At 44.9% G+C, this 72,089-nt stretch overlaps 1 protein-coding gene across 1 annotated transcript; it reads right to left on the minus strand.

Annotated features, from left to right (window-relative positions):
• Nucleotides 1–16,481: 16,481 nt before the first annotated feature.
• On the minus strand, nt 16,482–45,773 carry LOC121001545 (lymphocyte antigen 6E-like). Its single transcript, XM_040432668.1, has 3 exons — nt 45,639–45,773; nt 16,941–17,060; nt 16,482–16,722 (listed from the first exon to the last, which is right to left on the minus strand). Exons 1-3 carry the CDS (start codon nt 45,688–45,690, stop codon nt 16,514–16,516), a joined length of 381 nt encoding a protein of 126 aa, XP_040288602.1. The 5' UTR covers nt 45,691–45,773; the 3' UTR covers nt 16,482–16,513.
• Between the last annotated feature and the right edge of the window lie 26,316 nt (nt 45,774–72,089).

The raw sequence follows: 72,089 nt of genomic DNA on the forward strand, positions 1-72,089 counted from the left end.
CACCTGCTCGCACTGGGCTGACTTCAAGAGTGGTCTCCTGCGCCGCCCTGCAAACTGGGACATGACGCTAGGTATCTTGGATGATTGTTTTCCTTGTGCTCTGGCAGCAGACACAGCTTCACCGCGCCCAGGGCCACTGCCTCTGCGTGCATCATCAGTATTACGGCCACTTCACCGTCCCTTAATGCTCGCCTTCTTCATATTAACATAAACATAGTAACATAGTATATAAGGCCGAAAAAAGACATTTGTCCATCCAGTTCGGCCTGTTATCCTGCAAGTTGTTATATGCCCCTGCTCGCACATATTAAATGTTATATGTTATAAGGGACCGTTTATAGGAAAAATGTGGATAAATTATGGAAAAAATAGTTTTCGCGAATATTTTTCCCAATATCTGACCCTGACACACAGAAGGTATTGCAGCACAGGTGGCACAAGTCACTTCAAACACCCTCTATCGAAAAAGTATTGCAAAGTAAGGAAAAATTTTTTTGATTGGCCAGTGCAGCATGTGACCCAGGCTCTATATAAGCTGGAGTCACGTAGCGCTGCACGTCACTCTGCTGTGCTTAGTGTAGGGAGAGGATGCTGCTGCTGTGAGGGAGAGAATAGCAAAATAATCTTTAATCAGAACTCCAAATAAACTCAGCGATCTACATAGATTTTGTTTGCAGTTTTGTTTGGGTGCAGTACACAATCTTTTTACCTTGCCCTGAGCCCAGTGACACAGAAAAACAACTTTTATCCGTCTGTTAGTTAGGTGGGCGGTGGCGGCCATTTTATGCAAGTTCAGTGCACCAGCACAGCATATGTGCATTTGCGACATTCAAATACAAGCTTGAAATACTGCAATAATAATCTGGGTTTAAAAAAAAAACAATTTTTGGCAATATCCTACATCTGGTGCCTTTGCAGCATTAGTCAGTGTGAAATACAAGCTTATAATACTTCAATAATTTTCTGGGTTTAAAAAAACACCTATTTCTGGCAATACCCTACATCTGGGTCCTATGCTGCATTTGTTAGTGTGACATACAAGCTAGAAATACTGCAATAATATACTGGGTTTAAAAAAAACACCCATTTTGGGCCAAATACTAAAGTTGCAGCCTTTGCTGCATCTGTCAGTGTGAAATACACACGTTAGATACTGGTGTTCTATTCTGTTATTAAAAAAATACCTATTTTTGGCAAAATATGAAATTTGCGGCCTTGGCTGCATCTGTCAGTGTGAGATACAAGCTTGAAATACAGCAATAATATTCTGGGTTTAAAAAAAAATATTTTTTTTGCAATATCCTACATCTGGGGCCTATGCTGCATTTGTTAGTGTGACATACAAGCTAGAAATACTTAACCACTTGCCATCCGGGCCATTTGCCCCCTTCCTGACCAGGCCAAATTTTGCAAAACTGACATATCTCACTTTATGTGGTAATAACTTTGGAACGCCTTTATTTATCCAAGTCATTCAGAGATTGTTTTCTCGTGACACATTGTACTTCATGATAGTCATAAATTTGAGTCAAAATATTTCACCTTTATTTATGAAAAAATCACAAATTTACCCAAAAATTTAAAAAATTCGCAATTTTCTAAATTTCAATTTCTCTGCTTTTAAAACAGAAAGTGATACCTCATAAAATATTTATTATTTAACATTCCCCATATGTCTACTTTATGTTGGCATCATTTTGGAAATGTCATTTAATTTTTTTAGGATGTTAGAAGGCTTAGAAGTTTAGAAGCAATTCTTCAAATTTTTAAGAAAATTGCCAAAACCCACTTTTTAAGGACCAGTTCAGGTATGAAGTCACTTTGTGGGGCCTACATAGTGGATACCCCCAAAAATGACCCCATTGTAGAAACTACACCCCTCAAGGTATTCAAAACCGATTTTACAAACTTTGTTAACCCTTTAGGCGTTCCACAAGAATTAAAGGAAAATGGAGATCAAATTTTTAAATTTTACTTTTTTGGCAGATTTTCCATTTTAATCAATTTTTTTCTTTAACACATCGATGGTTAACAGCCAAACAAAACTCAATATTTATTACCCAGATTCTGCGGTTTACAGAAACACCCCACATGTGGTCATAAACTGCTGTACGGGCACACGGCAGGGCGCAGAAGAAAAGGAACTCCACATGGTTTTTAGATGCCATGTCCCATTTGAAGCCCCCTGATGCACCCTTACAGTAGAAACTCCCAAGAAGTGACCCCATTTTGGAAACTAGGGGATAAGGTGCCAGTTTTATTAGTACTATTTTTGGGTACATATGATTTTTTGATCATTCATTATAACACTTTATGGGGCAAGGTGACCAAAAAATTGGTTGTTTTAGCACAGTTTCTATTTATTTATTTTTACAGCGTTCACCTGAGGGGTTCTGTCAAGTGACATTTTTATAGAGCAGATTGTTACGGACGTGGCGATACCTAATATGTATACTTTTTCTCATTTATTAAAGTTTTACACAATAATAGCATTTTTGAAACAAAAAATTATGTTTTAATGTGTCCATGTTCTGAGAGCTATAGTTTTTTTATTTTTTGAGAGATTTTCTTATGTAGGGGCTCATTTTTTGCGGGATGAGGTGACGGTTTCATTGGTACTATTTTGTGGGACATACGCATTTTTGATCACTTGGTGTTGCACCTTTTGTGATGCAAGGTGACAAAAATTGCTTGTTTTGACACAGTTTTTTTTTTTTTTTTTTTACGGTGTTCACCCGAGGGGTTAGGTCATGTGATATTTTTATAGAGCTGGTTTTTACGGATGCGGCAATACCTAATATGTATACTTTTTTTTATTTGTTTCACTTTAACACAATAATAGCATTTTTGAAACCAAAAAAATGATGTTTTAGTGTCTCCATGTTCTAAGAGCTATAGTTTTTTTATTTTTTGAGAGATTTTCTTATGTAGGGGCTCATTTTTTGCGGGATGAGGTGACGGTTTCATTGGTACTATTTTGTGGGACATACGCATTTTTGATCACTTGGTGTTGCACCTTTTTGTGATGCAAGGTGACAAAAATTGCTTGTTTTGACACAGTTTTTTTTTTTTTTTTTTTACGGTGTTCACCCGAGGGGTTAGGTCATGTGATATTTTTATAGAGCTGGTTTTTACGGACGCGGCAATACCTAATATGTATACTTTTTTTTATTTGTTTCACTTTAACACAATAATAGCATTTTTGAAACCAAAAAAATGATGTTTTAGTGTCTCCATGTTCTAAGAGCTATAGTTTTTTTTATTTTTTAAGAGATTTTCTTATGTAGGGGCTCATTTTTGCGGGATGAGGTGACGGTTTTATTGGTACTATTTTGTGGGACATACGCGTTTTTGATCACTTGGTGTTCCACCTTTTGTGATGCAAGGTGACAAAAATTGCTTGTTTTGACAGTTTTTTTTTTTTTACGGTGTTCACCCGAGGGGTTAGGTCATGTGATACTTTTATAGAGCTGGTTTTTACGGACGTGGCGATACCTAATATGTCTATTTTATTTTATTTTTTCTATTTTAATTTTTTTTTTTTTATTCCTTACTTGGGAACTTTTTTTTTTTACATGTGAAACTTTATTTTATTTTATTTTTTCAACCCTTTATTATTATTATTTTTTTTTACACTTTTCGTCCCCCATAAGGTCATACAAGACCTCTGGGGGACATTTGCTTCACTTTTTCTTTTTTTTTCACAGTTGATTTCTCCTGTAACTGGGGCTGACATAGTAGCCCCAGTTACAGTGGAAATGCACCCCTAGAGAGGCTGTACAGCATAATACTGCGCTGTACAGCCTCAGAGCAGGGCTGATCGAGGTCTCTGAGAGACCTCACACAGCTCCTGCACTCTCCAGTCACGGCGGTCACATGACCGCCGGGCCGGAACAGGAAGCGCACACGTTTATATCCTATGGGCGGACGGGAAGTGGTTAAATAATTTTCTGGGCCAAATACTAAATTTGCAGCCTTTGCTGCATCTGTCAGTGTGAGATACACGTGTTAGATACTGCTGTTCTATTCTGTTATTAAAAAAACACCCATTTAGGGCAAGATTCAAAATTTGCGGAGAATGAGGAGAGCGTTGAATAAGGGACGTGGCCCCGGTCGTGGTGCTGCTGGTGGAGCTCCTGTTGCAGGGAGAGGACGTGGTCGATCTGTGCCAGCTACACGCACAAGTGAAACACCTTCCTCAGGTGCGAGTAGGCGACAGAACCTGCAGCGGTAATTGGTCGGGCCTAATGCGGCTCTACGAATGGTGAGGCCAGAACAAGTACAGGCGATAGTAGATTGGGTTGCTGACAGTGGATCCAGTTCCTTCACATTGTCTCCCACCCAGTCTCCTTCTGAAAGACCACAGTTGGCACCTGCAGCCGATGTCCATCAGTCTTTCACCTCACCACTTTGCAAATCCGCCAAGCAGTCTGAGCCCCAAGTCATGCAGCAGTCTCTTCTGCTTTTTGATGACTCTGTTAGCAGGGTTTCCCAGGGCCGTCCACATAGCCCTGCCCCAGAAGTGGAAGAGATTGAGTGCACCAATGCCCAACCACTTATGTTTCAGGATGAGTACATGGGAGGACCATCGCAGCACGTCTCGGATGATGATGAAACACAGGTGCCAACTGCTGGGGCTTTCTGCAGTGTGCAGACCGACAAGGAAGGCAGGGGTGAAGACCGGGTGGAAGATGATGTGGAGGACGATGAGGTCCTCGATCCCACATGGAATCAAGGTCATGCGAGTGACCTGTGTAGTTCGGAGGAAGAGGTGGTGGTCTCACAGAGCCACCAACACAGCAGAAGAGGGAGCAGGGTGCAAAAGTGGAGCAGCCGTCCTCTAGACAGTACACCTGCTACTGCCCAACGCAGCAAGGGACCGAGCACACCAAAGCCAGCTCCAAGGAGTTCCCTGGCGTGGCAGTTCTTCAGACAATGTGCTGACGACAAGACACGAGTGGTTTGCACGCTGTGCAATCAGAGCCTGAAGCGAGGCATAAACGTTCTCAACCTGAGCACAACCTGCATGACCAGGCATTTAAGTGCAAAGCTGCAGTGGAGTAGACACCTCAAAAACCAAGAAAGGTCTCTGGCTCCTCCTGCTTCCTCTTCTGCTGCAGTCGCAGCCTCTTCATCCACCTCTGGAGTGACAGTGTCACCTGCCAGCCCGCAAACAGAGTATCTGCCAGCAACACCAACACCTGAGTCACCAAGCATCTCCTCAATGTCCTACGGAAGTGTTCAGCTCTCCATCTCCCAAAGCACCCCCCTACCCACCCACGGTCCCTGGCCCTGAATGCCAGCATTTCAAAATGACTGGCTTTTGAAATGCTGTCATTCCGTCTGGTGGAAACGGAGAGTTTTAAAAGCCTTATGGCGGTGGCTGTCCCACAGTACGTCGTGCCCAGCCGCCACTACTTTTCCAGGCGAGCCACCCCTTCTCAGGTGTGCAACGCCATCTGTGACAAGGTCCACCTCACTACGGATACGTGGACCAGTAAGCACGGTCACAGATTATATATTTACCTAACAGCACACTGGGTAAATGCAGTGGCGGCTGGGCCTGAGGCGGATAGCAGTTTGGCGCATGTACTTCAACCCTGAGGATTAAAAGGCGCTTCTCTTTGCCTCCTGTTGCTTCCTCCTCCTACTCAGCTTCCTCATCCTCTACCGGCTCCTCATCTGGTCAGCGTAACACCTTCACCACCAACTTCAGCACAGCCAGGGGTAAACGAAATCAGGCATTTTTAAAACTTATCTGTTTGGGGGACAAACCCCACACCGTGCAGGACCTATGGACGGGCATGGAACAACAGGCCGATGAGTGGTTGGTGCCAGTGAGCCTCAAGCCCAGCCTAGTGGTGTGCGATAATGGGTGAAATCTCGTAGCAGCTCTGGGACTAGCCGGTTTGACGCACATCCCTTGCCTGGCACATGTGCTGAATTTGGTGGTGCAGAGGTTCCTTAAAAATTACCCTGATATGTCAGAGCTGCTGCATAAAGTGCGGGCCATCTGTTTGCGCTTTCGGCGTTCTCACCCTGCTGCTGCTCGCCTGTCAGCGCTGCAGCGTAACGTCGGTCTTCCTGCTCAGTTGAGTGACATTCACCAATTTTTGGCTGTGATATACCCCTGCTCTACCTAGTAGACAGGTTAAAACATTTCACAAATTTCACTGAATTGTCTGTTACATTGTCGGGTGACATTCACCAATTTTTGGCTGGGATATACCCCTGCTCTACCTAGTAGAAAGGTTAATAAATTTCACAAATTTTTCTGTTACATTGTCGGGTGAAATTCACCAATTTTTGGCTGGGATATACCCCTGCTCTACCTAGTAGACAGGTTAATAAATTTCACAAATTTTTTTGTTACATAGTTAGGTGACATTCACCAATTTTTGGCTGTGATATACCCCTGCTCTACCTAGTAGAAAGGTTAATAAATTTCACAAATTTTTCTGTTACATTGTCGGGTGAAATTCACCAATTTTTGGCTGTGATATACCCCTGCTCTACCTAGTTGACAGGTTAAAACATTTCACAAATTTCACTGAATTGTCTGTTACATTGTCGGGTGACATTCACCAATTTTTGGCTGGGATATACCCCTGCTCTACCTAGTTGACAGGTTAATAAATTTCACAAATTTTTCTGTTACATAGTTGGGTGACATTCACCAATTTTTGGCTGTGATATACCCCTGCTCTACCTAGTAGACAGATTAAAACATTTCACAAATTTTTTTCTGTTACATTCTTGGGTGACATTTTACCATTTTTGACCTAAATAAACCCCTGCTCTGCATAGGTGACAGGGACAAAATTTTTAAAAATCATCTGCTCCATTGGTGGGTGACATTAACCCATTTCTGGCGATGAGTAACCCCTGCTCTGCATAGGTGACAGGGAATTCAATTTGTAAAATTCGTCTTTAATTGGCCCTTTCATTCGATCCTTCCGCTTTAATAACTTGACCCACATTTCAGCTCGATCACATTGCAGCCATTGACCTCCCTTGGATGTGGTCTCTCTTTCTCACGCTCCCTCTCTCGCGTGGAACCTTGATTTCCTGCTAACCGTGATCAACATGGTAAGCGCAGAAAAAAACATTGAAAGTTGATAGAGAAAATATCTGTCACGGCCTATGGTGTGCGCTGTGACACTGTTGCTACACTTGCAGTTGCCCGCGGCAACGTGTTGCAGTGTGTGCATGCGGTGGCTGTGTCTCGGCCTTCTGGTTGATTGCTGTGACATGGTTGCCACGCATGTTGTTGCCTGCGGCAACGTGTAGCTTTCCTTTGGTTGTGTGTGCACTTCCCCTTTAAGTGGCTTCCTCCCCTTGTCTGGTGTTGGAAGGGTTAACTCCCTTCCTAGTGTTTTAACACTGGGTTTATGTGTGTGTAGGTGTGGCTGCTTGGGCTATTTAGCCTTTGCTGGATGCCTGAAGCTGGGGGGTACTCCAGCCATGGTGTATGCTGGAGTTATCCTCCTGGTCTTCATATGCCATCTGTCCAGTGAGGGCCACCCTTGTGGTCATAGAAGATAGAAGATGTTTTTATGGTGTCTTATGTTTATTGCAGCTATGGGTGTCCTGGGTCCCTGTGTGGTTTGTGGTGTGTGCTGTGTCCTTAATGTTGGTGTGGACACCAGCACTTGTGCACGGGTTCCAGTCAGTGTGTCTGTGGCAGGTAAGTGTGTTACTAGTCTCGCTTACCTGCCATCTCTATAGCTGTATGTGTTCCCCTCCAGCTTGGCCAGTGGAGACTCCTGTTCGTCCGTGTTGTGGAGGAACAGGTCGTCTTACCCTGCTCTTAGTCCAGGGATTTCCTGAGGGTTAGTAGGGCCCCGAGGTTCCGGAGTATAAGCCCTCCTACCATCTGGGTTGGCTCATACAGTTAGGAGTCAGGGTCAGAATTAGGGACGCATTAGGAGGTGACCTGCTCCCTGATCCCGGCGTCCTGGCCTAGCAGCTACCCGTTATCCCTTTGATACCGCACGGTGGGGGGTTTCCCCCACTCCCCGCCGTGACAATATCCAAATGGATCGTGGACGTCAGGGGGACGTGCGATCAGGCAGAAGTTATCTAGAGTTAACATAGCGGCAGCAGGGCCTCTCCTGTCTAGCGTTTCCAATTCCAAAATACCCCAGTGACATTCCCTATAACGTTTTAATAATCATTCCAATAACAGGGCATCTTAAGAGTCCTGTATTGTTATTTATCGTCACTACCTCTCCGAGTCGGGAGTGGGTAATTGCCGCGCACCCCCTCCTTTACTTGGAAGCTTTGGCTTCAATAATTTGCCTCACATTTCAGCTTGATCACATTGCAGCCATTGACCCCCTTGGATGTGGTCTCCCTTTCTCACGCTCCTTCTCCGGCGTGGAACCCTGATTCGCCGCTAATTGTGATCAACAGCGCAGAAAAGAACATCGAAAGTTGATAGAGCAGATATCCAATTGGATCGTGGACATCAGGGGCACGTGCGATCAGGCAGAAGTTATCTAGAGTTAACAAAGCGGCAGCAGGGCCTCTCCTGTCTAATGTTTCCAATTCCAAAATACCCCAGTGACATTCCCTATAACTTTTTAATAATCATTCCAATAACAGGGCATCTTAGGAGTCCTGTATTGTTATTTATCGTCACTACCTCTCCGAGTCGGGAGTGGGTAATTGCCGCGCGCCCCCTCCTTTACTTGGAAGCTTCGGCTTCAATAATTTGCCCCACATTTCAGCTCGATCACATTGCAGCCATTGACCCCCTTGGATGTGGTATCCCTTTCTCAGGCTCCTTCTCCGGCGTGGAACCCTGATTCGCCGCTAACCGTGATCAACAGCGCAGAAAACAACATCGAAAGTTGATAGAGCAGATATCCAATTGGATCGTGGACATCACGGGCACGTGCGACATGGTGGAGCAGTATGTGTGCACACGCCTACACGTACTGACTGATGGGTCTGCCCTCTTCAACTTCTGGGTCTACAAATTGGGCATATTGCAATGGGCCAGTCCGCAGGGGTAGAACACATAATGCATAAGGTGCACGGTGGGCCGGATGTGCATGTGTTCATCGGTTACTCACGGTTTAGCAGTCGCCTCCCTGGGCCAGCAATGCAGTGAAGTGGAGAACAGCACTGGATTCTTACAGGGGACACCGGCCAGGTGGTGATTGAGGTGCCCTTGATGGTGAATGGTCGCTGAGTGCTTGTGCGGCTGGGCCCTTGGTTTAAGTAATGTCGTGACGCCAGCACCTTTATGGTGCAAGAGGTTGAGGGTAATAGTGGTGTCGAGTTGGAAGAATGAGGCAAGTTTAACTCCAAACTGTAAACTTTACTTTAACCAGGTTCTTGATAACAGTTTACATCCAGCAATAAATCAGTCTCTGATACACATGCAAGTAGGATCATGTGATAAATCCTAGTAACAGGCTGTGCTGATGATACTGTGTCAGGCTACGGTGGTAAGTTATGTACTCACTGGGAAAACAGCTCTTGACCTTGCAGCAGTCTTAGTTGAGGTAGACCCAATCCTGAGCTTCTACACAAGTGATATAACAGAATCATTATCCGTCTTTAGAATAATGGTGAGGCTGCCTGAAACTATTAAGTCCTTCACCAAATTACAAACGCGCCTAGAGCCTATAACAATGGCTTTGTCCTTCCTTTGTCCTGATCCACTAAATATCAGAAATCCACTTATTACTCCTGAAGAATAAAGGTAGACATCCCTCCGCCTGTCTTCCTGGCTTAGATCCTAAGGTGTATGATGGCTTCTCTGGGCCATGAAGCTTCAGAGAGCTGAGAGGAGAGGGGACCTCTCCTTCCCCCTGTAGCTCCTCACTCCATCTCCTTAGAGAGAACCCACAATCTCCCCTAACTTGGCCTGAACTGCACTATTTATACTGTGGTGCTACCCCATCTAGTGGTGGATGTATGTAATGCACCTGACAGCCTGGTAAATAGGAACATCACATGATGACACAATACTGCATGACATACAGATAATAACAAAAAGCTTTTGCAGTTCCCACATAAGCTAGTGGGACGCTGCAATATGGCCTGAGCTTGCCCTTTACCCCTTGGAGGTGCTGGCCTGCCCTGCAGCCAGTGTATTGTCTGAACATTTGTTTAGCATGACTGGAGGGGGTTATCACAGGTTATATTTCCCAATGTTTTGTGGTGTACCCTAATTTAAACAAAAAATAATAATAATAAAAAATAAAACCAAAAAGCAGTGTAGGCTACCTCCTCATCCTCCACTGCCGCTTCCACCTACACCACCACATCCACCGCCTCCTCAACTTCCTACTCCATATAGAAACATAGAAACATAGAATGTGTCGGCAGAAAAGAACCATTTGGCCCATCTAGTCCGCCCAATTGTCACACCAGTGACAGGTTTTAGAAGGTCAGAAAGATTATCTGCACATTAGTGATCTGACAGCCTCTTTTGGTTTTGGTTTCACTTTGTCTGTGTGTTGCTTGTATGTCCACACCTCCTGTTCAGGTGTGGAGCATGTGACCTTTACCTCCCCTATTTAGTCTGACTTTACCCATCACTCCTTGCTCTGGATAGCTTCATTTGGTTTTTGGAGGAGCTGGAGTGTGGTTCTAGTTGAAGTCCTGTTCATCCATCATCCATCAGCCTCAGAAGTTAAGTGTTCCGCTTGTTGTATTTTGTATTCCACCCCACCTTTGTTGTTTGCTAGGCCTCAGCGAGATGCTGGTTCCTTCACCAGGGAAGAAGCGGGTTGTCTCTGCCCTGTCATTACCATTAGGGCATCCGAGGGCCACCAGGGTTTTCTAGGTTACTGTGTATGGGCATCTCTACCATCGGGAGGTGCCCATACGGATAGAAGTTTGGGCCAGGAGCAGGGTTTTATAGGTGGTGACCCTTTTCCTTTCCTAGCGGTAAGGCCTAGTGTCTTTTCCCTTCCTTCTTGTTGTCTTTTGGTGTTCTCCTCCAGGAGAATGGCCTTATGCCTATCCCATGCATGCTTAAACTCCTTCACTGTATTTGCAGCTACCACTTCTGCAGGAAGGCTATTCCATGCAACCACTACTCTCTCAGTAAAGTAATACTTCCTGATATTAATTTTAAACCTTTGCCCCTCTTATTTAAAACTATGTCCTCTTGTAGCAGTTTTTCTTCTTTTAAATATTCTCTCCTCTTTTACCTTGTTGATTCCCTTTATGTATTTAAAAGTTTCTCTCATCTCCCCTCTGTCTCGTCTTTCTTCCAAGCTCTACATGTTAAGGTCCTTTAATCTTTCCTGGTAGGTTTTATCCTGCAATCCATGGACCAGTTTAGTAGCTCTTCTCTGAACTCTCTCCAAAGTATCAATATCCTTCTGGAGATATGGTCTCCAGTACTGAGCACAATACTCCAAATGAGGTCTCACTAGTGCTCTGTAGAGCGGCCTGAGCGCCCCCCTCTGTCTACTGGTAATGCCTCTCCCTATACACCCAAGCATTCTGCTAGCATTTCCTGCTGCTCTATGACATTATCTGCCTACTTTTAAGTCTCCTAGATCAAGATTATTATTTTTTATTTTTACATATTTTATGTTATTTTAAGTCCTTTCCCTATCCACATTTGTTTGCAGAGCACTTGCCATGCTCTTAACCAGATTTTGCTGCCATTTGCAGTCCTCTAGCCCTTTCCATGACTTTTTTACAGCCATTTTAGTGCTCCAAAGTTCGGGTCCCCATTGACTTCAATGGGGTTCAGGTTCGGGGTCAAGTTCGAGTCCCGAACTTGAACTTTTTTGTGAAGTTCGGCCGAACCCGTCGAACCCGAACATCCAAGTGTCGCTCAACTCTACTATTGAGCCACATGTCTAGGGTAAATGGGGGGGTTAAAAAGAAAGTTGAATTAAATTTAAAAAAAAAAACCAAAAAACTATATATTAAAATAAAAACTTTTCTAATTTCTGACAATTGGTATCGCCGCATCCACAACCAACTAATCTGTTCAAATATATAATTATTTAAACAGCACCTGCAATGCTGAAATTGTTTTTGGTCCCCAATATAATTCAATAAAAAATTATCTAAATGTTGCTTATATCCCAAAATGGTACCATTAAAAACTATTGTTCTATTGTTTGCCCTACAAAAAATTTGCTCCCACACATCTCTATTACAAAAAAAAGTTAAAATGTTATGGGCAGCAGAATATGGCCACACAAAGCAAACTTTGAAAAAAATAGCAAACTTTGAAAAATAGTAAAACATTGAAAATGTAAATGTTTATCTCCATAATTAATTGTTCTGATCCATACAATAATGTTGACGTGTTTAAAGTAATTATTACCGCACAGTAAACACCTGCAACAGGCGCCTCCCCCCAGGGCCCTACTATATAACGAGTCCCAGGTGTAGGAAATGCCGAGTGGTGTAATTGTGCGGCCCAAATGTCTCTTTATGTGTGTCACGGTGCTCCTACCTGGATACCGCTGGACCTCAGGCTTTGGCTTCAAAGCAATAAATAGGGGGAATAATTGAGGGATAATAGAATAACTTGAGTCCAGACCTTGTATGTAGTTGAACAGCAGTTTTACTTTAATAAATGTTTCTCCAAACAGTTTTAGGCTTTGTCTTGGTTTCAGCAGGCTTTAGTATTAAACTGGCAGGCTGCTTCAATAACTCTGCTTGCCTTTTCTCTCTCTGCTGTACTGATAAGCTGAATAAGTAACTCGGCTTCCTCTGTAAACTGCACTTTCTCTCTGTAGTCTGACTCTAAGTTATGCCAGGGAACTTTCCTCCTGGCTCCTGAGGCTTTAAGCTTTGGCCTCATGACCAGCAGAGTTTAAGGTGCTCTGGCTGGCATGGGCACGTCCAGTAGAGACCTGCCCCAACACACCTGTCCCCTAGAAGGGGGTAAGCTAGCCTCACTCTAACTGGTCCCCACCCTTCCTGCAGGAAATAGGACTAGCCCACTCCTCTCCAGAGGGGGATTAGAATGGAATGGTAAGTTCCATTCTATCTACATACAGCTCTGCCGTGTTTGCTGTCACCTGCTGGTGAACCAGGCTCATTACATGTGAACATAACAGTTGCATAACAAAATAGGAATGCCTATTGTAAAGGACCTGGAATAAATACACAAGATGACATGAGGTTAGACCAGTAAAGACAGTAGCATGGTGCAGAAGTGGTAACACCACTCTGGGGTGTTACATTCCCCCTTACTTAAAACCAAGCCGTCCTCGGCTTGTGCTTAGGATGTGCTTTAAGGTACCCAAGCAAATAGTTAAAGTGCTGCATAAGAACATACATAGACTGACATAAAGACGGCTAACACTAGGTTCCTGCCCGTATGAGTAGGGTGTCTATTCACAGTTTGCCCTCTCATAATAACCCTCCACGATACTATGAGACGCCCGCAAATAGAAGGGTGGCTTCATCCTGTAATCTCTTCCTAGCACCAAGGCCTTATAATGCTTTATGCTTTGTCACCTTGATTACTGAACAGGTAGCTAAACATACATATCCATAAGGCTGCGCATTAAGCCTTAAGACACACCAAAGTAGGAGGCGGTTCTCTCCCAAAACTCCCACGAGGTTAATCTCTCTAAACACACATTAGCAGCGGGGTTACCCTTGACGGTGTTAGACCTGCTTGTGACGTATATTGACATCCTCAGAGGCAGTCCATCTGAGCAATAAAGAATGTTGCTAGCTATCTGGCTAACTACATAAAGTTCAAAGTCCATTTAAAAGTGCATACTTGGTCACATTGCCGTACCTGTAAGAGTACATACAATGGACTAAATACTTGAACGTTGCTGAAACTTTAAAAGGTTAGTGCAAAAATACAGGGCAAATATATGATACAATAGCATAGTGCAATTAAATTCCCAGTAGAGGCTTTTACTTCAGTGCTGGCGGATCAAGTGCACCAAACTGGAACAAGTAGTGCAAAAGTCCTTTGTAATTCACATAATGCGGTAATGTCAATATTTGTAATCCACATGGATATAAAGGAAAAAAGCAGCAATGGTAATGAGAACCCTTTGGGCAAAAGGGGCTCTCGCTTAACCTGAGAAGGGGGGAAAAAGGAATTGGGCGCAGACATGCGCAACTTGGAATGTTTCTGCAGATGGGGGGAGTCTTGACAAACATGTCCATCTGGGTGAGGAAAAGACGGGGCCACAAAACATAAAACGGGCCAACACGTCCTCACCCGTTAAGTCCAGCCCACGATGTGGCTCCCATTGGTCCGTGGTTTTCTTCAGGATCCATTGGAGGGGCTCCTTAGAGGAGGTTCCTGAAGTCCTCTTCTCTGCTTGAGCTACTGAAGGACATAGGAGGGCGCTCCTGACTCTTGTAAGCCAAACTGGCAGCTATGGTGGAGGTCCACTGACCTCTAGTGGGGGACTTTGGAAGTGACCGGGTGGTCACACTGGCTATGGCTGCAGCTACCTTTTCTTTAGATGTGCCGGAACCTCCTGCCATGGCAGAGGAACTCAGGATCTCCAGCTGTAGGGGCTGCAGTCAAGGGATTTCCAACGTGCAGTGATGGAGGTCATGGTTTTATTGCCGCGTCCGATAACATCTTCCACGGTAACTGGAATTTACCACGGTTGGATTGTAAGAAAATGCGGCTGCTGACAAGCTTCCCAGCTGGACAGTTGGAGGAGGGGGCAGACCCGGGATCAGAAGCTCCGGCCGAGGCTGTGGCTTCTCTTGGAAGTGGAAGACTCCCTCCACGGTCTCTTGGAGGCAGCACACGCGGCCTGCGGCAGCTGTATCCTCCTGCCAGCACTTAGGAACAGGCAACGGGATGAGGGGCTTGGATAGGAGGGTCACCCCGGTAGCGAATGGGGTGTACTCCACATGGTCCTCCGCATACAAGCTGTGATGTGCCTGGGGCAGGTAGGGGCGTTTCACAGATTTGCGGCTCACGAACAACTCCTTAACGTTGTCATCGTCCACCAGGAAGCCGCTCCCTCGCTTCACTGAAAACCAGATGACAGTGCCCCGGCGGCGCTCCAGCTCTGGATCACCTGGCCGCTCCAGCTCTGGATCCCCCAGCCGAACTTTCCTCCTGGCTCCTGGGGCTTTAAGCTTTTGCCTCATGACCAGTGTAATGCTCCAGAGTGGCATTACCACTTCTGCGCTTCACTACTATCTCCTATGGTTAATCTAGTGTCATCTGTGTATTTATTTCCAGGTTCTTCACAATGCGCATTTCCTATTTTGAAACTGTTTACGTTATCATGTAAATGTTCCTGGTTCAACAGCAGGTGGCAGCAAACATGGCAGAGCTACAGTTATATAGTGGAGCTTTTCTTCCATTCTAACACCCCCTATGTGGTGTGGTGGGCGTTTCCCACTTGCTGCAGGAAGGGTGGAGACCAGTTCTAGTCAGTCTAGCTTACCCCCTGCTAGGGGAACGAAGCAGGTGCACGTCACTGGTGGACAAGCCTGGCCCAGGCCAACTAGAGCACCTTCTGCTCAGCTGGATATGAGAAGCTTAGAGCCTCAGTTGCCAGGAGAGAGAGACTCCCTGGTATAGCATAATTCTGAGTCAGACTACAAAGTGAAGTTGCAGCACCCAGAGAAAGCTAAATGATACAGCTATCCTGTCAGCACAGCAGAGCCAGAGAGTAACAGATGTAGCAAAGAGGAGTTTGCCTGCCACAGTTAATGCCAAAGCCTGCTGGAACAAAGACAAAGCCTGTAAATCGTTTGGAGAAACGTTTATTGAGAGTAAAGCTGTTATTGAACTTCATCAGAAGGTCTGGACTCAATTTATTTTTCATCCCACCATTCAACAACCCCCCTTTTCATTGCTTCGGAGCCAACGCCTGGGGTCCAGCATATCCAGGTAGGAGCACTGTGACACGTGCACCAACAATAAGGGACATTTAGGCCTCCTTACACCACTGTGGGATTCCTACACCTGGGTACCATCCACAGTATCACTAAAAGGGGCCCTGTGCCATTGTTGCTTCACTGCAACTGGTGTCACAAAAACAAGTACTTTTTCCTTCTTAAAGGGCCCTAGGGGGAGGCTCCTGCTGCACCAGCAGAGCTTAAGGTGCTCTTGCTGGCGTGGAAAAATTCATTTTAATGGGACTTCTGAAAATGGCTGAAAATGGCTCAGCTATTTTTGGCAGTCCTATATAAATGAATGAAGGGTGGCCGTGGATGCGCAGTGCACCCTTCTGCACTTTGTGGGCTTAATTCTAAGGATAGGTGCAGGTCCCACCCTAGCGATATGCCCCCAATGTCCAAGAGGAGACTAGTCCTTTAAGGGAGTTCTCCGAGCTACAGATACTGATGACCTATCCTCAATATCAGATTGTTGGGGTCTGACACTGCACACCCCCACTGATAAGTGGTTTGGGAAATTATACAGTGTATAGAGTTGGAGGCAGACAGCGCCATCCACGATGCAGTGGTCATTCCCGGTACTGCAGCTCAGTTCAAGTGAGGTCTTATAATAGAAGAATAATGACTCGTTGGCCCCTGAAGTCACAATCTCTTTATTTCTATACGGCTGAAGTTACAGGACTGAACTCTTCAGGATTGTCAGGGTGGATCCCAGTGCCAGGATGATGGCGGCATAGCTGGACTTGATGCTGGTGCTGCCGCTGAAGTTACACAGGTCGGTGGAGCAGCAGGTGACAGTGGCGGTGACACCAGATATGGTAGTGGTAAGAGGAGTGCAGGACACTGCACACCTCTTAATGATGGCGGTGGCCGAGACCCCACCTGCAGTGGAGAAAACAGAAATGTGATAATCTGACCGGCACTAGTCATGTGACCATACAGTGTTGTTATTTAAATAGGTGAGGCTGTGACTACCTGTCATTACCAAGATTGCATGATATGATTAAATACGTGCAGTCAATGGAGTCAGAAGCCGGAATATAGCTGAAGGAGGGCCACTCAGGGGCCCCATAGTGACAAAACTGAATTTCTGAACTCACCAGCTGAGCCGGATGCCACTGATGTCAGACAGGACGTTGCGTTGCTTGTGCAGTTAGTCTCCGTCAGGCAATTGGAGTTGCTAGATTCTAACTCACAGGTGTAACATTGTAGACTGTAAACTGCGGGCAAGAGGAGAAAGGATACAGATTACATACCAATGAGTATCTGAGTGCTGAGCTGTGTATCTAATCCCATCATGTGTGATACTGTCTGCTGAGCAATGTATTTAATCCTGTCATGTGTGTTACTGTCTGCTAAACCGTGTATCTAATCCTATCATGTGTGATACTGTCTGCTGAGCTGTGTATCTAATCCTATCATGTGTGATACTGTCTGCTGAGCTGTGTATCTAATCCTATCATGTGTGATACTATCTGTTGAGCTCTGCATCAAATCTTATCATGTGTGATACTGTCTGCTGGGGTGTGTATCCAATCCTATCATGTGTGATACTGTCTGCTCGTAATGAGCGGCATAGGCAATATTCAAATTTGCGTTATTTCACGATTTTTTAGCTGAATATTCGCGATTGCAAAAATTGGCAATGTAATATGCACGTATTGTGCACAGAATTTTATTACCTGTAACAAACAATCACACAAAGGCTATATGCCAAAAGCCGGGTATGTACAAGCCAACAACCTATCCATGAGAGAAGTATAGTCAGCACACCTTACAATGGCAGCCTTGTGCACTATGAGACACACAAGACCAGCTCTCTATCCACACAGATTTAAGAGACAGGGAGCCTCAAAGTTGCTTTACTTGTTGGATGGCTTGGGGGACCTATGCAACTAAATCATTATCATTAGTGTGACAAAAATTGAAAACTTTATTTTTGTGGATGCCATCTAACTTCTCTCACTGTTTAGGAGGGCTACATAAAGAATTTTCAGTTTTTTAATTGCCCTAACATTTATAATCAATAATCTTTCTATATTGTTTTGTCATGTAAACTAATTTACATAAACATGGACATATGGGAAAGACATGCAAATTAGCAGAATCTGCCTTGTTTTTCAGCTGAAACACTATTTGCATGTCTTTCCCATATGCCCATGTTTATGCAAATGAGTTTACATGACAAATAGTATAGAAAAGTTATTGAATATAAATGTTAGGACAATTAGAAAACTGAAAATGATAATGATAATGATCTAGGTGCGCAGGTCCCCCAAGCCATCCAACAAATATCAAGCAACTTTGAGGCTTACTGGTTCTTAGTCAGATGAGTCTCGGGTTCCTTCATCTCGATCTTCTGATTACGATCAAGGCATGCCCGGACGTGGTCGGAGGGTACGAGGTTTAAGGTGATCTGGTTTTCCTTTCTTAAGGGAGATGATTTTTTTTTTCTGTGGCTTTGGCTGACAGTTCCTAAAGATGTCTGGAATCCCGCACACCATTCGTTTGGAAGTGGACCCGAAGGATACAAGAAAGAATACTTTGGAATTTATTGTGATCGAGCTCGTGGAAAAGAAGACTGGAACTGGGAGACATCTAATTTATAGTGTCCAAAACTTCCCTAAAACAGGTGTAACTTTTCTTAATGAGAACCTTTGTTTGGAGGCATATGAATGGTTCAGAAACAATTCAGAAGATCCTGAATTAATGGGAGTGAAGATAACTCCGTTGTTTGGTCTTTATGAAATTTCAATTGTAGTAGCTGTTTATAATCCTTTTACTGAAGTTAATTTGATTATAGACTTTTTGCTGAAATATTGTGAATATGTGGGGAAACCTGTGCCTCAGAAGAATCATCTAAGTATCTTTAATTGTAAATACCGTTTCAAAGCTAAGTTGAAGAAGGACCTGCAGCATGTGGTAGGTTTTAGTCACCCGCCGGCTAATTTCTTCGGTTGCAGGGAATAGAGGTTACCTGATGTACCCTGGGCAGCCGTCATATTGCAAAAAATGCTATTCTTTCGGACACACTCAGGAGAGTTGTCAGAAAGGTGTATGTTGTAGGAACTGCAAGCAGGAGGGACATACTGCTGGGGAGTGCCCAACTCCTAAAGCATGTGATATATGTGGGAAAACAGATCACATGTATAGGAATTGTCCAAGTGCTGAAGCCCAAAGAGACAACAACATGAGGCAGCAGCAGATAGTTCAAGAGGAGCAGGAACGGAGAAGGCTAACCTATGCAGATGTGGCGAGTGAAGGTGTGAGGAGGGAAAGAAGAGAAGGGACTGTGTTGCGCCCTGCTACAAGACTCGATTGTGCAATCCTCCCTAAAGCACTTCCTGTAAGAAGCTTGGAGGAAGTTATAGATGATCTTCCAAGTGCGTCTGATATTGAAGAATTTATGTCTGGAGAGGCGTCTGGAGGAGGACGGCCTGGAAAGAGACAAAGGGAGGGTGGTGGGGAGTCCGACACAGAAGAAGAAGAGAGCTCTTCAGTCGTGCGGAAGAGTAAGAGTGTCAAAAATAGAAAGGGTTATACGAGTGGACCAGAAGTCAGCAACCCTACGAAAGCCAGCAAGAGGAGACCTGGAAAATATGGATGAATTTAAAATGTTTTTTTTTTGTTTGTTTTTTGTTAAAAATAAAATAAAAAAAATATGAGTTTCAAGATCTGCTTACAGAATGTAAGAGTATTTAAAAGTAAGATTAGAGGAGCGGCGAATCTCCAGTTTCTAGCACAAGAAGATGCTGCAATTGTTTGTTTGCAGGAATGTGGCCTGTGTGAAGTAGTAAGAGAAGAAGAGTGGATGTATGGAAAGACTGTGTGGTCTGGGAGTGTGTTAAAAAAAAATGATGGTGTTGGTTTCTTAGTTAAAGGGAGAGATGTATCTTTAGTAAGTTACATGGTAATAGAAGAAGGGAGGTGTATATTATCAATTTTTGAATATAAAATTGTTTAATTTTGTGTGATTAATATTTACGCACCTATAAATAAGAATGAACGGAAACTTTTGTTTGAGAAGGTGAGATTATTTATCCCTGAAAGAATGCCAGAAATTCTTGTGGAAGATTTTAATTGTGATTTAGATAAGTGTCATATTGATGAGTCTGGAAAAGTGTAAATAGACTTACTTTCAGATTTTGATATGCAAAATATATGTAACGTTGAACCTAAGTTAAAGACCTATCATGTGGATAGTGGCAGATTTCATAGCAGGTTAGACTATTGTTTTGTATCACAAAATGTGTGTCCTTTAAGTTCTAAACAGAAAGAAGTTGCATCCTTAGTTTTTGATTAGGTGGGAATTGAGTGCGGTTCCGGTGCGTTTCATTAGAAGGGTGTATGTTTCATTTGTGGACGCTTTTTGTTATAGCATGGTTAGTTTTGCATATGTGTGTGTATATGCACACTCGTCTGCATGAAATGAGGATTTAGTTTAGGTCGCGGTTTTGATGCGTTTAATTGGGAAAGACTTCACTGTGGTAGGAGTGGTTATTTGTGATAAAGTTAGTTTTTTATACGTATGTGTATATACGTCTATGTGTATGAAGGGAATGGTGCGTAAATCATGAAGAACATTATTATAAGAAATGATGTTTATTTCTGATTATAAATCCATTGTGATTATTGGTTATAGGTTTTAAGTGGGCGGCGTGAGGGGTTAATCCTGTGAACGTTCTATGTGGTGAGAGAATAGGTCTCTTAATTGGGTGATCATTATAGTTCACGTATAGTGGTGCGGTTGTGTGGTTAGGTCAATCTAGCCAAGGGGTAAGTGTATTCAAAGTGTGATCATGTGATTATTGGATGTGGATGTAATTGGATCCGTGTGCCGGGAAAACTTCATAAAAATGTATATTAAACAATATACATATAAATATATAAAAATTATTATATATACACCCCTTTTGTTGGTGAGGTGGGAGTTGGGTCAAAGGTGCGGTTCTGGTCGTTTTATTAGAGAGTAGGGATGAGCGAACCCGAACTGTATAGTTCGGGTTCGTACCGAATTTTGGGGTGTCCGTGACATGGACCCGAACCCGAACATTTTCGTAAAAGTCCGGGTTCGGGTTCGGTGTTCGGCGCTTTCTTGGCGCTTTTTGAAAGGCTGCAAAGCAGCCAATCAACAAGCGTCATACTACTTGGCCCAAGAGGCCATCACAGCCATGCCTACTATTGGCATGGCTGTGATTGGTCAGTGCACCATGTGACCCAGCCTCTATTTAAGCTGGAGTCACGTAGCGCCGCACGTCACTCTGCTATGATCAGTATAGGGAGAGGTTGCAGCTGCGACGTTAGGGCGAGATTAGGCAGATTAACTCCTCCAAAAGACTTCATTCTGTGATCGATCTGCAGCTGTGGATCATTGAAGTGCTATTATTGACTTGCTCACTTTTTTGAGGCTGCCCAGAGCGTTTTTAGATCACTTTTTTTCTGGGGTGATCGGCGGCCATTTTGTGACTTGTGGTGCGCCAGCACGAGCTATCACCAAGTGTATTTAACCATCGATAGTGTGGTTATTTTGTGCTATATCCTACATCAGCTGCAGGCTGAACCTGTGTCACCGAAGTGCATTTAACCATCAACAGTCTGGTTATTTTTTGGCCATATACTACATCAGCTGCAGGCTGAGCCTGTGTCACCCAAGTGTATTTAACCATCGATAGTGTGGTTATTTTGTGCTATATCCTACATCAGCTGCAGGCTGAGCCTGTGTCACCCAAGTGCATTTAACCATCAACAGTCTGGTTATTTTTTGGCCATATACTACATCAGCTGCAAGCTGAGCCTGTGTCACCCAAGTGCATTTAACCATCAACAGTCTGATTATTTTTTGGCCATATACTACATCAGCTGCAGGCTGAGCCTGTGTCACCCAAGTGCATTTAACCATCAACAGTGTGGTTATTTTTTGGCCATATATTACATCAGGGGCAAGTTGAGCCTGTCACCCAGCGCCTAAAAAATAGACCTGACATTTCTATTCAACCAAATCTATACTGTTTTAGCTGGGCAAGTTATTTGTATTGACCGTAAAAGCACACTTTTTTTTCTGGGTTGAAAAAGCATTCCAAAATTTGCCATTCTCAAAATAACTAGTTTCTGGTATTTGAGGCCTACTTGAAATCTATCCCAAAAAGAAAATCTTACATTGAAGGTATTGATAGTGTCATTCAGAAAAACCTAAGACACACGCTAGCGTGCTGATAGAAGTGTGATTCTGTGATTAAACCTATACCTGTCACACAGCGCCAAAAAAAACAGGTCTCACATCTCTATTCAACCAAATCTGCACTGTTTTAGCTGGTCAAGTTATTTGTAGTGACCGTAAAAGCACACTTTTTTTTCTGGGTTGAAAAAGCATTCCCAAATTTGCCATTCTCAAAATAACTAGTTTCTGGTATTTGAGGCCTACTTGAAATCTATCCCAAAAAGAAAATCTTACATTGAAGGTATTGATAGTGTCATTTAGAAAAACCTAAGACACACGCTAGCGTGCTGATAGAAGTGTGATTCTGTGATTAAACCTATACCTGTCACACAGCGCCAAAAAAAACAGGTCTCACATCTCTATTCAACCAAATCTGCACTGTTTTAGCTGGTCAAGTTATTTGTAGTGACCGTAAAAGCACACTTTTTGTTCTGGGTTGAAAAAGCATTCCCAAATTTGCCATTCTCAAAATAACTAGTTTCTGGTATTTGAGGCCTACTTGAAATCTATCCCAAAAACAAAATCTTACATTGAAGGTATTGATAGTGTCATTCAGAAAAACCTAAGACACACGCTAGCGTGCTGATAGAAGTGTGATTCTGTGATTAAACCTATACCTGTCACACAGCGCAAAAAAAAACAGGTCTCACATCTCTATTCAACCAAATCTGCACTGTTTTAGCTGGTCAAGTTATTTGTAGTGACCGTAAAAGCACACTTTTTGTTCTGGGTTGAAAAAGCATTCCCAAATTTGCCATTCTCAAAATAACTCGTTTCTGGTATTTGAGGCCTACTTGAAATCTATCCCAAAAATAAAATCTTACATTGAAGGTATTAATAGTGTCATTCAGAAAAACCTAAGACACACGCTAGCGTGCTGATAGAACTGTGATTCTGTGATTAAACCTATACCTGTCACACAGCGCAAAAAAAAAACAGGTCTCACATCTCTATTCAACCAAATCTGCACTGTTTTAGCTGGTCAAGTTATTTGTAGTGACCCTAAAAGCACACTTTTTGTTCTGGGTTGAAAAAGCATTCCCAAATTTGCCATTCACAAAATAACTAGTTTCTGGTATTTGAGGCCTACTTGAAATCTATCCCAAAAAGAAAATCTTACATTGAAGTTATTGATAGTGTCATTCAGAAAAACCTAAGACACACGCTAGCGTGCTGATAGAAGTGTGATTCTGTGATTAAACCTATACCTGTCACACAGCGCAAAAAAAAACAGGCCTCACATCTCTATTTAACCAAATCTGTACTGTTTTAGCTGGTCAAGTTATTTGTAGTGACCGTAAAAGCACACTTTTTGTTCTGGGTTGAAAAACCATTCCCAAATTTGCCATTCTCAAAATTGTGGTGAACGGGAACAATGAGGAAAACATCTAATAAGGGACGCGGACGTGGACATGGTCGTGGTGATGTTAGTGGACCCTCTGGTGCTGGGAGAGGACGTGGCCGTTCTGCCACAGCCACACGTCCTAGTGAACCAACTACCTCAGGTCCCAGTAGCCAGCAGAATTTACAGCGATATTTGGTGGGGCCCAATGCCGTTCTACGGATGGTAAGGCCTGAGCAGGTGCAGGCATTAGTCAATTGGGTGGCCGACAGTGGATCCAGCACGTTCACATTATCTCCCACCCAGTCTTCTGCAGAAAGCGCACAGATGGCGCATGAAAACCAAGCCCATCAGTCTGTCACATCACCCCCATGCATATCAGGGAAACTGTCTGAGCCTCAAGTTATGCAGCAGTCTCTTATGCTGTTTGAAGACTCTGCTGCCAGGGTTTCCCAAGGGCATCCACCTAGCCCTTCCCCAGGGGTGGAAGAGATAGAATGCACTAACGCACAACCACTTATTTTTCCTGATGATGAGGACATGGGAATACCACCTCAGCACGTCTCTGATGATGACGAAACACAGGTGCCAACTGCTGCGTCTTTCTGCAGTGTGCAGACTGAACAGGAGGTCAGGGGTCAAGACTGGGTGGAAGACGATGCAGGGGACGATGAGGTCCTAGACCCCACATGGAATGAAGGTCGTGCCACTGACTTTCAGAGTTCGGAGGAAGAGGCAGTGGTGAGACCGAGCTAACAGCGTAGCAAAAGAGGGAGCAGTGGGCAAAATCAGAACACCCGCCGCCAAGAGACTCCGCCTGCTACTGACCGCCGCCATCTGGGACCGAGCACACCAAAGGCAGCTTCAAGGAGTTCCCTGGCATGGCACTTCTTCAAACAATGTGCTGACGACAAGACCCGAGTGGTTTGCACGCTGTGCCATCAGAGCCTGAAGCGAGGCATTAACGTTCTGAACCTTAGCACAACCTGCATGACCAGGCACCTGCATGCAAAGCATGAACTGCAGTGGAGTAAACACCTTAAAAACAAGGAAGTCACTCAGGCTCCCCCTGCTACCTCTTCTACTGCTGCCGCCTCGGCCTCTTCTGCTGCTGCCGCCGCCTCGGCCTCTTGTGCTGCTGCTGCCGCCGCCTCGGCCTCTTCCTCTGCCTCTGGAGGAACGTTGGCACCTGCCGCCCAGCAAACATGGGATGTACCACCAACACCACCACCTGCGTCACCAAGCATCTCAACCATGTCACACGGCAGCGTTCAGCTCTCCATCTCACAAACATTTGAGAGAAAGCGTAAATTCCCACCTAGCCACCCTCGATCCCTGGCCCTGAATGCCAGCATTTCTAAACTACTGGCCTATGAAATGCTGTCATTTAGGCTGGTGGACACACACAGCTTCAAACAGCTCATGTCACTTGCTGTCCCACAGTATGTTGTTCCCAGCCGCCACTACTTCTCCAAGAGAGCCGTGCCTTCCCTGCACAAACAAGTGTCCGATAAAATCAAGTGTGCACTGCGCAACGCCATCTGTGGCAAGGTCCACCTAACCACAGATACGTGGACCAGTAAGCACGGCCAGGGACGCTATATCTCCCTAACTGCACACTGGGTAAATGTAGTGGCGGCTGGGCCCCAGGCGGAGAGCTGTTTGGCGCACGTCCTTCCGCCGCCAAGGATCGCAGGGCAACATTCTTTGCCTCCTGTCTCCTCCTCCTACTACTCAGCTTCCTCCTCCTCTTCTTCCACCTGCTCATCCAGTCAGCCACACACCTTCACCACCAACTTCAGTACAGCCCGGGGTAAACGTCAGCAGGCCATTCTGAAACTCATATGTTTGGGGGACAGGCCCCACACCGCACAGGAGTTGTGGCGGGGTATAGAACAACAGACCGACGAGTGGTTGCTGCCGGTGAGCCTCAAGCCCGGCCTGGTGGTGTGCGATAATGGGCGAAATCTCGTTGCAGCTCTGGGACTAGCCGGTTTGACGCACATCCCTTGCCTGGCGCATGTGCTGAATTTGGTGGTGCAGAAGTTCATTCGCAACTACCCCGACATGTCAGAGCTGCTGCATAAAGTGCGGGCCGTCTGTTCGCGCTTCCGGCGTTCACACCCTGCCGCTGCTCGCCTGTCTGCGCTACAGCGTAACTTCGGCCTTCCCGCTCACCGCCTCATATGCGACGTACCCACCAGGTGGAACTCCCCCTTGCATATGCTGGACAGACTGTGCGAGCAGCAGCAGGCCATAGTGGAGTTTCAGCTGCAGCACGCACGGGTCAGTCGCACTGTGGATCAGACACACTTCACCACCAATGACTGGGCCTCCATGCGAGACCTGTGTGCCCTGTTGCGCTGTTTCGAGTACTTCACCAACATGGCCAGTGGCGATGACGCCGTTATCAGCGTTACAATACCACTTCTATGTCTCCTTGAGAAAACACTTAGGGCGATGATGGAAAAGGAGGTGGCCCAGGAGGAAGAGGAGGAAGAGGGGTCATTTTTAGCACTTTCAGGCCAGTCTCTTCAAAGTGACTCAGAGGGAGGTTTTTTGCAACACCAGAGGCCAGGTACAAATGTGGCCAGACAGGGCCCACTACTGGAGGACGAGGAGGACGAGGATGAGGAGGAGGTGGAGGAGGATGAGGATGAAGCATGTTCACAGCGGGGTGGCACCCAAAGCAGCTCGGGCCCATCACTGGTGCGTGGCTGGGGGGAAACACAGGACGATGACGATACGCCTCCCACAGAGGACAGCTTGTCCTTACCTCTGGGCAGCCTGGCACACATGAGCGACTACATGCTGCAGTGCCTGCGCAACGACAGCAGAGTTGCCCACATTTTAACGTGTGCGGAATACTGGGTTGCCACCCTGCTGGATCCCCGGTACAAAGACAATGTGCCCACCTTACTTCCTACACTGGAGCGTGATAGAAGGATGCGCGAGTACAAGCGCACGTTGGTAGACGCGCTACTGAGAGCATTCCCAAATGTCACAGGGGAACCAGTGGAAGCCCAAGGCGAAGGCAGAGGAGGAGCAAGAGGTCGCCAACGCAGCTGTGTCACGGCCAGCTCCTCTGAGGGCAGGGTTAGCATGGCAGAGATGTGGAAAAGTTTTGTCACCACGCCACAGCTAACTGCACCACCACCTGATACGGAACGTGTTAGCAGGAGACAACATTTCATTAACATGGTGGAACAGTACCTGTGCACACCCCACCACGTACTGACTGATGGTTCAGCCCCATTCAACTTCTGGGTCTCCAAATTGTCCACGTGGCCGGAGCTAGCCTTTTATGCCTTGGAGGTGCTGGCCTGCCCGGCAGCCAGCGTTTTGTCTGAACGTGTATTCAGCACGGCAGGGGGCGTCATTACAGACAAACGCAGCCGCCTGTCTACAGCCAATGTGGACAAGCTGACGTTCATAAAAATGAACCAGGCATGGATCCCACAGGACCTGTCCATCCCTTGTGCAGATTAGATATTAACTACCTCCCCTTAACAATATATTATTCTACTCCAGGGCACTTCCTCATTCAATCCTATTTTTAATATCATTTTACCATTATATTGTGGGGCAACCCAAAGTTGAATGAACCTCTCCTCTGTCTGGGTGCCGGGGCCTAAATGTGTGACAGTGGCCTGTTCCAGTGGTGGGTGACGTGAAGCCTGATTCTCTGCTATGACATGAAGACAGATTCTGCGCTGACATAAGGCCAGATTCTCTGTTACGGGACCTCTCTCCTCTGCCTGGGTGCCTGGGCCTAAATGTGTGACAGTGGCCTGTTCCAGTGGTGGGTGACGTGAAGCCTGATTCTCTGCTATGACATGAAGACAGATTCTGCGCTGACATAAGGCCAGATTCTCTGTTACGGGACCTCTCTCCTCTGCCTGGGTGCCTGGGCCTAAATGTGTGACAGTGGCCTGTTCCAGTGGTGGGTGACGTGAAGCCTGATTCTCTGCTATGACATGAAGACAGATCCTGCGCTGACATAAGGCCAGATTCTCTGTCACGGGACCTCTCTCCTCTGCCTGGGTGCCTGGGCCTAAATGTGTGACAGTGGCCTGTTCCAGTGGTGGGTGACGTGAAGCCTGATTCTCTGCTATGACATGAAGACAGATTCTGCACTGACATAAGGCCAGATTCTCTGTTACGGGACCTCTCTCCTCTGCCTGGGCCTAAATGTGTGACAGTGGCCTGTTCCAGTGGTGGGTGACGTGATGCCTGATTCTCTGCTATGACATGAATACAGATTCTGTGCTGACATAAGGCCAGATTCTCTGTTACGGGACCTCTCTCCTCTGTCTGGGTGCCGGGGCCTAAATGTGTGACAGTGGCCTGTTCCAGTGGTGGGTGACGTGAAGCCTGATTCTCTGCTATGACATGAAGACTGATTCTGCGCTGATATAAGGCCAGATTTGCTGTTACGGGACCTCTCTCCTCTGCCTGGGTGCCTGGGCCTATATGTGTGACAGTGGCCTGTTCCAGTGGTGGGTGACGTGATGCCTGATTCTCTGCTATGACATGAAGACAGATTCTGAGCTGACATAAGGCCAGATTCTCTGTTACGGGACCTCTCTCCTCTGCCTGGGTGCCTGGGCCTAAATGTGTGACAGTGGCCTGTTCCAGTGGTGGGTGACGTGAAGCCTGATTCTCTGCTATGACATGAAGACAGATTCTGCGCTGACATAAGGCCAGATTCTCTGTTACGGGACCTCTCTCCTCTGCCTGGGTGCCGGGGCCTAAATGTGTGACAGTGGCCTGTTCCAGTGGTGGGTGACGTGAAGCCTGATTCTCTGCTATGACATGAAGACAGATTCTGCGCTGACATAAGGCCAGATTCTCTGTTACGGGACCTCTCTCCTCTGCCTGGGTGCCTGGGCCTAAATGTGTGACAGTGGCCTGTTCCAGTGGTGGGTGACGTGAAGCCTGATTCTCTGCTATGACATGAAGACAGATTCTGCGCTGACATAAGGCCAGATTTTCTGTTACGGGACCTCTCTCCTCTGCCTGGGTGCCTGGGCCTAAATGTGTGACAGTGGCCTGTTCCAGTGGTGGGTGACGTGTTACCTGATTCTCTGCTATGACATGAAGACAGATTCTGCGCTGACATAAGGCCAGATTCTCTGTTACGGGACCTCTCTCCTCTGCCTGGGTGCCTGGGCCTAAATGTGTGACAGTGGCCTGTTCCAGTGGTGGGTGACGTGAAGCCTGATTCTCTGCTATGACATGAAGACAGATTCTGCGCTGACATAAGGCCAGATTCTCTGTTACGGGACCTCTCTCCTCTGCCTGGGTGCCTGGGCCTAAATGTGTGACAGTGGCCTGTTCCAGTGGTGGGTGACGTGAAGCCTGATTCTCTGCTATGACATGAAGACAGATTCTGCGCTGACATAAGGCCAGATTCTCTGTTACGGGACCTCTCTCCTCTGCCTGGGTGCCTGGGCCTAAATGTGTGACAGTGGCCTGTTCCAGTGGTGGGTGACGTGATGCCTGATTCTCTGCTATGACATGAAGACAGATTCTGTGCTGACATAAGGCCAGATTCTCTGTTACAGGACCTCTCTCCTCTGTCTGGGTGCCGGGGCCTAAATGTGTGACAGTGGCCTGTTCCAGTGGTGGGTGACGTGAAGCCTGATTCTCTGCTATGACATGAAGACAGATTCTGTGCTGACATCAGGCCAGATTCTCTGTTACGGGACCTCTCTCCTCTGCCTGGGTGCCGGGGCCTAAATGTGTGACAGTGGCCTGTTCCAGTGGTGGGTGACGTGAAGCCTGATTCTCTGCTATGACATGAAGACTGATTCTGCGCTGACATGAAGCCAGATTCTCTGCTATGGCATGAAGAGACTGATTCTCTGCTGACATGAAGCCAGATTCTTTGCTATGGCATGAAGAGACTGATTCTCTGCTGACGTGAAGCCAGATTCTCTGCTATGGGACCTCTGTCCAATTGATATTGGTTCATTTTTATTTTTTTAATTTTTATTTTAATTCATTCCCCTATCCACATTTGTTTGCAGGGGATTTACCTACATGTTGCTGCCTTTTGCAGCCCTCTAGCTCTTTCCTGGGCTGTTTTACAGCCTTTTTAGTGCCCAAAAGTTCGGGTCCCCATTGACTTCAATGGGGTTCGGTTTCGGGACGAAGTTCGGATCGGGTTCGGATCCCGAACCCGAACATTTCCGGGAAGTTCGGCCGAACTTCTCGAACCCGAACATCCAGGTGTTCGCTCAACTCTATTAGAGAGTTAAGTATTTCAATTATGAGTGTTTTTGTTATGGTATCATTAGTTTTTGCATATATACACATATATCTGCCCTCCTCTATATGTAATGAGGATTAAGTTAGGGTTGCGGTCTTGGTGCGTTTTGTTAAGAAAGGTTTAGTTGTGGTATGAACAATATTTGTGGATATATACAGTACAGACAAAAAGTTTGGACACACCTTCTCATTCAAAGAGTTTTCTTTATTTTCATGACTATGAAAACATCAAAACTATGAATTAACACATGTGGAATTATATACATAACAAACAAGTGTGAAACAACTGAAAATATGTCATATTCTAGGTTCTTCAAAGTAGCCACCTTTTGCTTTAATTACTGCTTTGCACACTCTTGGCATTCTCTTGATGAGCTTCAAGAGGTAGACCCCTGAAATAGTCTTCCAACAGTCTTGAAGGAGTTCCCAGAGATGCTTAGCACTTGTTGGCCCTTTTGCCTTCACTCTGCGGTCCAGCTCACCCCAAACCATCTCGATTGGGTTCAGGTCCGGTGACTGTGGAGGCCAGGTCATCTGGCGCAGCACCCCATCACTCTCCTTCATGGTCAAATAGCCCTTACTTTCAAAGTTTTCCCAATTTTTTGGCTGACTGACTGACCTTAATTTCTTAAAGTAATGATGGCCACTCGTTTTTCTTTACTTAGCTGCTTTTTTCTTGCCATAATACAAATTCTAACAGTCTATTCAGTAGGACTATCAGCTGTGTATCCACCTGACTTCTCCTCAACGCCACTGATGGTCCCAACCCCATTTATAAGGCAAGAAATCCCACTTATTAAACCTGACAGGGCACACCTGTGAAGTGAAAACCATTTCAGGGGACTACCTCTTGAAGCTCATCAAGAGAATGCCAAGAGTGTGCAAAGCAGTAATCAAAGCAAAAGGTGGCTACTTTGAAGAACCTAGAATATGACATATTTTCAGTTGTTTCACACTTGTTTATGTATATAATTCCACATGTGTTAATTCATAGTTTTGATGCCTTCATAGTCATGAAAATAAAGAAAACTCTTTGAATGAGAAGGTGTGTCCAAACTTTTGGTCTGTACTGTATATATTTATATGTGTGTATATGCAGAAAGACCGAAGTGGTGTAGAGGGAAAGAAATTATGTGAAATATATCTAAATTATATATAAAATATAAAAATTACAAAAATAGACATAAAATATAGAAAAGTGTTAGGAGTTCTTTGTAGGTTGTTGTGGTGGGTGTTGTCACTATGGGAGGTCCCTCTTGAGGTCCTCTGGTTTGTATATATTATTTTATTCAGTTATTTTATTCAGTATTTTGTATACATTGTTTTATTATTTCTTTTACAGGGAGTGCAGAATTATTAGGCAAGTTGTATTTTTGAGGATTAATTTTATTATTGAACAACAACCATGTTCTCAATGAACCCAAAAAACTCATTAATATCAAAGCTGAATATTTTTGGAAGTAGTTTTTAGTTTGTTTTTAGTTTTAGCTATTTTAGGGGGATATCTGTGTGTGCAGGTGACTATTACTGTGCATAATTATTAGGCAACTTAACAAAAAACAAATATATACCCATTTCAATTATTTATTTTTACCAGTGAAACCAATATAACATCTCAACATTCACAAATATACATTTCTGACATTCAAAAACAAAACAAAAACAAATCAGTGACCAATATAGCCACCTTTCTTTGCAAGGACACTCAAAAGCCTGCCATCCATGGATTCTGTCAGTGTTTTGATCTGTTCACCATCAACATTGCGTGCAGCAGCAACCACAGCCTCCCAGACACTGTTCAGAGAGGTGTACTGTTTTCCCTCCTTGTAAATCTCACATTTGATGATGGACCACAGGTTCTCAATGGGGTTCAGATCAGGTGAACAAGGAGGCCATGTCATTAGATTTTCTTCTTTTTTACCCTTTCTTGCCAGCCACGCTGTGGAGTACTTGGACGCGTGTGATGGAGCATTGTCCTGCATGAAAATCATGTTTTTCTTGAAGGATGCAGACTTCTTCCTGTACCACTGCTTGAAGAAGGTGTCTTCCAGAAACTGGCAGTAGGACTGGGAGTTGAGCTTGACTCCATCCTCAACCCGAAAAGGCCCCACAAGCTCATCTTTGATGATACCAGCCCAAACCAGTACTCCACCTCCACCTTGCTGGCGTCTGAGTCGGACTGGAGCTCTCTGCCCTTTACCAATCCAGCCACGGGCCCATCCATCTGGCCCATCAAGACTCACTCTCATTTCATCAGTCCATAAAACCTTAGAAAAATCAGTCTTGAGATATTTCTTGGCCCAGTCTTGACGTTTCAGCTTGTGTGTCTTGTTCAGTGGTGGTCGTCTTTCAGCCTTTCTTACCTTGGCCATGTCTCTGAGTATTGCACACCTTGTGCTTTTGGGCACTCCAGTGATGTTGCAGCTCTGAAATATGGCCAAACTGGTGGCAAGTGGCATCTTGGCAGCTGCACGCTTGACTTTTCTCAGTTCATGGGCAGTTATTTTGCGCCTTGGTTTTTCCACACGCTTCTTGCGACCCTGTTGACTATTTTGAATGAAACGCTTGATTGTTCGATGATCACGCTTCAGAAGCTTTTCAATTTTAAGAGTGCTGCATCCCTCTGCAAGATATCTCACTATTTTTGACTTTTCTGAGCCTGTCAAGTCCTTCTTTTGACCCATTTTGCCAAAGGAAAGGAAGTTGCCTAATAATTATGCACACCTGATATAGGGTGTTGATGGCATTAGACCACACCCCTTCTCATTACAGAGATGCACATCACCTAATATGCTTAATTGGTAGTAGGCTTTCGAGCCTATACAGCTTGGAGTAAGACAACATGCATAAAGAGGATGATGTGGTCAAAATACTCATTTGCCTAATAATTCTGCACTCCCTGTATTTGATTTTATATCTGCAAAGTTGTTCTATGTAGTTGTACGGAGTCCTTATATATCTATTTAATATCTTGTTCTTTTTTAGTCATTGCGAGGATATATATTTACTACGAGGGTGTTTGTCCAGGGAGGGGTGGGAGGCATCCTATGGGAAGGCCCGCCGATTTTGAAGGTAAGTATCATTCTGGAACTGGTTATTAATTGTGATTTTTGATTATTTGATTGTCAATGTTTTGGGGTGGCGGCCTGCTCAGGAGAGGGGATTGAGGTGCTGGTAAACAGCCGGACCTCGACCCCCCGTCCCAGGCGGGCAGCCGCCCATAGGGCATGGCTGTGATTTTGAATTATAGAAAGCCAAAAAGTTTGAAATCAGCATTCAGTCCCGCCGGAATAAGAGTGTCAAATTCAAACTGACTCCATTCTGGACATATTACTAATGTGGTTGTCTCCCCTCCAGTGTCTCCTGATTTTTTCTATTGCTCTGAATCTTAAGGTAGAGGGGTCGCTATTATCGTGGTCTTTATAGTGCTTGGAGACTGAATGTAGTTTGAACCCCTTTTTTATATTCTCCATGTGTTCGGAAACCCTTTTCTTGAGGGTGCGTTTAGTACGTCCCACATATTGTTTGTTGCAAGGGCACTCTATGATGTAGATAACATCTGTTGAGTCACAGGTTAGACCGTCTTTGATTTGAAATGTGTATGAGTTATGTGAGGATGTGATATCTGTTGTTTTTTTGGGAAAGGAGGTTGCCTTACAATTATTGCACTTGCCACACCTGTGGAAGCCTTTAAATGAAAGCCAATTGGATGTATTTGGTGTGGTTCTGGTCGTTACGGTTGGTGCTATTTTTAGGCATAAATTCCCGGCTTTAGTGTATGTGATCTGTGGTTTCTCAGTCAGAGTGGGTCCTATAACCTTATCTTTCAGAAGGTGAGACCAGTGCTTGTTAATGATTTGTTCTATTTTCCTATATTGGGCGTGGAAGGGTAGGATTATGCAGAGATGATCTTCTTGTTTTAATATTTTATCTGTTGGTGTGAAAAAATCCGTTCTATTCATGGCTCTAACCTTGTCAAGCGATTTATTAATTGAATCTGTCGGATAGGCTTTGATGATAAATTCTTGTTTGAGTTTAGACGCTTCTATTTCGAATTGATCGTTATTGGTGCAGTTACCTTTAATCCGTCTAAATTGACTTGTGGGTATATTGAGAAGCCATCTGGAAGGTGGCAACTGGTGTATGGAATGTAGCTATTTCTCATGACTGGCTTATGGTGTGTTTTACATACTACTTTTTGGTTGATTATATTGTCCAGGAATTCAACATGGGTTTTACTGATGGTTGTGTCGAACCGGAGATTCCTATCATTTGAGTTTATTTCCCGTATGAATTCATTAAGGTTGTCTTCTGTGTCTCGCCAAACAAATATGATGTCGTTGATGTATATTTTCCATAGCACCAGACTTGCCCCCAGCCTGGGCCCAATGATGTCGCTTTCCCATTGGGCCAGAAAGATATTAGCATAACTGGGGGCAAATCTGGTGCCCATGGCTGTCCCTTTCTCTTGTAGATAGAATTTTGAATTGAATGTGATGTAGTTATGGGTCAGGATGTATGATACTCCTTCTAAAATGAATTCAATCTGATCTCTTTTTAGGGTGTTGTTTGAAGTAAGTTGTTTTTTTAGGGCACCCTAAAAAGAGATCAGATTGAATTCATTTTAGAAGGAGTATCATACATCCTGACCCATAACTACGTCACATTCAATTCAAAATTCTATCTACAAGAGAAAGGGACAGCCATGGGCACCAGATTTGCCCCCAGTTATGCTAATATCTTTCTGGCCCAATGGGAAAGCAACGTCATTCGGCCCAGGCTGGGGACAAGTCTGGTGCTATGGAAAAGATACATTAACGACATCATATTTGTTTGGCGAGACACAGAAGACAACCTTAATGAATTCATACAGGAAATAAACTCAAATGATAGGAATCTCCGGTTCGACAAAACAACCATCAGTAAAACCCATGTTGAATTCCTGGACAATATAATCAACCAAAAAGTAGTATGTAAAACACACCATAAGCCAGTCATGAGAAATAGCTACATTCCATACACCAGTTGCCACCTTCCAGATGGCTTCTCAATATACCCACAAGTCAATTTAGACGGATTAAACGTTGGGCCCAGGCTGGGGACAAGTCTGGTGCTATGGAAAAGATACATCAACGACCTATTCTCTTACCACGTAGAACGTTCACAGGATTAACCCCTCACACCGCCCACTTAAAACCTATAACCAATAATCACAATGGATTTATAATCAGAAATAAACATCATTTCTTATAATAATGTTCTTTATGATTTATGCACCATTCCCTTCATACACATAGACGTATAAAAAACTAACTTTATCACAAATAACCACTAGAGTTGAGCGAACACCTGGATGTTCGGGTTCGAGAAGTTCGGCCGAACTTCCCGTAAATGTTCGGGTTCGAGATCCGAACCCGAACCGAACTTCGTCCCGAACCCGAACCCCATTGAAGTCAATGGGGACCCGAACTTTTGGGCACTAAAAAGGCTGTAAAACAGCCCAGGAAAGAGCTAGAGGGCTGCAAAAGGCAGCAACATGTAGGTAAATCCCCTGCAAACAAATGTGGATAGGGAAATGAATTAAAATTAAAATTAAAAAAATAAAAATGAACCAATATCAATTGGACAGAGGTCCCATAGCAGAGAATCTGGCTTCACGTCAGCAGAGAATCAGTCTCTTCATGCCATAGCAAAGAATCTGGCTTCATGTCAGCAGAGAATCAGTCTCTTCATGCCATAGCAGAGAATCTGGCTTCATGTCAGCGCAGAATCAGTCTTCATGTCATAGCAGAGAATCAGGCTTCACGTCACCCACCACTGGAACAGGCCACTGTCACACATTTAGGCCCCGGCACCCAGACAGAGGAGAGCGGTCCCGTAACAGAGAATCTGGCCTTATGTCAGCGCAGAATCTGTCTTCATGTCATAGCAGAGAATCAGCCTTCACGTCACCCACCACTGGAACAGGCCACTGTCACACATTTAGGCCCAGGCACCCAGGCAGAGGAGAGAGGTCCCGTAACAGAGAATCTGGCCTTATGTCAGCGCAGAATCTGTATTCATGTCATAGCAGAGAATCAGGCTTCACGTCACCCACCACTGGAACAGGCCACTGTCACACATTTAGGCCCAGGCACCCAGGCAGAGGAGAGAGGTCCCGTAACAGAGAATCTGGCCTTATGTCAGCGCAGAATCTGTCTTCATGTCATAGCAGAGAATCAGGCTTCACGTCACCCACCACTGGAACAGGCCACTGTCACACATTTAGGCCCCGGCACCCAGACAGAGGAGAGAGGTCCCGTAACAGAGAATCTGGCCTTATGTCAGCACAGAATCTGTCTTCATGTCATAGCAGAGAATCAGGCATCACGTCACCCACCACTGGAACAGGCCACTGTCACACATTTAGGCCCAGGCACCCAGGCAGAGGAGAGAGGTCCCGTTACAGAGAATCTGGCCTTATGTCAGCGCAGAATCTGTATTCATGTCATAGCAGAGAATCAGGCTTCACGTCACCCACCACTGGAACAGGCCACTGTCACACATTTAGGCCCAGGCACCCAGGCAGAGGAGAGAGGTCCCGTAACAGAGAATCTGGCCTTATGTCAGCGCAGAATCTGTCTTCATGTCATAGCAGAGAATCAGGCTTCACGTCACCCACCACTGAAACAGGCCACTGTCACACATTTAGGCCCAGGCACCCAGGCAGAGGAGAGAGGTCCCGTAACAGAGAATCTGGCCTTTTGTCAGCGCAGAATCTGTATTCATGTCATAGCAGAGAATCAGGCTTCACGTCACCCACCACTGGAACAGGCCACTGTCACACATTTAGGCCCAGGCACCCAGGCAGAGGAGAGAGGTCCCGTAACAGAGAATCTGGCCTTATGTCAGCGCAGAATCTGTATTCATGTCATAGCAGAGAATCAGGCTTCACGTCACCCACCACTGGAACAGGCCACTGTCACACATTTAGGCCCCGGCACCCAGACAGAGGAGAGAGGTCCTGTAACAGAGAATCTGGCCTTATGTTAGCACAGAATCTGTCTTCATGTCATAGTAGAGAATCAGGCATCACGTCACCCACCACTGGAACAGGCCACTGTCACACATTTAGGCCCAGGCACCCAGGCAGAGGAGAGAGGTCCCGTAACAGAGAATCTGGCCTTATGTCAGCGCTGAATCAGTCTTCATGTCATAGCAGAGCATCAGGCTTCACGTCACCCACCACTGGAACAGGCCACTGTCACACATTTAGGCCCAGGCAGAGGAGAGAGGTCCCGTAACAGAGAATCTGGCCTTATGTCAGCGCAGAATCTGTCTTCATGTCATAGCAGAGAATCAGGCATCACGTCACCCACCACTGGAACAGGCCACTGTCACACATTTAGGCCCCGGCACCCAGACAGAGGAGAGAGGTCCTGTAACAGAGAATCTGGCCTTATGTCAGCACAGAATCTGTCTTCATGTCATAGCAGAGAATCAGGCATCACGTCACCCACCACTGGAACAGGCCACTGTCACACATTTAGGCCCCGGCACCCAGACAGAGGAGAGAGGTCCTGTAACAGAGAATCTGGCCTTATGTCAGCACAGAATCTGTCTTCATGTCATAGCAGAGAATCAGGCTTCACGTCACCCACCACTGGAACAGGCCACTGTCACACATTTAGGCCCAGGCACCAAGTCAGTGGTGTAGTACAGTCGATATGAACCACATGAAGTTTCACCAAATATCCAGTCTGCAGGTTTGCAATAGGGTCATACCAATATACAGGAGCTGCAGCAATGATCACTTGTTAAATATAGTTCCATATATTCATAAGCTGTTAGCAGAGAGTCAGGACATGCTAAATAAACCTCTTCAAATGTGCTATTAGATAACTGAGGAAAGTTTTAACAGACAGAGTCTTTACAGTGGACTCTTCCAGAAAGCCCCCTGTGTATTCTGCTACTTGGTTTGGTCTCCTCAGTGCAGACATTTACTGTGAAGGAGGTAGGATCTCTGTCTAAGTTCTCTAAAGCTAAAGTTCATTTATCTATTGTAAAAAGTTATAATATATACCCATAATAGTTCTGTAGAATGTAAAGAGGTGACTGTATGTTTTTTAGCAGCCTTTAAACCCTGCAGCACATGCTAGGCTGAGTAGATGATGTACAGTTAAAGAGATATGTGTTCTTCCTAAAATGGCTGCAAGACATGCTGTATTCCAGGTCACCCTGCTGCAATATCTTTGTAAATGATTTTCTCTTGTTCATTTTTCTCTATGCTTTGTTATATCCTGTAACATGTATGTGGGAATGTAATATAATGACTGCCTGTTATGATATAGGTGGGCTGGTGACCTGGCTGTATACCACATAGTGGCAGTGTTTCCCTGTTTTATTACAGGCTCCAGCCAAGTGCACTACACCTCAATAAAGCTTTAAACCACAGAAGACCTGAGTGTCGTCCCTTAGAGTCCACTTAGAGTTTATGCCTGGAGGAGCTGGTGACCGAGTGAGTGTGAAAGCTGGAGGTGTCGCAGATGGTGCAAGGAAAAGAGGGTTACATTTGATGCCGTGACTCGGATGTCATCATTCTGCTCAAAGTGACCAGTGAAGATACCTAAAGTCACCAGTGTGCGAGTTCTGAGGTAATTGTGCCACGGCGGAGCTGCTAGGCGGCAGATTGACCTTATTAGCGGTTTATATCCTCTCAGGAATAGAAGATGAGTGGACGAGCCAGAGCCCGCGGAAGAGCACGTGCCAGGGGGCAGCCCAGCCAAGGACAGCCTGGACAGGAGCAAGAGGCTCAAGAACCTAGACGCATTGAAAGACCCCAGCAGCCACCAGCCGAGCCTTTGCTTGTGGGAAGAGGGCGCCAGAGAGGCCCGCCAGTAGTTTGTGAGACCTCCGACTGATGTTCTGCAGCTTTCAGCTGGATTTCAGGACATATCCCTCGGAGAACGGGGTGGCCGCAGGCGTGACTTCCATGACCTTGTAGTGAACACCCGGCAGACCATTGAATAGAAATGTGAGACCTGTTTTTTTTTTGCACTGTGTGACAGGTTAAGGTTTAATCACAGAATCAGACTTCTATCTGCACGGTAGCGTGTGTCTTAGGTTTTTCTGAATGACACTATCAGTACCTTCAATGTAAGATATCCTTTTTGGGATAGATTTCAAGTAGGCCTCAAATACCACAAACTAGTTATTTTCAGAATGGCAAATTTGGGAATGCTTTTTCAACCCAGAACAAAAAGTGTGCTTTTACGGTCACTACAAATAACTTGACCAGCTAAAACTGTGCAGATTTGGTTGAATAGAAATGTCAGGTCTATTTTTTAGGCGCTGGGTGACAGGCTCAACTTGCCCCTGATGTAATATATGGCCAAAAAATAACCACACTGTTGATGGTTAAATGCACTTGGGTGACACAGGCTCAGCCTGCAGCTGATGTAGTATATGGCCAAAAAATAACCAGACTGTTGATGGTTAAATGCACTTCGGTGACACAGGCTCAGCCTGCAGCTGATGTAGGATATAGCACAAAATAACCACACTATCGATGGTTAAATACACTTGGTGATAGCTCGTGCTGGCGCACCACAAGTCACAAAATGGCCGCCGATCACCCCAGAAAAAAAGTGATCTAAAAACGCTCTGGGCAGCCTCAAAAAAGTGAGCAAGTCAATAATAGCACTTCAATGATCCACAGCTGCAGATCGATCACAGAATGAAGTCTTTTGGAGGAGTTAATCTGCCTAATCTCGCCCTAACGTCGCAGCTGCAACCTCTCCCTATGCTTGAATCAGCAGAGTGACGTGCAGCGCTACGTGACCCAAGCTTATATAGAGGCTGGGTCACATGCTGCACTGGCCAATCACAGCCATGCCAATAGTAGGCAAGGCTGTGATGGCCTCTTGGGGCCAGTAGTATGACGCTTGTTGATTGGCTGCTTTGCAGCCTTTCAAAAAGCGCCAAGAAAGCGCTGAACACCGAACCCGAACCCAGACTTTTAAGAAAATGTTCGGGTTCGGGTCCGTGTCACGGACACCCCAAAATTCGGTACGAACCCGAACTATACAGTTCGGGTTCGCTCATCCCTAATAACCACTCCTACCACAGTGAAGTCTTTCCCAATAAAACACATCAAAACCGCGACCTAAACTAAATCCTCATTTCATGCAGACGAGTGTGCATATACACACACATATGCAAAACTAACCATACTATAACAAAAAGCGTCCACAAATGAAACATACACCCTTCTAATGAAACGCACCGGAACCGCACTCAATTCCCACCTAATCAAAAACTAAGGATGCCCCATGTGAGGCTGCCCCAGCACAAGAATCCAAGGCCATTTGCATTTAACAATCACAGGATCGCACCCTGAACGCACATATCCTTTGGCTAGCATGATTGAATCATTGGACTACATCATCACACAAACACCATAGTGATTATCTAATTAAGACATCACCTCCCCCACTGCGCAGATCTCCCCCAAAACCACGTCATTTGAACATTGTCTAAACACCACTTCAGTCAAAGTCAACAAATGGGATCACAACATCACAGCCACGCCCCCTATTTTTCCATATTTGGAAATGCCCCCATCCGACCTTTATAATCCAGGAAAACCCACTATGCTGCAGGCCACTGGAGAAGAAACAGTACGTTTCGAAACGCGTATTGTTCCCCCTGCAGCAGCACACGGACTACCAATCCTCCAATAAGGACCGGACACCCACCTCTGAAGCCAAGGATCCGACCGAGATAGAATTACCCTACTATCTCCATACAGACTGGAACGGAATTTTCGCGCCTTTTTTTCAAACCACTCATCTCCCGCCCTCGCGGGACGCCACGAGCGGACTCGGTGAGTATAGAGAGGCTTTTTTCACCCACCTCCTGCGCAACGGAACCCCTCAACCATGGCAATGTTTTCAACATAACGGGTAAGGCTACAATGTGTTTCTCTATGTAACTGATGCTATTACAAAGAAGGATCCGCACTGTCTAACAACAAACACACAGTGCAAAGAATACGATCCCTGAAATCACACTGCAGCCACATACTTACCCATAAGCAGGAGGACTATTTGCCAAACATCAGATACTGCTTCCAAGCAAATAAACAGGAGGGAATGAAAATATCGATGCAGGCAACACTATAGACTCAAACAACTGCACGCACGAACTTCCTACTCAGAGATAGGACTTTTCAGAGACACTTGGATTACCCAATCTGGATCCAACCTTGAACATTATATTTACTAGTCTTGAATATAGCTTTATATTTTTGTTCATTACTCATTATTTTATTTATTTTTATCCTTATTGCTCTACATCCATTCCCTATTTTTTATATATCCTGAATTATATATTTTTTTTATATATTCTGAATTATATTTTTATATTTTATCATAATAAATATCTATTTTAAGTATACTGTCATACATTGGTATTTATTCACACCTATACTGTATTTACCCATATTGTAAAAATACCAGACCCCAGGTAAACTGAGTGCCCTCCACTTTGACCTTACTCCATAAGAGAGGGGGTGTTGATGTGAGTGAGGATACTGTGGGAGTGAAACGTGAGATTAAAGAATTTTTGATTGAAAAAGGAAGAAGTATAATTTATAGGGCAAAATTAGAAAATTTTGAGAAGAATGAAAAATGCACATGTTTTTGTTAAAGAGATGTTTGGAAAGAGGCAGTGCAGAAATGTATGTTATAATCAGAGTGGTAATGAGGTGAGTGGAGAAGAAGTGAAGGAAGAAGTTGCAAAATTTTATGAAGAATTGTTTGCTGAGAAATGGAGAGATGAGAGGTTGGAAGGGGATGTGTTAAGTGTGATAGATAAGAGCTTGAATGAAGAAGAAAGAGTGGGGATTATGAGGGAAATAACAAGTAATTAAATATGGAGGGTGGTTAGTAGTATGGCAGCAAATAAGACGCCAGGGGAGGAGGGTCTTGAATTCTATAGAAAGATGTGGGATGTGGTAGGAACTGATGTGGTAACATTGTATAAGTTTATGTCGATGAATGGGAAAAATGGCTGATAGTATGCGGTCGGGGGTGATTACCTTGATTCTGAAAAAAGGTGACTCTAAGGATTTAAGGAATTGGCGACCGGTAACGTTACTTAATTGCGATTATAAGATTTATGCGAAGATGTTTGCAAACAGAATGAAAGAAGTGATTGATAGAGTGATAGGGGAAGGACAGAGTTGTGCGATACCAGGAAGGAGGATTCATGAGAATCTGTGTATGTTTAGAGATTGTTTGTGGGACTCTATGGAGAGGAAGAAGAAGGTGTTTTTGTTAAGTTTGGATTTTGAAAAAGCGTCTGATAGGTTGGCTAATAAGTTTGTGTATAGAGTGTTGTTAAGAATGGGATTTCCAGCTGAGTTTGTGTGAAGAGTGAGAAGTATGTATGATGGAATTTGTAGTCGAGTGTTGTTGAATGGCTGTGTAGGTAGAAGAGTAAATGTGTTTTCAGGGGTGAGGCAAGGGTGCCCATTGTCACCCATTGTATTCATATGTGCGATTGAACTATTCTTGTGTTTGTTAAGAAAAGATAAGGTGATTCGTGGAGTGCAAATACCAGGAGGTGGTGGGAGTGAATGCAAGGTGAGTGGTTATATGGATGATGTGTGTGTGTTATGTGATTCCGAGTGTTCAGTAGGACGGGTGACATTGTTAGTGTCTATATTTTGTGGAGTATCTGCTTTTCGTGTGAATTGGAATAAGAGTAAATGTAAAGCTTTTGGAGGAGTGATTGAGAGGGATGTGGGAGTTAGCGTGATGGAAGGTCCGATTAGGGTTTAGGTGTGAAATTTGATGAGAAATTCGAAGGGAAGGATAGTTGGGAGGAGGTTAAGGTGAGAGTTAAAAATAAGTAAAATTTTTGGCGGATGAGGGATTTGTCCTTTTTTGGTAAAATAATGGTGATTGAAAGTGTTATCTTGCCTGACGAGGAGATGGATTCATCCATCTCCAAAAAAACAAAACAAAGATAGTGCCTCGTCAATCTCTAGGAGGGATGGGAAGAAGTAAGCCGTTTAACTAAATTATCCATGACGCTGGAGCCCACTCCATTGACGCTGGCATCCATTAACGTTGCCAGCATTAGGTCTGATGCGCCTAGGTTTGTGGCCTTTCATTTTGTTTGTTGTGAAAACTTTAATTTTTTAGGTATGTGGCTATGTTTAATTTTGTTTAGTTAAATTTTGTATATAGTTGTATATACAGTATTTGTAGTGTAGTTCTTGGTATGAATGTGGCTGGGTTTGGTCAGGTTTTGGTTGGATTATGTATTTAGATACTTTTTTTGTTGTGGAATTATAATTATTTGTTATGTTTTAAATTTTTATAATAAAAAGAGTTCTTATCATGTGTGATACTGTCTGCTGAGCTGTGTATCTAATCCTATCCTGTGTGATACTGTCTGCTGAGCTGTGTATCTAATCCTATCCTGTGTGATACTGTCTGCTGAGCTGTGTATCTAATCCTATCATGTGTGATACTGTCTGCTGAGCTGTGTATCTAATCCTATCCTGTGTGATACTGTCTGCTGAGCTGTGTATCTAATCCTATCATGTGTGATACTGTCTGCTGAGCTGTGTATCTAATCCTATAATGTGTGATACTGTCTGCTGAGCTGTGTATCTAATCCTATCCTGTGTGATACTGTCTACTGAGCTGTGTATCTAATCCTGTCCTGTGTGATACTGTCTGCTGAGCTGTGTATCTAATACTATCATGTGTGATACTGTCTGCTGAGCTGTGTATCTAATCCTATCCTGTGTGATACTGTCTGCTGAGCTGTGTATCTAATCCTATCATGTGTGATACTGTCTGCTGAGCTGTGTATCTAATCCTATCCTGTGTGATACTGTCTGCTGAGCTGTGTATCTAATCCTATTATGTGTGATACTGTCTGCTGAGCTGTGTATCTAATCCTATCCTTTGTGATACTGTCTGCTGAGCTGTGTATCTAATCCTATCATGTGTGATACTGTCTGCTGAGCTGTGTATCTAATCCTATCATGTATGATACTGTCTGCTGAGCTGTGTATCCATTTCTATCCTGTGTGATACTGTCTGCTGAGCTGTGTATCTAATCCTATCATGTGTGATACTGTCTGCTGAACTGTGTATCCAATCCTATCATGTGTGATACTGTCTGCTGAGCTGTGTATCTAATCCTATCCTGTGTGATACTGTCTGCTGAGCTGTGTATCTAATCCTATCATGTGTGATACTGTCTGCTGAGCTGTGTATCTATTTCTATCATGTGTGATACTGTCTGCTGAGCTGTGTATCTAATCCTATCCTGTGAGATACTGTCTGCCGAGCTGTGTATCTAATCCTATCCTGTGTGATACTGTCTGCTGAGCTGTGTATCTAATCCTATCCTGTGTGATACTGTCTGCTGAGCTGTGTATCTAATCCTGTCCTGTGTGATACTGTCTGCTGAGCTGTGTATCTAATTCTATCATGTGTGATACTGTCTGCTGAGCTGTGTATCTAATTCTATCATGTGTGATACTGTGTACTTTCAAATGTCAGAGTGAGGGCGTCGGGGCCAAAAATGGGACTTCTCTCCCTAGTATTCCCCGTCAGAGCTAGTGCACCCTGCAGAACCTCATAATACGGAGTCATCGTCCTGACAAGGGCCTCAAATGGGACTTTTTTATTTTCCATGTTTCTCTGTTGTAGGTTCGCTCTAGGCCTGTATAACAGGGAGAGGTTCCAGACTGGCCGCCCTTGTCAGAGCGAAGATTTCCCAGCAGTTTCCATTCTACACAAGACGTATAGGTATTATAGTGCGGACTGTAATACACACTGTGCTGGACCTCAGGTGATAAAGGGTTAAAGGCCTTATCCAGAAATGTTATATTAATGATCCTCATGATAGATCAGATCTACAGGGGCCCAACTCCCCTATACCCCCCCCCCCCCCCCCGCCGCTCCGGTGAGTGCTGCGGTCTCCTCACAGCTTACCATGCACAGCGCCATACATTGTGTAGTGGCTGTGCTTAGTATTGCAGCTCTGAATATCAATCCTTAATATTGTCTTCATTAACCATTAAATGTATTAATTAAAACTCTCAGTTGTGTCTCCTCTTTTGTTTCTGTGTGTTTTGTCAGCACTATTATATCATAATGCTATCTAGTCTGTGGTGGGAGGCTGGTAACCGCACGTAGGCTCCAGATTCTTCCCTCAATAAGCTTCTGTATCTACCACATAATAATTGTTAATTCTTGATAACAGTTAGGCGTCACTTCTGTCTCTAAAATCACCCTCAAGCACTGCCCCCCGACATGTTTCGCCAGCTGCTCTGGCGTCTTCAGGGGATCGGGCAGTGAAATGAATTGTTAGATCATGTAAAAAGGTAGTATTGCAGCTCAGCCCCATTCACCGGGTGCTGCGGACTCTTCTAACAGCTGATCAGTGGGAGTCCATAGGGTCAAATACCGTTTAATACCCTTTAAAACACTGGTACTTGGGGAATTACTTCACGAGGATCTATGTTCTTAATACAAATATATAGCATCTAAAGAAGAGGCGGTGAGTCCGGAACATGTCGGCGCCACGATCGCGTCCTGAGCAGCGTGATTGTAAAGCATGAAATAAAAGTGATAGATTTTACCCAGAAGAGCGGAGGAAATTGCCATATGTGATACTGTATGCTGAGCAGTGTATCTAATCCTATCATGTGTGATACTGTTTGCTGAGCTGTGTATCTAATCCTATTATGTGCGATACTGTTTGCTGAGCTGTGTATCTAATCCTATTATGTGTGATACTGTCTGCTGAGCAGTGTATCTAATCCTATTATGTGTGATACAGTCTGCCGAGTATCTGTATCTAAGCCTATATATAATGTCTGATACAGTCTCAGAGGTCCACACAGCACTACACCCCCCATCATTCTAGCAGTGCACCCATCCTGCAGGGTCTTACCTGTGGCGGCACAGAGGGCGATCACCAGGAGGAGGCTCGTGTACGCTGCCATTGTGAGAGGAGTGATGTGTGACCCGGGAGGATCGCCCTCTATATATATTTCCAGAAAAGCTAATATTTCTGTCCTCCCATAAAGCAAACAAGGAGGCATTGACCATATAGGAACATGTCACCTGGGAGTGTTCTGTCACAATCTATACAATGCCTGTCAAATATTAACAGCGATCAGTAGAAGAAAGACAATGAGTCCATAAATAGCACAATTACAAGTGACTTCACATCAAGGATTCCTAACAAATCGGTCTCTTCATCCAGGAGAGTATAACATGGTGTCTGAAGAAATACATATATACACTACATGGAAAAAAGTGCTGGCCCCTCCACATTCCACCTCCAGGAGCTTTTCTGACCTCACTTTTTACATTCATAGGCAGTAATATGCAGTTGTCCCCCCTTTGCTCTTCTGGGAAGGATTTTTACAAAGTTTTGTCAAGTTCTGCCACACCAAACTCCCCCAACCTTTCCTTTATGAAGCTGGATTTGTGCACTGGGTGGTACGTCCACTATCTCTGTTTCTACTTCTACTGTCTCTGGTGTTTCCACTATCCCTAGTGACCTCTACTATCTTTAGTACCACCACTATCTTTGGTGCCTTACACTATCTCCGGAACCCCACTACCGCTGGTTTCCCTACTATCTTTGGTGCCACCACTATCTCTAGTGCCTCCATAATTGGTGCACTTCACTATCTCTTGTGCACCAACTATCTATGGAGCCCTTCACTATTTCTGGAGCCCCCACTATCTCTGGTGCAATCACCTATCTCTGGTGACCTCACTGTCTCTGGTACATTCATTATTTCTAGTGCCTCCACTATCTCTGGAGCCCTTAACTATCTGTGTTATCATCCCACTATCTCTGGTGCCCTCTGCTATCTCTGGTGACCCCACTATCTCTCCCCACTAGCTTCCATAAAGGCCATAGAAGGTGCGCATTAGTCAAACTGCAGCCGACTCCTAAAGTGGCAGAACGGCAAAGGCAAAATAGTCAAAGAAAGAGCGCTAAGCCTCCTGTGATCCTTAGAGAGAGAAAGAGATGCATGGTGGGAGGCCAAAGTCCAGAGCTAGAGTGCGTGCACCGCTATCCATGGAGAGACCAAGTACTGCAGTCAGCTAGTTTCCCGCCACTAGGCCCAAAGCCTGCAGCAGCGTATCCAAGCCAGTGAATCGCAAGTCATCACAGATCATCGCAAGTCATCACAAAGCATCGCAACTCAGTGCAGAGCATCGCAACTCAGTGCAGAGCATCGCAAGTCATCACAGAACATCGCAAGTCAGCGCAGAGCATCACATCAAGAAAAGACAAGTCTCCTTTAAGACATTTGTTCCAGCAACCTTCAGATTGCAGTATCCTGCTCTTCAGAATAAGGTTAGAGCTTTCCTTTTATTACTTATCATTGCATATAGGCTTTGGCATAAAGAGACATTTTTGTGTTCAGATAGAGACTTTAAATAAGTCTTTAAAGCATTTAAAGGGAACCTGTCACCAGGATTTTGTGTATAGAGCTGAGCACATGGGTTGCTAGATGGCCACTAGCACATCCACAAAATCCAGTCCCCATAGCTCTCTGTGCTTTTATTGTGTAAAAAACCCCGATTTGATACATATGCAAATTAACTTGAGATGAGTCCTGTCCCTGAGATGAGTCCAGCGTGAAGGAGCCCAGCACCGCCCCGCATCCTCAGAATCTCCTCCTTGCTCCCCGACGTCAGAAAGCTAGAGCGCCGTAATCTCTCGATGCGCGAGCTAGCGCATGCGCAGTGTCGTCATAGTGTTCCTTCCCTGTGCTGGAATTAGCCTCAGGGAATGAACTGTGCATGCCCTAGCTCGCGCATCGCGAGATTACGGCGCTCTAGCTTTCTGACGTCGGAAAGCAAGGAGGAGATTCTGAGGATGCGGGGCGGTGCTGGGCTCCTTCACACTGGACTCATCTTAGTGACAGGACTCATCTCAGGTTAATTTGCATATGTATCAAATCTTTTTAGTTTACACAATAAAAGCACAGAGTGCTATGGGGACTGGATATTGCGGATGTGCTAGCGGCCATCTAGCAACCCATGTCCTCAGCTCTATAAATCCCGGAGACAGGTTCCCTTTAAAGTAAAAGCCATTTATTGCCTGCATTTATCGCTGTTGTATTTAGATTGAAAGTCATTTATTTCTGCATTTGTCAGTATTGCATTTAAAGTGAAAAGACTCTTAATATTCGTATTGATTGTTATAGCATTTAAAGTAAAATGTCTGAACCTAGTATTACCATGCCACCGTTAGAGGATACAAAGATAGATAGAGTAGAGGGGGAAGACCAAGGGAACCTGTCTGAGGTAGAAGAGTCTGATGCAGCATTAGTCTTGCCTCAAAAAAATATAGCCCAAACAGATGAACTAAGACATTCATCACGTGCCAGAAAACCGACCCCAAAGATACTGGAAAATTTGGAGCAAGAAGCAGCATTAGAAGGAAAAAAGTTTGCCAGAATGTATGAGAAGTGGAAATTGTACATTAAATGCATTCGTGGATAGTTAAAACAAGAAAGTATAAAAGGGAACTTGAGTGATATGGTAGAGACGGTAGAAGAATCTTAATCAGAGCTTATGGCAGCATATGTCAACCTGCGGTCTCTTAAGACACCTTCCCAGGGCATTGTAAGGAACATGGACACATGTACTGTGGTCACTAAATATTTAGTAAAGCTCATGAGAGAAATATCATCTGCAGCAAACTATGATGAAGTTAAAGCAAGAAGTAGAATGAATGAGCTTTTTATGAGAGACTATACTTGGTCCTTAGGGGGAACCACAATCTCAAGTGTGACTTCCTTTGCTAGCAGAAGTGCCATCCATATATGAGTCGTCAAATACTTCAGCCAAAAGAAAGGAATTAGCTAAACAACTTGCTGTCAAGAAAGCAGAAATTGAGATCGAGGCGCAGCGCTAACAGATAGCTGAAATTGATGCACAACGCATGGATTGTTTTGGCCCATTCATCACCAAACAGAACCACAAGGAGTACAAGAGAGATGGACTAATATTTACATGTATGAGTGCCAGAGCAATTCACCTGGAAATGTTAGAGGATATGTCAACTGACGCATTCATCAACGCCTTAAGATGTTTCATAGCCATTAGAGGTACCGTCAGAGAGCTTAGATCTGACCAAGGATCTAATTTTGTCGGAGCAAAGAATGAATTGAAGAAAGCTCTAAAAGAGATTGATAAAGAAAAAGTAACTGAGTATTTGTTAGAGAAACAGTGTGATTTTGAATGCTCCACATGCAAGCCATACAGGAGGAGTTTGGGAAAGACAAATCAGAACTGTGAGAAATGTGTTAAGTTCAGTGTTGAAAAAGAACGCCGGAAGAATAGATGATGCTTCACTTAGGACCCTATTCTATGAAGTAATGTCTATTGTTAACAGTTGTCCACTTACAGTTGATAACATCAACGATCCAACAAGTTTGGACCCTTTAACTCCCAACCATCTACTTCACCTTAAGTCTGATTACATTCAGCCACCCCCTGGCAAGTTCACCAAAGAGGATTTATATGCCAGAAGGAGATGGCGAAGAGTTCAATATCTATCAGATCAGTTTTGGAATAGATGGAGGAAAGAGTACGTAGCCAATCTTATGCTAAGAAGCAAATGGCAAACACCCAGAAGAAATTTCAAAGTTGGTGACATAGTGCTAGGGAAAGAAGAAGACTTACCTAGAAGTCAATGGAAATTGGCCAAAGTTCTAGAAGTTCAAAAGGATGAAGACAGACTAGTAAGAAGAGTGTTGTTACAAATAAGAGACTCAAAACTTGACAAAAAGGGAAAACATCTCACTACTCCACTCAAGTTGGAACGTCCTATACAGAAGTTAGTTGTTCTACTTGAGAGTGATAAAAGACACTTGGAAGTTGAGAACCTGATGGAAAATTCCTCAAATTAATGTTCAAGTCCTACCACTAAGAATATAGAATTATAGGTAATTTTGGTGGGAGTGTAGCTGGCCAGCTAAGACTTATCCTAGTTTGCTAATATAGCTTGTATGTTTATGCAGATGGACCTGCTAATAGCCTTAATACAGTTCCTATGTGTATGTGACAAAGCAGACAAAAGCAGAGGTATTTACTGTGACATCATGTTTTGGATGTCATATAACTGTTATATTTTGTGTTCACAGAAGCAGAAAAAGATAATATGCCTTTAAGATTCATTTTGTAGTTCAAGGTAAGCTCAGTGACACAGCAGAAACAGCAGAAAGCATAATGTTAATCTGCTGTTGCTGGGCAGAAGTCTAGACCAATCACAGCCAGCTTCTCACACAGAAAGAGTTTTCACCAATCACAGCCAGCCTCACCCACAGTCTGTCTGGGAATTCCCCTAGCTGGAGCTGCTGGAATCATTATTCACCAGGGACAGGAGTTGAAGAGACATTCACTCTACTGAGAGCTGAGTTTTTATGGGAACAAGAGGTCAAAAATAGGTAGTTAAAACAGTTATATATTGTTCATATTGTTAGTATTGTGTTTAGAACTGTATACTGAACTCTATATATATATATATATATATATATATATATGTGTTTACTTACAGTTTCACCAATTGCAACCATACAATTGCAAATACAAATTGCAAGCTACAAATTGCAAGCATACAAACCAGATCCCATACAAATTGCATACAAACTGCGAACTGCTCATACCAGATAATAAGCAATTGCTTACTGCCAACTGAAAACCAAGTTGAGCAAACAGAACTATTAGTTAGACCTCAGATATACCTCTCAGAGAGATCATAAAGTGCTTAAATAACTTAAAGTGAGAGTACAGATACTGAAGACAGAACTATATCCACCATTTTATGTTAAATGACAAGATTGAACAGTTGAACCACCAACTTATGCATACCACCATTTTGTGATATTTTTTCAACACGTGTTATGTACATGGACTATCTGCTGTGGAGGTGGCAGTGTTATATATGAAAAAAAGTTGAATTTAATAAAGAAGTTATTTCAAACATTTGGTGTGCTCTTTAAAGGTACTGTTTCCATAGAACGGTGCTAGAGGAATTACAGAGTAACAGAGATACCAAAATTCTTCTAATGCCACAGCACAAAAGGCACTTCATAGTGCTGCGCCTGCCACACCATTATCTGTAGCGCTCCACACTATCTCTATTATTCCTCTCTCTGACATTACTACATAGATACCTCCTATAGGACATTACTACATAGAGACCTCCTATAGGACATTACTACATAGATACCTCCTATAGGACATTACTACATAGATACCTCCTATAGGACATTACTACATAGAGACCTCCTATAGGAGATTACTACAGATACCTCCTATAGGACATTACTACATAGAGCCCTCATATAGGACATTACTACATAGAGACCTCCTATAGGACATTACTACATAGAGACCTCCTATAGGACATTACTACATAGAGACCTCCTATAGGACATTACTACATAGATACCTCCTATAGGACATTACTACATAGAGACCTCCAATAGGACATTACTACATATAGACCTCCAATAGGACATTACCACATAGAGACCCCAATAGGAAATTACTACATATATACCTCCTATAGGACATTACTACATAGATACCTCCTATAGGACATTACTACATAGAGACCTCCTATAGGACATTACTACATAGAGACCTCCTATAGGACATTACTACATAGAGACCTCCTATAGGACATTACTACATAGAGACCTCCTATAGGACATTACTACATAGAGACCTCCAATAGGACATTACTACATAGAGACCCCAATAGGACATTACTACATAGAGACCTCCTATAGGACATTACTACATAGATACCTCCTATACGACATTACTACATAGAGACCTCCTATAGGACATTACTACATAGAGACCTCCTATAGGATATTACTACATAGAGAGTCTGACCTCAAATAGGACATTACTACATAGAGACCTCCAATAGGACATTACTACATAAAGACTCCAATAGGACATTACTACATAGAGACCTCCAATAGGACATTACTACATAGAGAACCCAATAGGACATTACTACATAGAGACTTCCAATAGGACATTTCCACATAGAGACCCCCAATAGGACATTACTACATAGAGACCCCCAATAGGACATTTAGTGCACATAATAAGGTCCATAATATTGGATGTAGAACATGTGAAAGTCCAGGGGACCTTAAATTCCTGCAACAAGTTTGACATCCGGGTATTACATAGGAACAGGTTTTTCTTCTCTTTACATTTCTAGGAGAGGTTCTTTCTTGTGTCAGAACATTTCTAAGATTTGAAGGTTGTCGGTAGCACAGTAGGAGCAGATGTGGACATATTGTTTTTAGTCAGTCATCCTTGTGTAGGACATGATGTTATTTGTCTTAGTATCTCTAGCTTTGGGTCACTATCAGAGGTACTCTTTGGTTCTTCTAATCTTCCTTGTATTGGAAGATTGACTTTTAGGGATACAAGAGGTTCTGGTGATTTGCTGATTGTTCTTTTTTTTTTTTTTTTGGGGGGGGGGTGGGTTTAAGGGAGGGATTGGCTGCCGTCGTTTGCTGTGCAGATATGCGTGCCTCTCCGTTAAGAAAGGGGGGTTAGAAATTCCCTTTATCCATAGGATATGCCGTGTAACATTCTATTTTGGAATGTGAGAGGGCTGGGAGACAGGGTGAAGAGGACGGTGGTATTTGATCTCGTGGTCCGCCATCTGCCGGCGATTGTGGTACTATTGGAGACCCATGCTACATTAGATAGGATTTACATACTGAAAAGGAAATAGGCTTCTCTTGAGTACCACGCTTGCTACTCCTCTTATGCAAGAGGGGTTAGCGTATATATTCATCATGGGATGGAGTATCAACCGCTAGATAACCTGATTGATAAAGAAGGGAGATTTGTATTCCTCCACGGGTATTGGAAAGGGCAGGAGGTCATACTGGCTTTTATTTATATTCCTCCACCATTTAACGCAACGGTGTTTTCACAGTTAGTCCAATATATATCCACAAAAAATCAATGTGCGCTATTAGTGGCAGGTGACTTTAATGCAGTACCCGATCCTGAGTTGGATCGGTTCTCGTCGTTCTCTGGGCAAGGTCTCACGGGATCCCCTTTGACTGCTGTATGCCAGGAGTTGGCGCTGGTCGATATCTGGCGCCACCTCTACGGCAAAAAAAAAATCTTCTCATGTTTTAGCCAGTCATTCGGGTCAATGTCCCGTATAGATCTGGCGTTTGCAAGTCGGGATCTGTGCGGTCGCGTCCTGAGAATGAGGTATGAACCTCATGGAATCTCGGATCACTCCCCAGTTCTTGTTATATTTGCGGAGGCCCCAAATACAGGTAGAATCTTTAAACTGAACCCGCACTGGTTTGATGTGATAGGGGAGCAATCCCGAATAGACCAGGATATTCAGGAATTTTGGGACCTTAACGTAGGATCGGCACATATTCACTACGTGTGGGACGCTTTGAAAGCCCATATAAGGGGCTTATACTTTAGTAAAATTAATAGGTTCAGAACGGAAGTACGGCGCAGAGAACAACAATTGACAGACTTAATAAGGAGTTTACGCGCCGCATTAATTGACTCCTATACAGAGCAATCCATTAATCAGTTAAAAGAGGCCAACTTACAGCTTAAGATGCTCCTATATAAAAAAGCACAACATAAGCTCCTATTTCAAGGCCAGAATCGTTTTTGCGAATCTGGTTAAACGGGCAGGTTTTTGGCTCGTCTGGTGGCCAACCAGAGAGAGTCTACCAGTATAAGAGAAATCAGGAACTTACAGGGTGTTGGGGTGAGTTCTGCAGAGGAGATAAGGGAGGAATTTGCGAGATATTATTCTACCCTTTATAAATCTGAGTCTATGTTTAGTCGTACCGATATGGATCAATATCTTCAAAGATTAGAGCTCCCCCAGTTATGTTCTCAAGATAGAGAGCGCTTGGACTCCCCCATCCTTTTAGAGGAACTCCAGGCGACTCTTCCCTCTCTAAAATATAAATCAGCCCCCGGTTCAGATGGATTGCCGTTTGATCTATATAGGTACCATGCTAAAGTACTTTTGCCGATCCTGCTTCTAGTCCTGAATGAATCCCGCGCATGCTGCTCTTTACCTCCATCATTTAGAGAGGCAGTGATTATCTTGGTCTTAAAAAAGGAGAAGGATCCGTGTGATATGGGGTCATATAGACCCATATCACTTTTAAATACGGACTATAAGATTTTCGCAAAAATTTTGGCCAATCGTTTAAAGAGGGTTATAGCGGGTTTGGTACACCCCAATCAGACGGGCTTTATCCCGGGATGGCAAATACAGATGAGTCTATATAGGGTTTATTTGAATTTGTCTATTGGGGGCAGTATAGACCACTCCATTCTGTCTTTAGACGCCGCAAAGGCATTTGACAGGATGGAGTGGTCCTTTTTGTGGGCTACAATGTCCCATTTTGGCCTTGGGAACCCGTTTCTGGAAATGACTCAAATGCTATATGCACAGCCAGTTGCATCTATCAGTGTCAACGGTATTAGCTCTTACCCCGTTATGATGCAGAGAGGGATGAGACAGGGCTGTCCCCTGTCTCCTCTCCTCTTCGCTCTTTTTATTGAACCATTGGCTTCCCGGATTCGCTTAGATAAGTGTATAGATGGTTTTGGGGTGGTGGGAGTGGGCGATAAAATAAGCTTATATGCCGATGACGTGATCCTGTTCCTGGATCAGGGATGGAAAATTCTCCCGTATGTCATAGAGGTAATAGAAGATTATGGCAAACTATCAGGTTATAGAATTAATTGGTCAAAGTCATCGCTCCTCCCGCTGAACCGCAAAGCTGTAGATGAGGGGAGGCGAGTTCGTGTTTTGGCCCCTAATGATACTTTAGATTATTTGGGGGTTAAGATTGGGGTCCCTATAAATAGGTTCTATGATCTTAATCTGGCTCCGGTTTTGAATAAAGTTAGGGACAAAATCAGCGCTTGGCGGAAATTGATATTGGCACAGACGGACCGAATAGCTTTGATTAAAATGATTATCTTACCGATAGTTTTGTTTCCGTTGTGTGCCTCCCCCATCTGGATAGATGATATCTTCTTTCATAGGTTGGAGACTATGATCAACGATTTAATTTGGGGAAGGAAGAGGGTGCGTATAAAGCAGAGATATCTATGGCTGTCGGAGGCAGATGGTGGGCTGTCACTACCTTTTTTTCAAGGTTATTTTCTATGTGCACAGATTCAGCGTTGTTGTTTTTCAAAAGAGAGTTTACTTTCACGATATTTGACAAAAGTTTTTGATAAACCAGTTGATAATATCTTTGCATGTTTGGAGACTGGGTTTATGGGAATGAGGAGGTCCTTGCTGATCCCGTGCTCACTGCAGAGGATTTGGAACAGACTGAAGAAGATCCTTAAATCTTCTGGTCCGTTTGTTTTCACCCCTCTGTGGGAGAACAGGGGGCTGGAGGAGTTCTTCAAAATTACAGATTTTGGTTATTGGTTACGTAATGGTATTAACAGAGTGTCCGACCTTTTTTATATGGGTCGTTTTAAATCACTTTTGGAATTTGGTTTTTTAGATAGTTCACCATTAGATTTATTTATGTATTCACGTTTGAAACATATATTTGAAACCTCTAGGAATAGGGGGCTTATTTTTCCACGAGAGAATATATTTTTTGATTTTTGTGACGCCCAGAAGTATGAAAAAGTGAAGCTATCTAGACTTTATGCGAAACTCCGAATGGCACTGGCAACTGTAACACTTTTCAAAAGCACAGATAAGTGGGAGCAAGAGTTGAATTGCCCCCCACTACAGTGGTCTACTATTTATAGGAATGTGAGAAAGGCGACAGTTTCCAGTGCGCATAGGTTAATTCAATTTAAGATACTCCATAGACTGTATTATACGCCTAAAACCCAAGGAAAATTCCCCCAAAATAAAGATCGGGATTGCTGCTGCTCTAAATGTGGATATGTTAATGCAAACTATGTCCATTTGCTTTGGAGCTGCAGCAAAATAAGAAGTTATTGGGATGAGGTTTTTTCTACCCTACAAAGGGAGAGTTCAATGAACTATAACCCGGGAATTTTGGTAGTGATCTTTGGAGATTATGGGTCAGAAGTGGAAGTCCCGCCCCAGGTTAGACGGATTTGGATGCGGGGATTGATGGTCGCTAATGCTATATTGATAAAGTATTGGGGCTCTGTCTCCCCGCCCTCAATAAGGGAGTGGGGTTCATACCTCCAAAAAATTAGGGTATATGAGGACATTGAAAGGAAACGGAGAGTTGCACGCAGAACTGCATAGCTATAATTAATACTGATACTATTCTATACAAGTATACAAAAAATAAGCAGATGGCTCACTCTGATTTGTCACGATAGGTGCACAGGTTCAAAGAAACACCCCCTTGGTTCTAATGGATATAGTAAAATTTGGATGGAACCGGCACTCAACAATTCGGAATACACGTGGAAATCAAATAAAATTATTTATTAAACAATCAACATGTGTCCTGTGTGCACCAGGATAAAATTCATAAAATAACATAAAATATATAAAATATGGCTTGTGTGTAAGCCAGAGAGATAGGTGTCTCTAATCTATCAAGTTCTGACCGCCAGACGCAGCAGACTGCATCCGTGTCCCTCCTATTAGGTAGGGCTATTGGATCACAGTCGTCTGAGAAGCAGGCAGGAGCCGACAAATATAGTACTTCAATAGGTTCAATGACAGTTATCTAATGTAATCACCACTTCATAGTCTCACAGTCCTAAATATAATATGATTGAAGTTTTATATCATCATCTGAAATACAAAATGTTGAAGGGTCTAGGATGAAGGTAATATTTCAAACGGAGATTAATTGTCCGTCATATATAGCGCTATCAGGGTCTCAGTATACTGGATGAATAGAGTCAATTGTCTAGCACTTTAGTTAAATCGGTGCTGATACCGCTTATAGCGGTTCGGTATATTTCCACTTGTGTTGTTACTCACTGCGTCCTCTGTGGGCTCACTCACTCCGGTCTGCGGAAAGACTTCTGCCGTGGCGTCCCACGCTTCAGCCTTTCTCCGCTACGTTTGTCTCGGGTCCGGTCTTTGCCTGGGTCCCGTCTCAACTCTCGTGAGAGATCTGAATTGCCTACTGCGCTTGCGTGAGTTTTCCAACACTTCGTTTGTCTTGCGTAGATAAGTGGATAAAGTCTCCGTCCTTTAGTACATGGCCATGTACCGCTGATATAATACCCACTGAGGAAGAGATAAGGTATCTCGAAACGCGTCTGGGCGTATTACCTGTGAAAAATTATATCAGCGGTACATGGCCATGTACTAAAGGACGGAGACTTTATCCACTTATCTACGCAAGACAAACGAAGTGTTGGAAAACTCACGCAAGCGGAGAGAGGCACCACAGCACATATTCTGGCATCATATCAGCCACCACAGGAGAGGAGAGAGGCACCACAGCACATATTCTGGCATCATATCAGCCACCACAGGAGAAGCCACCATTGAGTTACTTTGACCCCTGCACCCAGGAAGAGGAGAGAGGCACCACAGCACATATTCTGGCATCATATCAGCCACCACAGGAGAAGCCACCATTTAGTTACTTTGACCCCTTCACCCAAACAGAGGAGAGAGGTTCCACATCAGAGAATCAGGCATCATATCAACCACCACAGGAGTAGGCCACAATTTAGTTTATTTGACCCCTGCACCCAGGAAGAGGAGAGAGGCCCCACAGCACATATTCTGGCATCATATCACACACCACAGGAGAAGGCCTCTTTCAGTGATTTAGGCCTTTGGACCCAGACAGAGGAGAGAGGTCAGAGATTAGCTTCATATCCCCCAGCACAGCAGAAGACCGCTTTATTTGACTTAGGCCTCAGCACCCAGACAGAAGACAGAGGTAGCATGGCAGAGGTTATGGCTTCATGTCACCCGTTAGTTTAACCGGCCACTTTCATCTGGTTAGGCCCCGGCGCCCAGACAGAGAAGAGTTTCATTCAACTGTGGGTTTCATAAAATTTGTATCAAATAAAGAAGTGGCCCGTAGCACAACAAGACATGTTTTAGGCAGTTAATAAGGACTACTCTGCACAAGGGAGGGACAGGTCCTGTGGGATCCATGCCTGGTTCATCTTTATGAAGGTCAGCTTGTCCACGTTGGCTGTGGACAGGCGGCTGCGCTTGTCAGTAATGACGCCCCCTGCCGTGCTGAATACGCGTTCAGATAAAACGCTGGCCGCCGGGCAGGAAAGCACCTCCAAGGCATAACATGCTAACTCTGGCCACGTGGACAATTTCGAAACCCAGTAGTTGAATGGGGCCGAACCATCCGTCAGGATGTGGAGGGGTGTGCAGACATACTGTTCAACCATGTTAGTGAAATGCTGCCTCCTGCTAACACGTTCCGTATCAGGTGTCGGTGCAGATAGCTGTGGCGTGGAGACAAAACTTTTCCACATCTCTGCCATGCTAACCCTGCCCTCAGATGAGCTGGCCGTGACACAGCTGCGTTGGCGACCTCTTGCCACTCCTCTGCCTTCCCCTTCCACCTGTTCCCCTGTGACATGTGGGAATGCTCTCAAGAGCGCCTCTATCAGCGTGCGCTTGTACTCGCGCATCTTACGGTCGCGCTCCAGTTCAGGAATTAAAGTGGGCACATTGTCTTTATACCGGGGATCCAGCAGGGTGGCCACCCAGTAGTCTGCACACGTTAAAACGTGGGCAACTCTGCTGTCGTTGCGCAGGCATTGGAGCATATATTCGCTCATGTGTGCCAGGCTACCCATGGGTAAGGACAAGCTGTCCTCTGTGGGAGGCGTATCGTCATCGTCCACCGTATCCCCCCAGCCACGCACCAGTGATGGGCCTGGGCTGCCACCCCGCTGTGAACTTGCGTCATCCTCGTCCCCCTCCACCTCCTCCTCCTCATCCTCCTCGTCCTCCAGTACAGTGCCTTGGCTGGCGACTTGTGAACCTGTCCTCTGCTGCTTAAACAAACCTCCCTCTGAGCCACTTCGAACAGACTGGCCCGAAAGTGTTAGAAACGAGCCCTCATCCTCCTCCTCCTCCTCCACCTGGGCCACCTCCTCTAACATCATTGCCCTAAGTGTTTTCTCAAGGAGACATAGAAGTGGTATTGTAACGCTGATAACAGTGTCATCGCCACTGGCCATGTTGGTGGAGTACTCGAAACAGCGCAGCAGGGCACACAGGTCTCGCATGGAGGCCCAATCATTGGTGGTGAAGTGGTGCTGTTCGGCAGTACGACTGACGCGAGCGTGCTGCAGCTGAAACTCCACTATGGCCTGCTGCTGCTCGCACAGTCTCTCCAGCATGTGCAAGGTGGAGTTCCACCGGGTGGGCACGTCGCATATGAGGCGGTGAGCGGGAAGGCCGAAGTTCCGCTGTAGCGCAGACAGGCGAGCAGCGGCAGGATGTGAACGGCGGAAGCGCGCACAGACGGCCCGCACTTTATGCAGCAGCTCTGACATGTTGGGGTAGTGGTGAATGAACCTCTGCACCACCAAGTTCAGCACATGCGCCAGGCAAGGGATGTGCGTCAAACCGGCTAGTCCCAGAGCTGCCACGAGATTTCGCCCATTATCGCATACCACCAGGCCTGGCTTGAGGCCCACCGGCAGAAACCACTCGTCGGTCTGTTGTTCAATACCCCGCCACAACTCCTTTGCGCTGTGGGGCCTGTCCCCCAAACATATGAGTTTCAGAATGGCCTGCTGACGTTTACCCCGGGCTGTGCTGAAGTTGGTGGTGAAGGTGTGTGGCTGACCGGATGAGCTGGTGGAAGCAGTGGAGGAGGAAGCCGAGTAGGAGGAGGAGGCTACAGGAGGCAGAGAATGATGCCCTGCGATCCTAGGGGGCGGAAGGACGTGCGCCAAGGAACTGTCCGCCGGGGGCCCAGCCGCCACTACATTCATCCAGTGTGCAGTTAGTGAGATATAGCGTCCCTGGCCGTGCTTACTGGTCCACGTATCTGTGGTTAGGTGGACCTTGCCACAAATGGCGTTGCGCAGTGCACACTTGATTTTATCGGACACTTGCATGTGCAGGGAAGGCACGGCTGTCTTGGAGAAGTAGTGGCGGCTGGGAACCACATACTGCGGGACAGCCATGGCCATCAGCTGTTTGAAGCTGTCTGTGTCCACCAGCCGGAATGACAGCATTTCAAAGGCCAGCAGTTTAGAAATGCTGGCGTTCAGGCCAAGGGCTCGAGGGTGACTCGGGGGGAATTTGCGCTTCCTCTCTAAGGTTTGAGATATTGAGAGCTGAACGCTGCTGTGTGATATAGTGGAGACGCTAGTTGACGGTGGCGGTGGTGGTGGTGTCGGTGGCACATCCTCTGTTTGCTGCTCGGCAGGCGGAAGCCGAGGCAGCAGCGGTAGAGGGAGCAGGGGGAGCCTCAGCGAGTGCCTGGTTTTTAAGGTGTGTACCCCACTGCAGTTCATGCTTTGCATGTAGATGCCTGGTCATGCAGGTTGTGCTGAGGTTCAGAACGTTAATGCCTCGCCTCAGGCTCTGATGGCAGAGCGTGCAAGTCACTCGGGTCTTGTCGGTAGGACATTGTTTAAAGAAGTGCCATGCCAGGGAACTCTTTGAAGCTGCCTTTGTGGGGCTGGGTCCCTGTTGGCGATGTCCAGTAGCAGGCGAACTCTGGGGGCGGCGGCTCGTCTGCTTTGGCCCCCTGCTCCCTCTTTGGCTTCGCTGTTGTCTCGGTCTCACCACTACCTCTTCCTCTGAACTGTGAAAGTCATCGCCACGACCTTCAGTCCATGTGGGGTCTAAGACCTCATCGTCCTCTGCATCGTCTTCCACCCAGTCTCCCTCCCTGACCTCCTCCTGTTCAGTCTGCACACTGCAAAAAGACGCGGCAGTGGGCACCTGTGTTTCGTCATCATCAGAGAGTCGGTGACTCTGCTGTGGTGGTATTCCCATGTCCTCTTCATCTGGAGACATAAGTGGTTGTGCGTCAGTGCATGGTATGTCTTCCTCCACTGGGGAAGGGCTAGGTGGACGCCCCTGGGAAACCCTGGAAGCAGAGTCTTCAAACAGAAGAAGAGACTGCTGCATAACTTGTGGCTCAGACCGTTTCCCTGATATGCTTGGGGGTGATGTGACAGACTGATGGGCTTGGTTTTCAGGTGCCACCTGTGCGCTTTCCGCAGAAGACTGGGTGGAAGACCATGTGGTGAACGTGCTGGAAGCACTGTCGGCCACCCAATCGATTAATGCCTGTACCTGCTCAGGCCTTACCATCCTAAGAGCGGCATTGGGCCCCACGAGATCTTGCGGTACATTCTGCCGGCTAGTTGAGGGAGTTCGTTCCCTACTGTGTGCGCCTGGGGCCGAACGGCCACGTCCTCTACCAGCAACAGAGGCTCCACGGACACCACCACGACCGCGTCCTCGTCCCTTAATAGTATTTTTCTTCATTGTTGCGATTCAACTCGCACCACAATGAAATATATTATTTTTTATAAGCAAAATCCCCTCACTGGAATACTTTCAGTCTTTTGACTGTATGGATTACAGATGGAATGACTGTTATATGTGAGTACCGCTTTCTTTGACAGATTCTAGTATGGGTACATATATGTTTTCCCAAACCCAGCACATTAGTTTGCTAATTCCAGATGTATGAAACGCAGGCCTAACTGTATCTAGTATATTGAACGCCAGATAAACTAACTTGGCCTTTTTTAAATAAAAAAAAAATTCCCTCACTGGAATACTTTATGGCTTTTCACTGTATGGATTACAGGTGGACTGGTATTAGTAGGGGTGACACAAGCACACCCAAGTCCCTGATGTAGGATTTCTATGGCACAGACCACTATTACAAGTGATTAATGGACGTTGGGAGAGATTGTGCTGCAGCACTAGTCCCAAGATGGCCGCCGCCTATCAGCCCAGTAACATGTGCCACAAAATGGTCTGCACAACCTTTAAAAAAAATAGCCTTGGACTGTGCTGCTAAATCGCTATTGGTCTGAATCCCAGGTGTAGATGTCTGACTTGTTTGGAGCTTTGGAATGCACACTGTGGCAGCTTCTGCTGCAGCACTACAAGTCGCAAAATGGCGGCCGGCGGTCAGCCCAGGTACATGTGGATGGAAAAATCACTCTGGCCACTCTAAAAATAGCCAATCCCTATCAAAAAAGCAGCTCAGCTGCAGTTGTTCAGATGAATCACAGGTGGAGGAGAGAAATTTGCTTCCAGTTATTCAATTATCCCTGCCTATTCTCGCCCTAGCATCAGCTGCGTCTATCCCTGTTCTATTCACATCGGGAGTGAGCACGTCCCGACGTGCGCACAAGCTTATAAAGAGGCTGAGTCACATGCTGCACTTGGCCAATCACAGCCTTGCCAATAGTAGGCATGGCTGCGATGGCATCTTAGGGCAAGTAGTATGATGCATGTTGATTGGCTGCTTTGCAGCCTTTCAAAATGCGCCAAAATACATGCCGAACGACGAACCCGAACCCGAACTTTTACGAAAAAGTTCGGGTTCGGGTCCGTGTCACGAACACCCCAAAATTCGGTACGGACCCGAACTATGCTCGAACTGTTCGCTCAACACTACTCCTAATATGACAACGTCATGTATTCTTCATTGTGTCTTGGGCTGTAAAATGTTTGGGTGTAGAAAATTATTATGTTATAATAATATAAGATTGCTACATAGAGACCCCACCCCAATATTACTACCACAAGACACCCAATATGCCATTACTACAAAGAGACCATCAATAGGACATTACTACATAGAGACCCCAAAAGGACATTACTACATAGAGACCTCAATAGGACATTACTACATAGAGGCACCCCAATAGGACATTACTAAATAGAGACCCTCAATAGGACATTACTACATAGAGACCCCCAATAGGACATTACTAAATAGAGACCCTCAATAGTACATTACTACGTAGAGATTCCTAATACAATAAGACATTACTACATAGAGACCCAATAGGACATTACTACATAGAGACCCCCTATAGGACATTACTACATAGAGACCACCAAAAGAACATTACTAGATAGGGACCCCAATAGGCCATTACTACATAGAGACCCCAAATAGGGCATCTAGTGCACAGAATCAGGTCCATAACATTAGATACAGAAAATGTGAAATTCCCAGGAACTGGTTCACCAGTCTGTGGTGCTGGGAGGTCCTGTACTAGTGGGATCATTCCCTAGCGATTCAGGTCTGTCCGACTCATTTTGGGATCTAGTGACTTTCCCTTTTTACTTACTTTTTTATAGATGCTTTGCATGTGTACCAACCAAAAGATTCATGGTCGCCATGCTCATCGCCGCAGTCCATTTCCCAGCAGGAGTTCATCTTCCTGTGAGGCATGCTCTTCTTTATGTCATCGAATGGTCATGGCTATTCTAGAAGAAGAAATTAGTCATCACTTACTGTCGTCGGAGAAGTTCAACAATGTTCAGTTGACCAGTGATCCTGCTGAGGAGCAGTCAGCGCTGCCAGCTTCTGCATCTTTGGTGGAGGTACCCTCGGGAGTCTTGGGGATATATTTTATTGGTGAGTCCTCCTGCCCTCAGGCATGAAGTAAACACTGATATGTCTAATCATGATTTGGTGTCTGTGCCATAAATGTCTGTGCATGGAGTTTTTGGCTCCATTGCTTCCTCCTAGGGTCACAGCTGTTGCTTGAATGTAATGGTTTGGAGTGGACCTTTCATTTCATGACTCTTTATTTTGTGGCGTGGTTCTCCTCAGCACTCACCAGTCTACCAACGTCAATGACAAGATTTGGATGCACAATCGCTAGGATATGCCCCATTTGTCTTATAGGTGTGGGTCCCACCGTTGGGACCCGCACCTATATAGAGAACGGAGGCCCACAAGCCCCTGTTCCCATTCATTTCTATGGGGCCAACGGAAATAGCCGAGCCAGTGCTCGGCTATTTTTGCCAGCCCCATATAAAATGAATGGAGGGCGGCTGCGCATCCACAGTGTGCCCTCCTTAACTTGTGGGGCTTCGTTCTCGATATAGGTGCGGGTCCCAGTGGTCAGACCCACAACTATAAGACAATGGGGGCATATCTTAGCGATATGCCCCCATTGTTCTTGATGAGACAACCCCTTTATTCCCAAGAAGCGGTCTATCCTTGTGATATCATTACCAAGTTAGTTTGCAAACTCTGAAGAAGTAGAAGGAGAAGAAAGCAAGACACCACCATATGTACAGGACAGCAGTACACGTGGAGCTTGGAAGAGAGCTGTGTTGGAAATCGTCCGCAGCAATACTAAACTCTTAAGACAAAGGGGGAGATTTATCAAACCGGTGTAAAGTAGAATTGGCATAATTGCCCCTAGCAACCAGTCCGATTCCACCTTTCATTTTCCAAAGGAGCTCTGAGAAATGAAAGGAAGACTCTGATTGGTTGTTATGGACAACTAAGCTAGTTCTGCTTTACACCAGTTTGATAAATCTCCCCCATAGTCTTCTTGGGAAAATTATTAGAGACAGAGCAGCAAGACAGGACAGGAAATAATACAGGCGGCGGGCGGAACGCGGCAAAGAGGTAGAGCTGATAGTAGTGATGGTGGTGGACGTAATGGCAATGGTACCTTATCTCTCCCAACAGGAACTTCTATACCCCAGAGAACAGAGGAGAGATCATTAGTTTAATTCAAGTTTGCCGCGCTGTACCACAGTCCATAGACATCAACGGTTCACATTGTATCACATCATTGATACCTTAATATTGGTTTCTGTCCCCACATTAGAACAGTACCATACGTAAGAAGAGTCCCACCTTCTAAGTTGGTTAAAAGTTCTTGTTATCTGACGACCTCCAAACATCACTATGCATAAGGAAGACGTCCCCCTCTTTATACGTCATGATGGTTAATTGGCGAAATGTTTTCTAGCATGTATGAGCACGAATATCTAATCCAGTTTAACCTTTGATCCATATTCCTCTTAACTTATTGTCATTAAACGTATATGTTTGTTTGCCATAAACTAAAGAATCCGACAAATGTCCAATAATCAAGTATCTAGAACGACCATTGAATTCGATAAATCTGTCTCTGTGACTCCACGATCTCGCGTCTGGTCCTAAAAGATATGTTTTTATCGATCACCTGGAAATCTCTGTTTTCTTAGCAAAAGTGCATCAGAAATATTCACCAACCGAGCTATTTCTTCACTTTAAAGAAGCACTCTGAAAAATCTTTATTCTCTGACCTGTTAGAAAGCTCCATGGTGTAATCTGTAGTGGAGGTCATCTTCTTACCAGTGACTGTATCTGTGAGTTATGTAACCAGACTTTCCAAATAACAGAGCATCTTATGTGTGGACAGGAAGTCAGTTTCTCTATGTATTTCTATGGCAGCCTCAATGTCAGTCTCATAGGAATAAATAAAGAAGTAACTGACTTCCTGTCCTGTGTCAGTTGGAAACCAGAGTGCTGGACACAGCTGAGGATCAGAGGGGAGGTTTTAACTCACAGATACAGTCACTGGTAAGAAGCTTAACTTCACTACAGATTACATCATGTAGCTTTCTAACAGGTCAGAGGATAAAAATTTTCAGAATAAAAATATTTTAACTCTTTGTGAACTTTGAGGTAAAAATATAAAATAGATGTCTGACCAAGACAACATGGCGGACCCACAGGAAGTATCCTACAAGCAGCGTCAGGAGCTATATTACACTGCACACCTACTGGCGGGTTGCACTCTACTACAGGAGGTGTACAGCGCTCTCCTCAGTCTGACTTTATATGTGGAGTTTTGGCCAGTAATATTAAGACTATTCAGATATTGCTCGATGGCGTATTAGGTGACCGAAGTACCTGGAATATGGGCTATTTATTGGTATACTTTGAAATTAATTGAATTGATTCAAGGGAATAGAAATTTTAAGCTGTGGACATTTGTACACACCTGATTAGGAAGTACCTCTGATCGCACGGGCCCTATTTTATTTTTAGAGACAAACAAACAAGGAACTACCGTATTTTTTGCTCCATAAGATGCAAGTTTTTTCCCCCAAAGTAAAATGTCCCTGCGTCTTATGGGGTGAATACTATATTATGGAAGAGCTCATTAGTACCGGAGGACTGGGAAGCGGTGAAGGCTCTGTACTCACCCCTTTTTGTTCCTCGGCTGTGGGCTGTGCACAGTGTGAGAGCGCTCTGTGACCAGACATAGCACAGCTATGGCAGGAAGAAGAGAGAGAGCCGGAGGTGAGGAGCGGCGGCGTCCGGAGCAGGAGAGATAAGTGTTTTATTTTATTTTATGTGCTCTGTGGCATGGGGGCTGATAATATGAGGCAATGGGGTCTCATATTAAGCAATGGGGGCTGCTATGAGATAGTGGTGGCTGGTATAAGATGCAATGGTGGCTGATATGAGAGGCAATGGGGGTCTGATATGTGGCAATGGGGGCTGATATAAGGCAATGGGGGCTGATATGAGAGGCAATAGGGGTCTGATAGCAGTCTAAGGGGGGCTGATATGTGGCAATGGGGGCTCATATAAGGCAATGGGGGCTGATATGAGAGGCAAGGGGGGCTCTTATAAGGCAATGGGGCTTATATGAGGCAATGGGGGCTGATATGAGACATGGGGGGCTGATATGTGGCATGGGCACTAATAATATGAGGCAATGGGGGTTGCTGTAGGGCAATGGGGGCTGATATGAGGCAATGGGGTTGATATGAGGCATTGGCGGCTGATATGAGGCAATAGGGGCTGATATTTGGCAATTGGGGCTGATATGAGGCAATTGGGGCTGATATGAGGTAATGGGGGTTGATATGAGGCAATGGGGGTTGATATGAGGCAACAGGGGGCTGATATGAGGCAATGGGGGGCTGACATGAGGCAATGGGGGCTGCTGTAAGGCAATGGGGGGCTGATATGAGGCAATGTGGGCTGATATGAGGCAATGGGGGCTGATATGAGGCAATGGGGGGCTAATATGAGACAATAGGGCTGATATGAGGCAATGGGGACTGATATGAGGCAATGGGGGCTGATATGAGGCATTGGGCTGTTAATATGAGGCAATGGGGGCTGATAATATGAGGCAATGGGGGCTGATATGTGGCATAGGGTCTGATAATATGAGGCAATGGGGGTTGATATGAGCTAATGGGGGCTGATATGAGGCAATGATAAAATATTTTTTTCTTATAGTCCTCCTCTAAAACCTAGATGCGTCTTATAGGGCAGTGCGTCTTATAGGGTGAAAACCACTGTATTTAAATTTTTTTATTAATTATTTTGTATTCTGGTTATTTTTGTATATGATTGTATCATGTTCTATTCATATATGCTGATTGTTGGACTGTTCCAAAACAGAAATTGATTCAATTAATAGAGGGCGTTACAATAAAGATTTTTGTATAATATCCACAATATGCCAGGACGAGGAAGTGCCGGTCTGTTTATATACTTTTTTATATAGGGAGACCATATCACCCACCATTATTCATCGATCAGACAAGGTGAGCTGTCTATTCTGTCCAAAAATATCTTCTCCATATGTAAAGCGGGAGGAAGAAAATGCAAGAAAAATACAGAAAATGTCATCCATTGCCAGTCAACGTCAAAGCATCGATTGTGAAGGTGTGTCACCGCCAGTTCTGTGAGAAGGTCTGTTAGACGTTCTTCTCTACCTCTTGCATGAGGTTCTTTGTTTTGGTTTCACTTTGTCATCTCCTTTCCTTCTCCCAGCTGTCACCTATTTACACTAATTGTCTCCCTTTATATTCCCTCCCATACTGCCTCACTTTGCGGTTTATTCTTCTTCCTGGATGAGTTGTTCACTGCTGGAGGCTGCTACTGCTGATTCCTCAGATAAGTCCTTTTCCTTTATTTGTGTTTCCTTACTGGCTTGATACTAGGTGACCCTGACTCCATCCGTATTAAGTGCAGGGAGCCGGTGGTCGTGTCCCCTCACTATTATAGGGTTTTCAGGTGTCACATAGTATTAGGTACGTGGGCAATCGTCTACCATAAAGACCTTTGCATGGGCATAGCAGTCAGGGAGAGCTCTAGGGGTTTTATAGGGCTCACCCATATGCTCCTTAGTTTGTGATCAAGCCAGTCGGATGTTTATTTATAAGTTCCAGCTTTCTGCATCACCATCCGTGACAAGGTGTCAGGTTTATGATTTCCTTGTCTGAATGTCAGTCATAAATATCAATGGTATAGGTGTGTGTTAGGTATGTAGGGCTGCCGCACCCATCCTCTGTACTAATGTATATGGTATTTGGCAGTAAGGCATGGCATTAACCCTTTATCAGCTCAAATAATAGTGATAATATATTAGTTAATATACATCCTAGTGATATGCCCCCATTGGCTGTGATGAAACAACACCTTTAATGGGAGAACGACATGGCAGCGAACTCTGCAGTCATGGGGTCTCTTACTCCTGGGTACCTATTGGTGGTATGTTTTTTACATTTTTGTATTAATAGTTTTTATCCTGCTGACAAGTGCTCTTTACTACAGTTGAGCGGACACCTGGATGTTCGGGTTCGACGGGTTCGGCCAAACTTGAGAAAAAAGTTCGAGTTCGGAACCCAAACTTGACCCCGAACCCGAACCCCATTGAAGTCAATGGGGACCCGAACTTTTGAGGACTAAAATGGCTGTAAAAATGTCATGGAAAGGGCTAGAGGGCTGCAAATGGCATCAAAATGTGGTTAAGAGCATGGCAAGTGCTCTGAAAACAAATGTGGATAGGGAAATGACTTTAAATAACATAAAATAGGTAATAATAAAAAATAATAATCTTGATATAGGCGGACCAGGTCCATATGGAATTGGAGGTTGAGGAGGCGGTGGATGTGGCGGTGTAGGTGGAAGCGGCGGTGGAGGAGGAGTTAGCCTAGACTGCTTTTTGGTTTTAAATTTTATTTTTAAAATTAGGGTACACCCCAAAACATTGGGAAATATAACCTGTGATAACCCCAGGCAGTCGTGCTAAACACACGTTCAGACAATACACTGGCTGCAGGGCAGGCCAGCACCTCCAAGGGGTAAAGGGCAAGCTCAGGCCATGTGCCTAATTTGGAGACCCAGAAGTGGCAGGGGCTGACCCCTGTCAGTCAGTTCGTGTAGGCGTGTGCACACATACTGCCCCACCATGTCGTACGTCCCCGTGATGTTCACGATCCAATTTGATATCTGCTCTATCAACTTTCGATGTTCTTTTCTGCGCCTACCATGGTGATCACGGGTGGCGGGGGATCAGGGTTCCACGCCGGAGAGGGAGCGCGAGAAAGAGAGACTACATCCAAGGGAGGATTCATTTTTTCAAATTTAAAATTATAGAGTTGAAATATGGGAGAAATTATTAAAGCATAAAAGTGTGACAACTTTTCAAAGTTTAAGCATTGAATGTAAGGATGTGGTGCGCATTAATTACTGAATAATATATTAAATTTTATTCCCTGTCACCTATGCAGAGCAGGTGTTTACTCACGTCTAAAATTGTATAATGTCAACCCAAGAATGTAACAGAAAAATTATTGAAATGTATTAAGCTGTCAACTAGGTAGAGGAGGGGTATATTACACCCAAAAATTGGTGAATTTCACCAAAAAATGTAACTAACAATTTTTTTTTTAAACCTGTCTACTAGGTATAGCAATGGTACATCACACCCAAAAGTTGGTGAATTTCTTTGAAAAATGTAACTGACAATTTTTTTAAATTTTTTTTACCGATCTACTAGGTATAGCAGTGGTACTATACACACCAAAATTGGTGAATTTCACCCGAAAATGTAAATAACAATTTATTTTTTTAACCGGCCTACTAGGTACAGCAGTGGTACTATACACCCAAAAATTTGTGAATTTCACCCGAAAATGTAAATGACAATTATGTTTTTTTTTTTAACTGGCCTACTAGGTATAGCAGTGGTACTATACACCCAAAAATTGATTAATTTCACCCGAAAATGTAAATGACTATTTTTATTTTTTTTAACCAGCCTACTAGGTATTGCAGTGGTACTATACACTGAAAAATTGCTGAATTTCACCAGAAAATTTAACTGACAAAGTAGTGAAATGATATAAAATACAATATGTACAAATAAAAAATAAAAAATTTGATTTATGAGGTGGAGTTCCATATGGAGTAGGAGTTTGAGGAGACGGTGGACGTAGGGGTGTAGGTGGAAGCAGCGGTGGAGGAGGACGAGGTAGCCAACACAGGTTTTTGGTTTAAATTTTTTTTTTTTAAATTAGGGTACTCCCTAATATCCAAAATACAAGAATGAGCAATTGCGCTGCAGTATAACAATGGCTGCTTAGTGCCGGTATACATGTCTATTCTGCACAAGGTACGTACAAGTCCTGAGGGATCCATGCCTGGTTCATTTTAATGAACGTGAGCTTGTCTACATTGGCTGTGGACAGGCGGCTGCACTTGTCTGTGATGACGCCCCCTGCCGTGCTAAACACACGGTCAGACAATACACTGGCTGCAGGGCAGGCCAGCACCTCCAAGGCGTAAAGAGCAAGCTCAGGCCATGTACCCAATTTGGAGACCCAGAAGTTGAAGGGGGCAGACCCGTCATTCAATACGTGTAGGCGTGTGCACACATACTGCTCCACCATGTTGGTGAAATGCTGCCTCCTGATAAGACGTTCCGTATCAGGTGGTGGTGCTGGTTGTTGTGGCGTGCTGACAAAGCTTTTCCACATTTCGGCCATGCTAACCCTGCCTTCTGGGGGTGCTGGTGGTGCCCCAGCTGCTTTGGCAACCTCTTCCTCCTCCTCTGCCTTCGCCTTGTGCTTCCACTGTGCCCCCGCTGTCAGGTGGGAATGCCACCAGAAGCGCGTCTACCAGCGTGTGCTTGTACTCATGCATCTTACGATCACACTCCAGTGACGGAATTAAGGATGGTACGTGTGTGCCAGGCTGCCCAGAGGCAACGAAAAGCTGTCCTCTGTGGGAGGTGTATCGTCTGTGTCCTCTGTATCCCCCCAGCCACGCACCAGTGATGGCCATGAGCTGGTCTGGGTGCCACCCTGCTGTGAACATGGTTCCTCCTCCTCCATCTCCTCCTCCTCATCCTCCACCTCGTCATCCTCCAGAACTGTGCCCTGGCTGGACAATTGTGTACCTTGGGTTTGTGGGTGCAGGAACCCACCCTTGGAGCCACTTGGGATTGACTGGCCGAAAACTCTACAAAATGATCCCTCTTCCTCCTTCTCCTCCTCCTGTGCCACATGCTCTTCCATCATCGCCAGGAGTGTTTTTTCAAGGAGGCATAGAAGTAGGATAGTAACGCTGAGAACAGCGTTATCGGCACTGGCCATGTTGGTGGAGTACTCTAAACAGCGCAACAAGGAACACAGGTCTCACATGGAGGCCCAGTCATTGGTGGTGAAGTGGTGCTGTTCCGCAGAGCGACTCACCCGTGCGTGCTGCAGCTGAAACTCCACTATCGCCTGATGCTGCTCGCACAGTCTGGCCAGCATGTGCAAGGTGGAGTTCCACCTTGTGGGCACGTCGCATATGAGGCGGTGAACGGGAAGGCCGAAGTTACACTGCAGCGCTGACAGGCGAGCAGCAGCAGGGTGAGAACGCGAGAAAGCGCGCACAGACGGCCCGCACTTTATGCAGCAGCTCTGACATATCGGGGTAATTTTTAAGGAATCTCTGCACCACCAAATTCAGCACATGCGCCAGGCAAGGGATGTGCGTACAACCGGCTAGTCCCAGAGCTGCTACGAGATTTCGCCCATTATCGCACACCACCAGGCCGGGCTTGAGGCTCACTGGCACCAACCACTCATCGGTCTGTTGTTCAAGGCCCGTCCACAGCTCCTGCGCGGTGTGGGGTTTGTCCCCCAAACAGATAAGTTTTAAAACTGCCTGCTGTCGTTTACCCCTGGCTGTGCTGAAGTTGGTGGTGAAGGTGTTACGCTGACCGGATGAGGAGCTGGTAGAGGATGAGGAAGCAGAGTAGGAGGAGGAAGCAACAGGAGGCAAACTGAAGCGCTCTGCAATCCTCGGTGGTGGAAGGACATGCGCCAAACTGCTATCCGCCTCAGGCCCAGCTGCCACTGCACTTACCCAGTGTGCTGTTATGGAGATATAACGTCCCTGAACGTGCTTACTGGTCCACGTATCCGTAGTCAGGTGCACCTTGCCACAGATGGCGTTGCGCAGTGCACACCTGATTTTGTCCCCTACTTGGTTGTGCAGGGAAGGGATGGCTCGCCTGGAAAAGTAATGGCGGCTGGGCACGACGTACTGTGGGACAGCCACCGTCATAAGGCCTTTAAAACTATCAGTCTCCACCAGACGGAATGACAGCA

Source organism: Bufo bufo, chromosome 5, assembly GCF_905171765.1.
Source record: "Bufo bufo chromosome 5, aBufBuf1.1, whole genome shotgun sequence".
In the NCBI taxonomy this organism is placed as follows: Eukaryota; Metazoa; Chordata; class Amphibia; order Anura; family Bufonidae; genus Bufo; species Bufo bufo.

Coding starts and splice junctions, on each gene's coding strand:
- LOC121001545 (XM_040432668.1), bottom strand. CDS start 45,690: ATGGCAGCGTACACGAGCCTCCTCCTGGTGATCGCCCTCTGTGCCGCC. Junction 17,061..45,638: donor CGCCCTCTGTGCCGCCACAG/GTAAGACCCTGC, acceptor TCTTGCCCGCAG/TTTACAGTCTACAATGTTAC. Junction 16,723..16,940: donor AGTGGCATCCGGCTCAGCTG/GTGAGTTCAGAA, acceptor TCTCCACTGCAG/GTGGGGTCTCGGCCACCGCC.